Source organism: Lethenteron reissneri, chromosome 64, assembly GCF_015708825.2.
Source record: "Lethenteron reissneri isolate LAM-NWPU_2019-01 chromosome 64, ASM1570882v1, whole genome shotgun sequence".
NCBI lineage: Eukaryota > Metazoa > Chordata > Hyperoartia > Petromyzontiformes > Petromyzontidae > Lethenteron > Lethenteron reissneri.
This window is the reverse complement of record NC_083842.1, coordinates 9,487,166-9,559,254: the sequence shown is the minus strand read 5'-3', so window position 1 is coordinate 9,559,254 and position 72,089 is coordinate 9,487,166. Positions and strand designations below refer to the sequence as shown.

The window sequence follows — 72,089 nt, the reverse complement described above, 5'->3', positions numbered from 1 at the left end:
CGTAGAAGGGAAATAATTAAATATTAATATACAACAATTAAATTCACACGACGTTTCGATTTCAACACAAGCAATCATCATCAGGTGTGAAAACCACAGCAAGAAAATGTTCTTGCTGTGCTTATACTTTACCGAAAGAACCAAGAATATCATTTAACCTGTTAAGAAAAGTAGGCTACAATAGATACCAGTCAATGGTCAAGTATAATAATGGAGTGGAAGCCAAGGAATGGAACGCATCAAAAATAACATCTACCAATGAGCAATGGAATCGGATTGTTTGCAGGTACTCAGCAATCACATCACAGGATCGCGAGATGGCGGCATGGGGAGGCCTTCATCCAGCAGTGGATTGCCCATGGGTAATGACGATGACGACATTACGAAAGTCACGTAGAAAGAGAAATAATACAATTTTGCAATCTTTGGAAGAACGTCATCAACCAGGTAGGGTGCTGACTGTTATGTTAGCCGACTATCTGTGTTGTATCACACTATATTTCTAAGTTTACTAGGTTTTGTTTTCTCTTTCATTTGTACCTGATGATGATTGCTTGTGTTGCAATCGAAACGTCGTATGCTATCATTTTATTTATTATTTAATCTTTCTACGTGACTTTACCCAAAGAACCAAAGAGTAATTCCTGCAGTCACGAAAGCGCCAAATCAAGTTTGATGATGACATTGTAATTGTGTTTGATTCTTTCTTCAATTGTTAAACTATAACCGGACTTGTGTTTACCTGGGCGCTCAGTGAGGTTCCTGTTAAATTCAGAGGTATATCTAGCTCATGTGCTTGGCGTAACTGTTGTAGGAGTATAATACTGGTAGGAACCTCCTGGTCACACCAGCCCACAGGGGATTATTGTGTCCGTCGTGCAGGGAGGGGCTGGGTGAGGAGGGTAGGGTGGGGAGGGGCTGGGTGGGGAGGGTGGGAGGAGTGGGGCTGGTCACCCCGTGGTGCCCTTATAAAACTCAACGTTTAACCTACTCACGCCGGCTTGTGCCCGCCCTTACAGTCGGGCATATTTGCGGAATACACCACGCCGCCATTGACCCTGGCCATTGACCGAGCAACCCAACGTTCCTACCAGCTCCCTCCGCAGAAATGTGTTAGGGAACCATCATTATTAGCCAACGTCAACCAACTGCTGGAAGGCCTCCTGTCGGGAACCCGAGATCCCAGCAAGTGGTATCTCTCAGCTGGAGGCTCAAGCCGTATTGATTGTTGCATCAATAATGAAGATTAAATAAGTAATTATGACACAGTTCATTCTTCAATAATAATTAATAAATACAAGTAAGCACGGTAATTGACACATTTAAATGTCAATAATCGATATATGTCACACGTAAAACGGCCAATATGCAGTTTATCAGCATCATCAAAATGTGCATGTTAGAATTTATTATTTTCAAATTACTCTATGCATATTTCCTTTAGGTGAGTCACAGAAAATCACATGGATGAAAAAGCAGAGGCGTGATTTTCTCTTCCTCGCCAAATCCTTAACTCTAAACAATTACTACAACACAAACTCGTATTTGACTTCACTCAGAACGCCGTCATTTGTGGGGTGAAGCACCCAGTCCCTACCTCAATGCAACTGTTACAGAATTTCGAGTAAAGCCAACAGGTTTATTGATGATCCAGAACTCACCGATTCGCTAACCAGCAATCAGTCACCTCCTCTTCACTCGATCACTACTACCATGGTTACTTTTCCTGTTAACTTGAACTTCCCGCACCTACGTACGGTGCGAAAGAATTTCAACGTACATACATCGAGTCCTCCAACAATATCGAGGACCTGTGGTGCAGTGGTTGATGCTAGAATGTTCATCTTATTTGTAGTGATTATGTACCAGGTGACAACACTTCTTCTGTTTCTTGCCTTGCACTGCCCCACTCTGGAATTATCTCCCAACCCGCCCCCCCCCCCTCTCTTTTCCCAAACTCTTACATTGATAGTGCTGTTTGTTGCTGACCACTTGGCATTGTGACTTCGGACAAAAAAAGTATTAAAAAAACACAAAACAAGACAATTATTGCATCTTAAATTGAATTGTAAGCATACGGATTTGCACTTACAGGGTGCTGAAATGCCTCAGCAATTAAAAGCACCTTAAATCATATCTTATATCAACCATTTCAGTGCCCTCATAGTTTAGCCAAGGGCACCCCCCAGTAGCAGCTGTCCCTGTGTGGCACAAGATGTTAAGTAGCACCGACCTGCAAATTGGGAATTAGCCTGGAAGTAGGGGGGCGATGTTGCCGTGTTTATTTTCCAATTTCGTAAATTGCAAGTAATATTTACAACTATGGCAAATTTCCGGCACATATGGCCTACTCCTTTTGAACGTCACAGGATCTCTTAACATATGCTGTGAAACAGACAGCGCACAGTGTATATGTGATAATTGGTTTTTTACCCTTCTATCTGGCAACAAAACTGACACCTTTTTACAAGGAGTCATGTTTGCATAGACCGCAATACCTGCAGTCATAATACAAACAAAAGAACATAACTCTGATAATATGCACTGTCCTTGAAGTTGATTGGTCCACACCCGAGACAGCTTTCCTTAGAGCCTAGTCTCACATGGGTTGGACCAGATGACGCCAAAAGGCGCACAACTCAAGGACAATGCACCATCAGAGTATGCGAGCTCGTGGCAAGCATCTACACTATGGGAACCTCATTTTCCAGTAAAAATATGATCATTAGTTTTTTACCCTTCTATCTGGCAACAAAACTGACACCTTTTTACAAGGAGTCATGTTTGCATAGACCGCAATACCTGCAGTCATAATACAAACAAAATACATAACTCTGATAATATGCACTGTCCTTGAAGTTGATTGGTCCACACCCGAGACAGCTTTCCTTAGAGCCTAGTCTCACATGGGTTGGACCAGATGACGCCAAAAGGCGCACAACTCAAGGACAATGTACCATCAGAGTATGAGAGCTCTGGGCAAGCATCTACACTATGAGAACCTCATTTGCCAGTAAAACTATGATAATTGTTTTTTTACCCTTCTATCTGGCATTATGACTACATGTATTGCGGTCTATGCAAACATGACTCCTTGTAAAAAGGTGTCAGTTTTGTTGCCAGATAGAAGGGTAAAAAAACAATTATCATATTTTTACTGGCAAATGAGGTTCCCATAGAGTGTATATGTGGTTAATACACCACCAGCATTAACCAGGGTGCCTGCTGGGGTTGTTCATGTTTTTGTCTTTTGTTTGTTGCGGTTGCACCCGATTCAAGAGCCGAATGGCTCACAGGGCTATACCTAATAAATGAACTTTGAACTTTTTTAACCAATGAAAGCAGGGGTCCCCAATGTACGTCGGGGTTAGGGACCAGAAAGTTGCGACCTCGAACGAAATGATGTATATCGTGGACTTTCTCCCTCCCCCCCCCCATAGGAATACATGTTAATGGGGGGGGGGATAGGGACCGTAAGAGCGTAAACATTGACTATGTGATGCAAAGCAGGGCAATTTCTCCCATAAGAAACAAACTTAGGCAAATGTTGTTTCATACCTAGCAACCAAAATACGTACTTGACATGTACAGAATAATCTGTACGATACAACACATAATGTACACATTTGTAGCGAATCATTTTTTTCCATATAGAAAACGTATTTGACATTGTAAAGCAAATATTGAAACAGAAAAGCATTTTGTTGCGTAAAGAAGTATTGTAACACGATTTTACCTTAAGCTATAGTTTTTGTTACCTTGAGTGGATGAGTTGTGTTGGGAGAGGATTAAACACCCATCTACGACCATACCCACATTTTTAAAAATGATTTTCTTAAGTTTTTCTGGAAACGTATCAGCACAGCAGCATCTACGTTGGCACCGGCTGACTCTCCCCATATTCTTTCGTTCTTGAACGATATCGTTCCTAAAATCTGTAAAACCATCCATGGGCGGCCTTGAGTGGTTTCTCTTTCGTTGTCTTTTTCTCTCCCAACTCCTTTCTCAAGTCCTCATACAAGCTCGGGGCCTTCTCCTGAACGAGGGCTAAGCTTATTCTTTGCTTATTTCGGTAAAGTCACGTATAAAGATAAAATAATAAATTCAATTAAATACTAGCATACGACGTTTCGATTGCAACACAAGCAATCATTAATCGAAACGTCGTATGCTAGTATTTAATTTAATTTATTATTTTATCGTAATAAGTGACTTTACCGAAACAACCAAAGAATAATTCCTGCAGTCACGAAAGCTCCAAATTAAGTTTGAGGGCTAAGCTGATCAGGGTATTCTCATACTCTTTGGTTTTTTCGGTAAAGTCACGTAGGTAAAAAATAAAAAATAAATTAAATCACGACGTTTCAGAGGCAACACAAGCTTCTGTCTTCCTTGTGTTGCCTCCGAAACGTCGTGATTTAAATCATTGAATTTTATTTCTTTTCAACCTACGTGACTTTACCGAAAAAACAAAGAGTATGGATTCCTGCAGTCACGAAAACTTCAAATCTAGAATTACTGCGTATTCTCTTTGTGCAGATCCTTGATCCACAAGGCCAGCCAATCGTTTCATTTTTTCCCACGATAGCACTTCTTTGCCGTGTAATTTTAACCTCCGAATATTTTAAAAACATGCCGAGCTTTACTTTCTATTTCATCAGCATTCTTCACTGTCGTACATACACTCGTTGGGAGGAAGATTCGAATGGTGCCCGATATCAATCGCACCGTTCACCATTCCTACGACACTTTATCACTTCCTTTTTAACATCGAGCGTAACACTATTGCGCTTTTTCTTATGATCACAACCTGCACTGTCACTAGCACTACGCGTGCTACTCGTTGTTGAAGGTTCGCGATGATGTTTTGCAATAAAGTCCACGCCAGAGGTCGCAATCGGGTACCCGATACCCATACCCTACCCGATACACGGCCGGGTACGGGTAGCCGGGTATCAGGTATGGGTAGGGTATGGGTACCCGTTTACGACCCTGGTGCGGCCGGGTACGGGTAGGGGTAAGGAATCAAAACCCGTTTGCGACCTCTGGTCCACGCCGATTACAAGGAGCACTCGCTACATTAGTTGGAGAACACGATGGGACTGAGAAAGGTGGCAGCGCACGCGCGAAATACGAGTTGGACAGTGTTTTCGACTCGGGTGAAATGAGTTGGAAAAGCCGTAACACGACTGTGTGCGCGGGGAAATTTTACGTTGGGCTCCTCAAAAAGTCAGCGACGTGAGTGCGACACGAGGTATATCGAGACGACATACCGTGCACCACCTGTACTGCTTTATAATGGTAAAAACACAATATACTGAAGCACTAAATTAAATACTGTAGTAAATTGCAAAATAAAACCATAGCAACACTGCGCCCATTTGTGCAAAACTAGTTTTGTTTGTTTGATTTAACTTTTGATTGAGCTTGGCAATGCATATATATAACAGTTAAACACTAGAACTGAAGAAACCAAGATAAATAACAGGAGAGTGTTTGACATTGGACAGGGGAGGTAAAAAGGAAAGTAAAGGGAAGGAACTGAATATACAAAGAGGGCCACCCCACAAAACTAAAACAGCCCTATAATTTCAAACGCACTCAAGTCACTTCTTGTAACTACAACTGGCCTCGTGAAGAGCCAAACGTGACTGAGGCGTGTGTTCTCATGTGTGGCCCACCTGTGAAGGTATTTGCAGGTCCTATTTGGCCCTTAGTAAGGAACAGCTTCCCCATCCTCGGCAGCTCATCCCAACCAAGTGTCTCGACGCACGCAGATCCCGAAAATCTAAATTCCCTTCCTCCTTTCCCAATGGCGACTCAGTGCTGGCAACTCCCTCCAAATTGTATTCGAAAGATCTATTCAACCCTCGATACGGCAAAGACTCCTCACACCTGCGCTCTCTCTTTAGCAGCTGGAGAATACTAAGTATTTCAAGACACGTGCCGATACCAAAACCCAAACCTCCCTTTGCGGTACCGGCGACTTGACTCCCCGTGAGCTCAGATCACACCAGAGGTCGCAACCGGGTACCCGATACCCGTACCCTATCCGATACCCGGCTACCCGTACCCGGCCGGGTACGGGTAGCCATTTGTGACCCTGGTGCGGCCGGGTACGGGTAGGCCGTGAGTCACTGGTGAGTAACCGTTTGTCACTCATTTCGGGTAGGGTACGGGTAAGGAACGGGTACCCGTACCCGGCCGGGCACGGGTACGGGTACCCATTTGCGACCCTGGTGCGGCCGGGTACGGGTACGGGTAAGGAATCAAAACCCGTTTGCGACCTCTGGGTCACACCTGCCCGCCGTGGTGCATGCGCAGGTGCATTTTCATGTTTCCTACCTGCGAGAACGCGCGGCCGCACACATCGCACGTGTAGGGCTTCTCGCCCGTGTGCGTGCGGCGGTGTGCCTTCATGTTGGAGTAGTGCGCAAAGGCGCGGCCGCACACGTCGCAGCCGTACGGCCGCTCGCCCGTATGCGTACGCTCGTGCAACCGCAGCCCCGAGAAGTGCTTGAAGGCGCGGCCGCACAGCGCACAGCGGTACTGTCGCTCGCCAGTGTGCGTGATCCAGTGCTTCTTGAGGTTGCACAGCTGTGAAAAGGCGCGCCCGCACACCTCGCAGCAGTACGGTCGCTCGCCCGTGTGCGTGCGCATGTGCCGCTTCAGGTCGTCGGTCTTGAAGAAGCGGCTGTCGCAGTGCAGGCACTGGTGTGGACGCGCCTTCTCAGCTGACGCCGGCGCTATTGTCGTGGATTTCTCAGGAGCCTGGGACTGCGACGGACTGTCGCTGGACCCATCACCATCGCGGCCACCACTGCACAAAGCGGGTTGCGAGTTGCTCGTTTCGGCGGTGGCTGTGTTTTTGTCGATGTAATTGTCTTCGTTGTTGAAATTTTCATTGTTGTAAGTGTTGTCGTTGATGTAAGTTTCGTCATTGTTGTAAGCGTCGTTGTTGTAATTATTGTCGTCATCGTTGTTGTAATGGTCGTCTGGAAGGTTAAGGTTTTCTCTGTCGTTGACGCTCAACTCCAGGTCGTCACCGCCGCTTCCTCCTTCTCCTTCCGCATTCTCAGCTGATGATGCAAAGCACAGAAGGGATTTTGACTGTCTTGAAGGGCACGTTTGACATGGCTGATAATTGAGAGAAAGTTTCACAAAGAGATGAGCCTAACGATGACAATGATCCTAGAATCCAATCTCTGGCAGCTGAGTCTGAAATGTGACAGATATTTAAAGTAGGTCTCAGAGAAGATCGTGTGGAGTAGTGAATGGTTAACACACCTGGATTTCCAGCCATAGTTAAAATCAGTGGCAAGTGATATCTGAGTGGTCCTGCCCCCAACCCACCCCCCTTTCACCAACCCCATTGATTAGCGTAGTGCGGGTATGGTTAAATGAACCCCATAACTGACAATCCAGCACATCGACACCTCGACAATTAGATTCACAACCAAATGGCTCTCAGACCACTCAAGCCTGGACTTAAGGGGAGTTATATTATCAATAATAAGTGGAAGTGAAAGCTGTGTGCTTTAACAGGAAATACCATGAGGGAAATATGTTGGCAGAACAATAATAAAACAGCAAATGCAAGTTCAACGGAGGTAAAAATACATTATCGCATGGGGTTCATCACTGTATAGAGTCGAGTTTAACTGCAAGATGTCACATAAAATCCAACAACAATGCATTTAGGTGGAGAAATGGCACAGGGGTAGCATGTTTGCCACTTGTTGTAGAGCTTCAAGGTTAAAATGTGGCAGGCCGCCCTGGTTAATACTGTGAGTGTATTAACCGTAAAATATCAGCCGGATTTTGCAATACTGCAGTGGACGTAAAAATATTTTGTGATGCGATTTAAAAAGAGCAAGTCATCACGTGCGCTGGCGTTATGGTTCAAATGTTTCAAATAAAAAATGCAATACTTGAGAAACACACAGAACTATCACCCCCTATTGCAAAACTACTGCACACGGTCTAATAAAACACAACACCTTCGTGAAAGCCTTGCACGATAAAAATTGCGGTGTTACCAAATTCCATCTCTAAGAATGAAACATATCGGTTTGACTGTCATGACGAACATTACCTTTTGTGGTAAAGTGCTGCCCTCTACCAAGACTAAAGTGCTGTCTCTATTGCGATTGCAGAGGTAGCTTTGTGACAAGAATGCAGCTGCACTTTGGAAGTTGGGATGCCCCTCTAGTGAATAGTTCCTCTTGGTTACTGGTTAGGTTACGGACAGGATTTGCCAAGTTCGCCCCCCATTTCGTCCCGGATAAGAGGAGTTTTACTAAAGTCTAAATCACATTAAGCACTGAGCCTACTGTTCATGCGCTACTTTGTATTTAAAGGTTCTGCCATCAGCATAATTAGAATTTATATGACCTTGATTAATGGAGGTAAACAATCTAAAAAAATACCGTATTTCTGTCCAAAATGTTGTACCTGAACCAAATATAAAAAATACTGGTATCTAGTTTTGTGTGCCGTTCTCTGCTGTTCTGCGAGAGAACCAGAAAGATTCTTCCATCTCATGAGATGACGTCTATAGCACAATCTGGATACAATTGTGGCGAAAAGATAACAATAACAAAACCATCAGCCACACTCACAAGTGAGCTGCTCATCGTCGGGAACGTCCATCATTGTGGTCGTCGTCATCACCACCCCTTTCAGCTGGGCCCCAGAGAAGCCGGGTCTCGCTCCGTGCTGCTCCGACACTTGGGTCACTCCTAGAGGCAGAAACGAATGCGGCCGTGAGCTCAACTGGGAGCGCCGAGAGGTTGAACGCTGAGCCCAGGGGCTCAAGATTATAGTCAGGGTCAAGGTTCCAAAGTGAGTCTCATTGATTGGTGATGGCGAAGGAAATTTGAGGAAGGCGCGAAGACAGAAGAGCGTTGAGGCGCCCTATGTTCGTTTAGGGCGGTAGGGTCGTGTGATGAGTGTTATCTGACCCCGTCCTGGGTGTCGCCTTCACCAACCCGCACGAGCCAGTGTGGTGAAGTATGGACAAATAACCAGCATGGCCGGCACGACATGGGGAGGCCTTCACGCAGTAATCTCCATATATATAAAAGGCAAAGTTGTGAATATGTGTGTCTGTTCAAAATGTTTAGCGTACTTCCTGACATGCAACAAACTGGAAATTTGCCATGTGGGTACTTTCCAGACTGTACACATGCAACAATTTAAAAAATACACTTTAGTTTTTTTTGGGGTGGGAAGCTCAATAATGCATATATTTTTGCACAGCAAGTGAGCTGTGACATCACATCTGTCATGTGACCCGAGCACATGGAAGCGTAACGCATTGTAGTGTAGTGGTTAGCGCGCTGCGCTACGAATCCGGCGACCCGAGTTCGATTCCCGCTCACGGCCACCACCGGTGACGATTATTTTAACCGGTCCTGGGCCCTCCCCTAGGTCGACTCAGCCTCAAACGAGTAACTGGTGTGGTGTGTGAACATCGCCACTGGGGAGACAAAGGCGGCCAGGCGTCGTGAATCCAAGTCCCGGGCGAAGCCGGGTAGTCCAGCTAGTTACTTAATATAATGAGCCAAGAATGTCTGTGTGTCACGCGCGTGACGTCACTCGCCGTCGACCAGCCCCCCTCATTAATAATCATGAACAGGTGGAGTCCTCCACATGGACCCCCCCCCCCCGTCATTAATAATCATGAACGGGTGACGTCACTCCGCATGAAGGTGGAGCGGAAACGAAAATTTGTTTACGCAAATTAGCTTTCATTTTGACCTTTGTTTATGGAAAGTTAAGCTAATAAAGAAATCAACGCAGCAACTAATATAACGAGCCATGAAAGGCTGTGTGTGTGTCCCGCGTGTGACGTCACTCCACGAGCCCCCCCCCCCTCATTAATGATCATGAGCAGGTGACGTCACTCCATATGCCGCACCCCTCCCCAATAACCATGAGGGGTGATGTCACTCCACAAGCCGCACCCCTCCCCAATAACCATGAGGGGTGACGTCACTCCACATGGGACAACCACAATCCTCATTAATAATCATGAGCTGAACAATTTTTATATTTAATATTTCGGATTTACTGCAATATACACTCGTCCTTGGACGGGCAAACAAGCTAAGTGGATTGATAAAGGTCTGTAAATAACTTGTATACATTTACTACTTTTGCAGTGCAGTGCAATATAATATCATGTATTTATGTATTACAGTAAACTGTAGAGTACTATAACAAAGTTAATTTATAAAATGAACACTTACCTTCATCCGAGTTTTTATGTTCAGTTTTGATCTCGTCCCAGGCCTCGACCAGATCCTCTTCAGCCTGACCTGTACAACAAACACGAAGAGATGACAAAAAAAAATAAACCTTATTTACTAGCCCCTTTTGCCCGTGCAATGACGGGTGTATTGCAGTAAATCTGAAACTTGCAAGCGAAAAGCAGATCGCGACGTGATATTCATTGCATTAATGCGTGTGCAATTTCTAAGGGCGTGGTGACACAGACCTTTTTCATTTAAAGGTTATAATCCCTTGTTCATCATGACGTCCTTTTTACTTCGATGTCTCAATAGCGTTACGGAGATCGCGTTATGTGAAGGTTCTGCCTTTGTAGTGAGGGTTGTAAGCTGTATTATGTCAGCCTACTTTATATATGTTTCTGTTGTAAGCAAGTGTCAATGATGAGTGTGGTGATTTTTATAGGAATTAAAACTACATCCGTTGTTTTCCCATATTTGCCTCCTTTTACACCAGTACTACTGTCACCAACACTGCCCTCAAAACCACCATAATCAACAATGCAGCTTATACTACCATACAACCACCACTTACAACATCACTAGAGTACTTACCATCCCCACAATCTTCACCATCCCAACCACCGCTGTCAGAACCATCATCACCATCGCCACCATCACCATCATCATTACCACCACCGCCACCTCCCAACCTCTGAACGGACAGCAGCAGCTCCCGGCTCAAGCCGCTGAACAGAGCGAGCAGCACGTCCACCAGGCCTCCCAACGTCACGTCGCCTGGGGAGGAGGCGGTGGCGTTCCAGGGCGACGTCCCAGCATCGTGGGGCTCGGCGCCCCGCAGGGCCTTCACCACCTGCCGCAGCACGGCGTAGAAGCCGAAGGGCAGGCGGTCGCGCGCCGCGGCCAGCAGCTCGGCACGCACGAGGCCGTCCCCGACGCAGGCGCGCAGGACCCCGTAGTCCCGGATGCCCAGCTCCGAGTCCATGGCCCGGGCCACCTCCTCGTTCACGCCCTGCGCCTCCAGCCACGCCGGGAAGTCCCCACTTGGCTCCGGCGCCGGAGTGGCCACCGCACACGCCATGCTACGATTCAGCTGCAGAGAGATGGTTTACATTATACAACTGAAGTTGGGTATAAGCATGCTATATGTGAGATGCTGTCGCCAAAGTTATTCAGTTATATATAATACAAAGATGAGGTATCAATATGAATGGTAATATTATCCATCTTGGATTGCCGACAATAGCGATAATAACGTCTGTCAATGTACTGCGGAAAATATAAGCAAAACTTAATAGAGAATGCTGCAAATTACCTTTGAGCAAAACATGAATCACGCACAAGTTAACTCAACAATTGGGAGATATCCGTCAGAGCGAAACAATAATAAAACATTGGTGCGTGTAAACAGTACAGCTATTGAACTTGTATCAGTCAAAATAATGAAATCGATGGAATGTTGGAGTGCTTTTATAAGACAGAACTTTATCTTAAAAACGTAAATAAAAATACGTGTTTTAATCAATGAGGATTACCTGCTGTTTGGATCAGAAACGTAAAAAAGAAAATGGACCGAAAATAAAAAGTATGCACTGCAAGGATAGATGCACAAGAACAAAACAAATTCTAAATGATAATTGTTTTATTACCCTTTTATCTAGCAACAAAACTGACACCTTTTTTACAAGGAGTCATGTTTGCATTGACCACAATGCCTGCAGTCGGAATGTAAACAAAAAACATAACTCTGTTAATGTATGCACTGTCCTTGAAGTTGATTGGTCCACACCCGAGACAGCTTTCCTTAGAGCCTAGTCTCACATGGTGTTGGACCAGATGACGCAAAAAGGCGCACAACTCAAGGACAATGAACCATCAGAGTATGAGAGCTCGGGGTAAGCATTTACACGATTGGAACCTCATTTGCCAGTAACAAAATAAAACAAATGTATTCGAGAACACGCAGGTTAAATACATAATTGACACTGTGAAGAAAACCAAATGAGCTTTGGCAGGAAATATCGCTGGAACAGTTGATGGCTGGTGGTCAAGAATAATACCACGGTGGCAGCTAAGGAATGGAATGGGTCTGAAAGAGCGTCCACGAAGGAGACGGGGCCATTAAATGTCGAACTGTTTTCCCACCGTACGTAACCAACCGTGCCAATCGGAGGTGCAGGGGAAGGACAACGAACCACATACACTAAAACGCCGTTCTGAAGAAATGAGTTTTCAATCCGAACTTGAAAGTGCAGGGCTCCAGTGGCTTCCGAATATCGACCGCAAAAGCGCGCCTGAAAGATAATATAATCCATCTATCACGGGCAGGTGATAGATTGATTCGTTCTTACATTAACATGCTAATCTCTCACATTAACATAGCCACTTCCGTGCCCTAGTCGAGGAGGCCGCTCTCCTATCTTACAGTTACATGCTAATTTCTCACATTAACATCACGAGCCCCGCCCACTTATTTATGACCCTTGGGCTACACCCATTTCAAACCTTGTAAAACAGTCTGCCTCAGCAGCAGACCATGCTTTCGCACCTGATGACGGACGCTTGTGTTGCGCCCGAAACGTCGTGATTTATTTTCTACCTACGTGACTTTACCGAAAGAACCAAAGAGAATGAATTCCTGCAGTCACGAAAGCTTCAAACCAAGATTGATAGATTAATCATTACATCTCGATTTAAAGCGTTCGTGACTGCATTGATTCATATTATTGGTTCTTTCGATAAAGTCACGTAGAAGCGAAATAACACAATAATAAAAATAAAACAATAAAATTCTCACGACCTTTCGATTGCAACACAAGCAATCATCATCAGGTGTAAAAACCACAGCAAAAGAAAAAAAATCAAAATTTCTGTATATATATATGCTGGACTTGGTTGCGTCCAAATGTGGCCACATCACCTCCAGGCGCGGCACAGAATCGGTGGGAATTTGAATCGAATCGAATTTGTGTTGTGCAGGCATCATCAACACGCTTGCATTTCACAATAGCCGAGACCCGATCTCGTAAGCTAAGCAGTATTGAAGCCTGGCTAGTGTTTGGAAGGGCAACCACAGCACACACTATAAAACGATGAAACAATGTTTTTTTTTTTACATTTGACCAGATAGGGCCCACTCAGCAATACACTTCGTTCTTGGCCAACAAATGATAGCTCAATGAAGCGGCTCATCATGCGGACATTTATAAATAATTATAGCAGCCAAACACTCTAAAACGTACGTTGATTCTTGAGTGTGGAGGGAATACACCGGTGCTTATAGACCGCTGCAGAGAGACACATCTGGCAACAGAAAACACCGCACTGGACTTTTACACATTCCCCCGCCTTAGCCAACACGCACTGGACCAACGTGGTGAAGTATGGTCGAACAACCCCTTTCCCCCCATCCCTTCCACACGATGTGGGTATGGGACCGCCCCGAAGAACCCCCATCATCCAGCAGTGGAGTGAGACGGGGCCCATCGATCTACGGGTTCTCTACCCCCTGAAGCGCCTTGCAACAGCGAATTGTTTATTGACAGCGGCGCCTTGGCTCCGCGTCTACCACTCACGTCGCTAGGCCCTGGGCAGCAGTGGCAGCAGTAGCAGCAGCAGTAGCACCAGCAGGAGGAGGTGGTTGTGGAGTTGTTTGCGAGACGCGAGACGTTTCTTCGTTTCAACCTCCGGATTTCCCCTCTCGCGGACTCCCTCGGAGTGACGAAGGCCCTGGACTGTGGATGAGGGCGGCGCGGGGCCCCGGACCGTGGATGAGGACGGCGCGGGCCCCGGACCGTGGATGAGGAGCGCGGGGCCCCGGACCGTGGATGAGGACGGCGCGGGGTCCCGAACCGTGGATGAGGAGCGCGGGGCCCCGGACCGTGGATGAGGGCGGCGCGGGGCCCCGGACTGTGGATGAGGGCGGCGCGGGGCCCCGGACCGTGGATGAGGGCGGCGCGGGGCCCCGGACCGTGGATGAGGGCGGCGCGGGGCCCCGGACTGTGGATGAGGGCGGCGCGGGGTCCCGAACCGTGGATGAGGGCGGCGCGGGGCCCCGGACCGTGGATGAGGAGCGCGGGGCCCCGGACCGTGGATGAGGGCGGCGCGGGGCCCCGGACCGTGGATGAGGGCGGCGCGGGGCCCCGGACTGTGGATGAGGAGGCGCGGCGCCCCGGACCGTGAATTGCAAAGGGATCCCAAGTGGAACAAGGGGACTCCGCATTTATGAAAAAAACAGCAACCATTGTAATACTCTTAGGGTTTTTCGGTAAAGTCACGTAGGTAAAAAAGGGTTTTTTTCGGTAAAATCACGTAGGTAAAAAATAATAAATGAAAATAACTCAAAATAATAATCAATGAAAATAACTAAATAATAAAATAAAATAATAATAAATGAAATAGCTCAAAATAATAAATGAAAATAACTCAAAATAATAATCAATGAAAATAACTAAATAATAATAAAATAAAATAATAATAAATGAAATAGCTCAAAATAATAAATGAAAATAACTCAATTATTATTTTTTTCCTACGTGACTTTACCGAAAAAAGAGTATGAATCCTTGCAGTCACGAAAGCTTCAAATCTAGAACCATTGTAATCTTAGTAAACACGTAACGCTAATGAATATAACAAAAAAATATTCTCTGTAATCTGGCTTTTCTGTAGCTATCTGCTCTTATCTCGCTAAATCGCTATTTGTTATCTCCGCGTGAATGTTGAACTTCTTTCGTGCCGTACGTAGCCAACCGGTGGTGCAATACCTGCGTCCCTCGTGTACGCCCCCTCATTCCCCCTCCATAGAGGGTTCAAGGGGACCCCACAAACATGACAAACTTCAGACGCTGTCTTTCCGACAGCCCTGTTCTTCACCTGAGGCCGGCTGCTTGCGTTGTGGCCGAAACGTCGTGAGAATTGTATTTGATTATGTTTTATTTTTGTTATTTTATTATTTCCCTTCTACGTGACTTTACCGAAAGAACCAAGAAGATAAACTCAAGGGGGTTTGCCTGAAATCTTAGCTCAAATGTTGGGAAACACATAACGCGAATTAAGATTTAAAAAAATAAATATAATTATTCTCTATCTATATTTCCTCTCGCTATCTGCTCTTAGCTCGCTAAATCGCTGTTATTTATTTATAGGCGTAACCCCCCACAGCGCGAATTCGCAGTTAGGCAATTCATCTTTGAGGGACATAGTAAGATTGAACATTTCAAAATGAAGAATGTGAAATGGTTGAATTGAAACATAAAAAATATCTATTTATTTGACAGGTTAAGATGCCAATCTGATGGCGTCACCGCGTGATGGCAGCTCCCAGTGTCACGGGGCTGGGCGTTGTCATCTCAAGTAATCTTCGCAAGTGCAGTGGGTAATCTTTATTTATCTGAGACATTAAACTCATTTGTGTAATTTAAATCACGTTATTAAGTGTTACATTTACACACATTTTGTAAATCCAGAGAGAAAAGAATTGAATTAAATGGCTCGTGCACGGTACTTTATGGGAAGGGTGGGGGGGTTGCGGTGTTAATAACAATTTATAACAAAAAAAATTGTTATTTTCTAATTGCTTATGCCTCAAAAGTACAAAAAATGGCTGTTATTCCCCACAAACTTAGCTTTTGTTACCAGGATACATAAGCAAAGTTAATAATCCACTCCATTAATAACACTGTATAACAAATTTATTATGTTTTGTTCCTGGGTAATAAGTGTTATTTCCTAATTGCTTATCCCTCAAAAGTACAGAAAATGGCTATTATTCTCCACAATCTTAGCTTTTGTGGCCAGGACTTTTTTTTATGTTAACGAAAGACACAAATGCACATTCGCCGTGAAGATAGCGACCTCCGGTGGCCGCTGTGTGTAGTAAGTTCGCACGGAGACCTCTGCTCAACTTAACAAGTCGGTGAACAGCCATCAACAACAATCACGCGACGTTGTTTGTATAGAGCCACAGGCTGCAGTGTGGAGTTGTCGTGAGGACTCCGACGGTGTGGAGGATGACCACCACAGAGACCCTTTGCCTTGTTCTCCCAATTACGTCCATTCACACTCTTTGGAGATGAGGATGCTCAGATGGAGCCTCGGACTCACTCGATGGAATCGTGTCATGAACGAAGACGTTCGGAAGCGACTTGGTGTGGCCCCCATTGCGGACAAGATGCTTGAGGCAAGGCTTCGGTGGTACGGCCATGTGATGCGAAGTGAAGAGTCATCAGTGGCCAAGACTGCCATGCGTATTGAGCCAGAGGGCCGCCGTCCACGCGGACGTCCGAAGAAGCGATGGATGGATCGAATAAAGGAAGACATGAAGACGGTCAACGCATCCCCCGAAGATGCCCTGGACCGAGCCAAATGGAGAAGACAATGCCGAAAAGCGGACCCTGCGCCACAGCGGGAACAACGCTAGGAAGATTTATACTCTTTGGTTCTTTCGGTAAAGTCACGTAGGTGTAAAATAAATTAAATCACGACGTTTCGGGCGCAACACAAGCGTCCGTCATCAGGTGGGACAACCACAGCAAGAAACAATTGCTGATGATAAACCCTCGCATGCGTGGGTTCTCTCCGGGTCTCCAGTTTCCTCCCATATGTAAACCCACACATTAATTGGCCAATAACACCTTAATATAGAGGGCCTCAGAACTGAGTCGTGCTGTGCGTGTGAGCGAGTACTGTGCGCATTACAAGGTGAACATTTTATGTGTTACGTAGGCTTTCACGATCAATGTTGTGATTTATTATTCAACACTTTAATGTTATATCGTCTAGGTATATGCGAAGTTTCAGCTTTACCCTTCACCAACTGACAGACCCAATCTAATCAAATTGTCACATGGACAAAAATGCTAACTTATTTGGTTTTTCAGCAAACCGGAATGTTGAAAAGCGCTTATATATTTTTTTGTTATATATATACAATTCGCTAGAGAAGACTTTTAGCAATGTATGCAAATCTCAGCTTTTGTGTTGAGCTTCTGTTGTTAACATTAGCTCAGCTCTCATGTAATACATGTACATAGCCAAAGTACTGTCAACAACATAAATATTAAATTTCAATTTAAAGCTTTCGTGACTGCAGGGATTCATCTTCTTGGTTCTTTCTCACCTGAGGACGGTTGCTTGCGTTGTGGCCGAAACGTCGTGAGAATTATTTTATTATGTTTATTTTTATTATTTTATTACTTCCCTTCTACGTGACTTTACCGAAAGAACCAAGAAGATGAACATAAATATTATGTATAAGAAAATACAAAACGTTTGTATCGGAAAAGATAAGGATTCTGTTTTTAATGAGTTATGTTTTGTATAAGTTGCATATTTCATTAAAATGTAACTCTTCAATTAACCGAACTTACAATTAACCTCTAACATTGGTCGCCAAATATAAGTTGACCCATCACGTGAAAGCGAAATTTCTATCATTGACCCTACTGCTCTTTTTAGCATGGAAATGCTTTGATTCTTGAGTTGCATTGCCGTGGGAAAGCATAAGCACAGCTCGTAATGAAGAAAAAGCAGACAAGGCATAACAATGGCACGTGTGTCTGTCTCTTCCAGGTTGGATACCACTCTCTGTCATTCTCGTGATCTTCCCAGCAAGGAAAATCACGAGAATGACGAGAATGATGAGAAGGAGAATAAGTCATCATTTCAAGGATGAGGTCAATGAGGGGACATGTGCAGGGATTTGCCCGTGTGCAGCAACACTTCCGGGCAGTTTTCCACTTCATCATGGTCCTTATACATCGCACATCAACCCATAGGAAGTGCATGACAGATTCGTCACAGCTGTTGGTTGTGAGCAGAAATCGAACTTGGGTCACAGGGTTCAAATCGCAAGGACGATAACTGTCGCACTAATGGTTCCCAGGGCTGATGAGGCACACACCCTCCCATGCCTTGGGAACCCGGTCCCTTGATAAACTATGCTGTGCCTGTGTTTTTTTCCCCAGAAAAGGTGACACCCCCGGGGATGCTGGCAACGAGAGGACGAATGCGGAGATCGGACCCAAGACCCCAGGATATGCCATTCCACACGGCACACACCACTTGCACAAACACCACCTGCACACACATACTTGCAATTGGGTCAAATGGCACTCACAAACCGAACCTCTCCACCTGAGTTTTCATCCCGGCAACCTATCGAGTGACCTGGCCACGGGTTTCCCATGTGAGAGAGAATTGGTAAAGTTTGGTGTGAAATAGAGGCCCCCGGACCCTGTGATAAACAAGGGTGAGTTTGACGCGAGACCACCTCCAGGAGAATCCGGGTCATTTTCTAAGGAAAATTTTTAATTCTGTCTGGTCGACTGTATGTGATGGTGCACCCAGAGACACGGATATGCAAGGGCAGTAGGTGGAAAGGGCAGGGAGTTCTGGAATACGACATTTTTTGCCTACGTGACTTTACCGAAAAAACTAAGAGTATGAATCGTTGCAGTCACGACAGCTTCAAATCTAGAATTACGACAATACTGTTTTCCTGAAACGATAAGATAGTGCGAGTCGAAGAGTGGCTCGTGTGGCCTTGGTGCATCATCAATGCATCGCGTGTGTAAAATTATGCATGATAATGACAATAAAAGCCGTTAAAAGTATACCTGAGTGTGGAATTTTATTTTGTGCGCATGTTGAGTTGCGTGGGGATTATAGGCTAATGTGGGCATAAGCACGGCATGAGGCCAGCACTGCCATTGGGAAAACTCGTCAATCTTGGTCCCACCGATCTTCATCATGGATCGCATGGTAAGCGGAGGTAGAGGAGGTGGGGAGCAAGGGTGTGTGGCCTTAGAGCAAGTGGTGTGGTGGACCGTAACGTGTGAAAGCTCCTTTCCAGTTCGCCTTTCACGCAGCTAATACATTCCAAATCTGCACATGCGATGATTTCATCACTCCATCTTCTCGGTGAACACACTCTCAGTCACATTCCATTCAGTAGATGACACTCATTTGCGTTGCTTCAAATGTTTGACCAGATTTGTATTGCCTGATATACACATACAAGTGTCCGTCCTGAGAGGTTGATATCATCAGCAGCAACCATGACGACACAATTCTATGGCGGAGCAAAGAAGCATATTATATTTTTTGCGACATAGAATTGTTTTTTACGTGGTTGTTTAGTAACTGCAGCTACATACTATTAACATTCCTTCCCTTTGTTAATGCTACCCCCATCCCCTCCCTTTGATGCTGGTAATCCTGCATAATGCACGGGCATAATATGACTTTGAAACCCCCCGCCCACCTCCTACGCATTTCCCATAAATATGCTAAATTCCTCTTGATATGCAAATTCTTTTGTCAAGGCGCTCTTCTTCCCCCCCTCCAACCCAGCTTAAATATACGCTCCAAGCTTGGTGGTGTTTCATTCTTCACCTGAGGACGGCTGCTTGCGTTGTGGCCGAAACGTCGTGAGAATTATTTTATTATGTTTTATTTTTATTATTTTATTACTTCCCTTCTACGTGACTTTACCGAAAGAACCAAGAAGACAGAGACATATAGACAGACATATAAGCAGACAGATATCACAGAGATACATAGAGAGAGACACATGCATAGGCACACAGAGAAACCACGCCTCTGTGTCGAGGCCTTAAATAGAGAGAGGGGGGCGGGGGCGGAGAGAGAGGGAGGGGTTAGAGAAATTAGCATGTCAATGAGTGGCACGGTGAGTGGAAAGGTGCAAAAGCTTGAAAAAATTAGAAGACAGGGAGAGAGACACACTGAATTAAATAACCTAGCAAAATTTCGAAATGTAATGTAATGCAACACAGAGAGTCATTATACGTGACTTTACCAAAAAAACCAAAGAGTAATTCCTGCAGTCACGAAAGCTCCAAATTAACTTTGTGAAGGTCTTGGCCACACGCGTCGCAGCTGTCCCCGGTGTGCATCTGCTGGTGGTAGCTTGAGGCTGACACTCTACGAGGAGCACTGCTACGGTAGGGTCCCGATGCTCTTTGCCTTCAAGCACCCACACTGACTAGCTTCGTGATGTACGGACAAAATACCCCCACAACTCTGCACGTGCGTAGCGAGCCCACTCATCCGGCAGTGCAATATCAATACAATGGCAGTGGAATAGCGATACATGCACGTTTCAGTTTTCAGTTTCATTTATTAGGATTTACCCTGTGAGCCATTCGGCTCTTGATTTGGGTGCAACCGCAACAAACAATAAAATTACAAGATACACCTAAATTCATTGTACACAAATCTAAACATCACGTACATAAACAATAAAATCCTACAGAAAAAGCAACACCCATCCATGCTGCGTACAAAAAGTGCAAAAAAAGTTCAGTTGGCAGTACTGGAGAGGGTGGAGAGGACAGGGCTGGTGCCTTGCTCCTGCCCGTTTCCCTTCGGTACCCACACGACACTCGCTGCTTTACCGAATGGCCTCTCCTGACTTGTGGCTTGCTTCCCCGACCAAAAGTGTTCGACACCGTGAGGAAAAAAATGGCGGAGGACACCTCCACTGTCATCTTCCACGTACTAAATAAAGCACCGTTCACGACACTTCGAGATCTTAAAAATAGTGAAACGAGTGTGAGCTGCCCATTGCAATTACGGTTGGCTCCGCCCGTCTGGCTCACTGCTGTTGGTGCTGCCAGGGGGAGATTTGCTACGGCTGAACGATTTGAGGGAAATATCGAATTGCGATTTTTCTGACAGATATTGCGTTTTGATTTGCGATTAAAATGTTCTAAGTCAAGCTTCAGTTCAACATTCACTGTGTAATAGATTTAAAACATGTGATGGAGCATTACCACATGATACCATCAAAATATGAACTGCTCGATATATTCTAATGCAAGGATGATAACTTAAAATATATGAATTTTTTCCAACATGTATGTATAAAACATTTTTATTGAAATAGAACAATCAAACATAAAACAATTGTTAAGTAAAATAAAGTTATAATAATATAAATAACAAGAAATAGGACTTTTCAAATCGCAAAAAATCGCAGCCTTTGCGATTTGCTAATCGCATTGTTTAAATTGCGATTTCGATTTGAAATCGATTCATCGTTTAGCCCGAGATTTTTCTACAGCAACTCTGTGCCAGGCCCCCGCCACCCCTAAGGGGCCGTCCATAAATGACGTCACGCGATTTTGGACGATTTTTGACCCCCCCCCCTTCGTCACACGGCGTCACAAAAAGATAGACCCCCCGTCAAATATGACGTCACAAAGCTCTGCCCCCCCCCCCCCCAAAAACATGCTTCAAATCGCTTTAAACTATTGTCATTGTAGTGCGTATTTAATGTGGCGCTGCACTCTGATGTTGCAGGAGAAAACATGTATTAAAAGTATATTTAATTAAGTAGAACGTGTTGTCTATATTTATTTAAAGTTGCGCATTTTGATGTGACGTCACATTTCTCAACCCCCCCCCCCCCCTCGTCATTTATAGATGGCCCTTAAGCCCGTTTTAATGTTCTCCCAGATCTACTGCCTCTGGCGTAAAAAAAAACCTGGCCCGTCATCAACAGTGTCAGAGAGCTCCCTCCCCCTACCAACACACACACATCAAATGTACTGCATTTAAGTTGACCACACCTGTGTATACGGTTACATTGTACCCGTGACACCAAGGACACAGTGGTCTTGTGCAGGCCACCAGGGCTGTATGTATGTTGAGTTGATCGTCGATTATTTTGATCTGGCGTGCGACTATCCGGCTTCCAACCGGAAAACGCGTTCTGAAGGCTGTAACCATGTGCGTGATAACAACAAAAAAGTAGCTAAATATTATGTAGAGTACATTATACACTACGTAGAACTTAAACAATGAAAATGCTGCATTATGTGCATCACCCCTTGCAGAGTCTTCGAGATTGGAGTGGTAAGTACGGTCCAGTAAGTACAGTAACATTTAAAGTAGGATGCTTATTTTGTCTATTTGTATGTCAATGCAAATTTAATATAGTCAACATATGTAAAAAATTTATACATAACACCTAAACACAAGTCATACAAGAATGTGCAAATATAAGCTATTTTAAATAATGATTAGTGTTTTTTTAATGATTATTTTAAATAATGATTAGTTTAAATAACATGAATCGCTATTTTAAATTAATGATTATCCGACGTTTGTTAAAATCCGGCACACACTCCCCACCGCAGCTGCCGGATAATCGTTTAAGCTGAACTTCTTTCACACCATACACCGCCAACCGTGCTAATCATATGTGCGGGGTAAGGACAACAAACTAACACGAAAAGCAGTAGTTTTAAAGAAATACGTTTAAGGACTGTACTATGCTGATGACCCCTGGTGGGGCTTAAATGTATTGCATACATTTTTCATCGCTGCACAGAGCACCGCTCACCTCAACGGTCGCTCACTCAACACAGTGACTCCTGGGCTATACAGGATGACAAACTTTCACGTTCATTAACTGTTGGTCGATGTCCTTTCATTAAACAGGATATAGCTCAGTGAGATGAATGCCCTAATTAAGTAAAATACCACAAAATATTACCGAGAGTCCAATCATCACATCTCTAATCAACAATGGACTACTATGTCTACTCAGATAATCCATAATCTCATCTATAGTGTGTACAGGGTGGTCACAAAGTCATTTTGCATGATGGTGCTACGGCAATTCGAGAATATTTGAATCAAGATTTCAGTGGACGATCAATTGAGAGAGGATCTGTTATGATGTGGCCCACCTCGAATTATCAAGGAGAATATCTCACAATTAAGATTGACGACTCCTGAGGAACTCAAAACAGATGTGCAGAAGTGCTTTTAGAGTGGGCAGTCATCCACTTGGAAGAACATGTCAAGGATAACTTGGGCACGAATCCAACTGTGTGCTGAGAATGGAGGGCAAAAGGACTTTGTGACAACCCTGTATGTAGTCGATGATTGAAAACCCTTTCCTTAAATAGGGGTTGGTCATGTTGCTTGTGCCCTTTCAACTGTTCATTATTCTGTTACACTAAAATAATTCATAGAGGTGCGATAGGAGGTTTAATGTGTCTCTGATCATTATTAAAGGTAGTTTGTCTCTCAATTGCAATATTTGAATGATAGATACATCACTGCATGAATGAGGTGTTTTACTTCTGCGGCAACGGTTATAGAAATGGGCCTCTGCTAATCTTGTTGGGCTGTGCATTCGGCCTTCTTGTGCTGTGCCTTGATTGACTCACCATTGGAAGGTCGCGAGTTAAAATGGCAGTCACGGATAAAATAAACCCATCATCCTTTTACAAGTTGAGAAAGTTATCACCACTTTGTGGAAACATAACAGCGATCATCCAATTTAAGACTGGGCCCCGTCATGGGAATATGGAATTGCCGTAACCGCCAAAAATATCAGCGCCTCCCCAAACTCATTTGAGTAAGGAGATGCTTTTACCTCGGCATGAGCGCAGCGAATGGACAGGTGGGCAGTGTGTACACCTGCACGTGTGTTTGTATTTTCACATACTGCACCGGTTTATAAAAAAAAAAGCTAAGCATATTTGAACCTGGATAGTGTATTGTGTGGGCGATTTTTGTGGAGAGAGGGCGACTGCGAAGCTATGCTATGTGGTGGTCAGCAGTGGGCAGTGTAACAAAAACCATTGCATGTGATTGTGGTATGGTCATGTTTGGTTTAGTGGTTGTGGTGGTGGTGTGTTTGTGCATGACAGAGGGTGCATGAGTGTTTGTGGCAGAGAGAGCGGTGTAGGCCGTGGTGCTGGTGGTACAGGCTGTGTGTCTGCGTGTAGTGTACAGCGATAGTGTAGCGGTTAGCGTGCTGCGATACAAGCCCGGTGCACTGAGTTCGATTCCCGCTCACAGCCAACACCAGGGACGATTATTTGAACCGGTCCTGGGCCTCCACTAGGTTGACTCAGCCTCCAATGAGTACTTGGTGCTGTGTATAAAAATCGCCACTAGGGCGATGAAGGCGGCTGAGCATGGTGCTGGCCACCCACCCCTTGTGCGCGATCGAGATGAACTACACAACGTCTTTACACAACCAATTTAAGCTGGCAAGCCATTCCCCCACATATGTTTTAGCATAGGTTGTCGTTGGCCAAACTGCACTGTAATGCAATTACAACAACAACCCTGGAGCTGCATTGAAATTCAACTGCGTTTAGCTGTGAAACTCAATTTAAAATAAACTAATAAATATGAACGATGTATAATTCCGTACACCTGGGAGATGGAGCCATGACATCTTCTCGCATGCGGGTGCTAGATGGATTGTTGCATCGCTGGACCGTGAGCTACGACGACCATTTGGGGAGACCTCCATCCAACAGCGATGGATAAGTTCATGGCTGATGACAACCGTTTTAGCCAAACACCACTCCTTCTCCTCCACCGCCCCTAGGTGTTTTACTATTGTCACAGAGTTGAGGGGAGATCACTCGGTAGGAACTCTCAGTGCGAGTTGTGTTTCTTTGGGCTCAGCATGAGTTATAAAAGCATGGTCACCGGGGATGCCACCGTAGTGTGATTGTGAGCACACTGGACGGTTACGTCTCCAGGTGTGACAGATAAACTAATAGGATGCTTTTGTTTTCATCTCCGTGCATCTGTCCACACAGCAGTTTTAATGGGTACATCACAGTCGAGTGCGGTGGGGTAACGTGTCGGAACTCCCACAATTTTCAAAACGTCTGGACAGCGTGCAAGAGTAGACCGAATACTCTCGAAAGGGGCTCTCTAAAGCTCCCAGCAATGGCATGGGCAAGTAATTGCAGGACTGCTCCTTTACATTTTACAGCCACTGTAAAATGCTCGAGCCAGCAATCCCGATGTCCTGTGTTCCAGCCATGGGGCCGGTTGTCTGGCTTTAAGGGGAAACTGCCATTGTGAAGGCGTTAATACAGCACATCTGATGTTCTGTGACTCGGTCAGAATGTATTTGCTCAACCACTGTACTGTAGGACAAATCATTTAATAATAATATCAACAATTTATCTCCTTGACGCTTTCCTCACACTACTTGACTTTAAAATTCTACTCCCATCATTTCTGTTCCCAAGTTCTTATAACCTCGCTCATTTCAAGAACCATATTAACTCTCGTCTGTTACACCTTGGCTGGCCGCTTGGAATATTGGACCTGTGATTATAAACCCTGATTTTAAAATAAGTTGATATAGATACAAAGGCTCTGTTAGGAGGTACAAAAGTTATGCGAACATGAGATGAAGGGGAAGCTCGCCAACTACTTTCCCACTGCCAGCGGAGAGCCCCTCCAGAGGCTATATTGGCCTACTCTTCCACAGTGGCAAGATGTCCCACACATTAGCTCCCCCCCCCCACGCGATCTTCTGATCAACTCTTGTGGATCAATTTATACTTCTGGGAGACAGAGGAGGGGATGTTAAAAAAAACTTCCTCGTTGTTTCCACTGCACAGCTGGGGGTTGAAACCGGTGAGCCCTGTACTGCAAGTCACATGCTAAACAATACACAGCGGCAGAATGCACGTTTGCCAGAACTTACAGGGTTGTTCCACTTTGGCGCTTGTTTGACCCGAATCTCTCTTCACATGGTGAGATTATATCTCAATGGAAGACTCGCATGCATACGTGCAAAAACACTTTTGTCAATCCACTGCAGGATGAGGGTGTCAAACAGAGGGAGCCTAGTGGTTCAGAAATCAAAGTATTGAGCCGGAATCGCCACATTCCTGCGTATGGGTTCAGCCGCCTATGAGTAAATCAGCTGATGGTGTCAGCTGGGTCACCGAAAACAACACAAAATAAAAAAAAAGTTCGTTTTGCATGTAGTTTGGCTAAACTTCTGCTCTATAAATAAATATACAGGATATATCAGTTTGACTGCCATGCGATGAACAATCGCATAGCAGATTGTGTAAGAATGTGTCGGTCCTGCTGTTTCAAAGACAAACATGCCACTTGAAAATGGATTCTTGATCCTCTAACATGATGCCAATATAGCACAATTACAGTCAAATAGGGAAAAGACGCATTTTTATATATAAAAAGAGGTAATATAACAATGAGCATCTTCTTGGTTCTTTCGGTAAAGTCACATAGAAGGGAAATAATAAAAGAATAACAAAATTAACATAATTACATAATTCACACGACGTTTCGGCTACAACGCAAGCAGCCGTCCTTCACCTGAGGACGGTTGCTTGCGTTGTAGCCGAAACGTCGTGAGAATTCTTGAATTATGTTTTATTTTTATTATTTTATTATTTCCCTTCTACGTGACTTTACCGAAAGAACCAAGAAGATGAATCCCTGCAGTCACGAAAGCTTTAAATCGAAATTTAACAATGAGCAATCAAAATTCCTCGTGAATGAACAGGGCACTCCTGACGCTCTCAAAACACGACCGGTTTTGATTTGCTGTGCCGAACGACTAAACATTTTTTTGCAATTAATAATAATAATAACAACGATGTAAATTCCATGATGGATGCAATGTTTTTAATGAGATTCTAAAATAATCCACCCACTAAAACTTTGTGATAAGCACAGGAAAGCGCATTGCCAAGTCATGGAGTGTAATTAAGAATCGTGAGTGAAGTCAAGTGAGAGATGCGCGTGATGGCTATTTTACATTGCGTTAAGAACATTTCAACCCAAGTTCGAATGACGACCACAGATGAAAAGTGGTGAGCAATACCGGAACCGGTCCTTGGTGCATCGCTCCCTTTACGAACTCGCGATGTACAGTAAAAAAATCCCATTAGCGATACGGCATGTATTGTGCTCATGAGAATATTTAATAATTGATTAATCATTATGTGCCTAATCATAACACTTTTTTGTTTGTTTTTGTCATAAGGGGCCGTCCATAAATGACGTCACGCGATTTTTGAAAATTTTTGACCCCCCCTCCCTCGTCACACGGCGTCACAAAAAGTCAGACCCCCCCCTCAAATATGACGTCACAAAGCTCTGCCCCCCCCCCCCCCACAAAAAATATAAAACATGCTTCAAATCGCTTTAAACTATTGTCATTGTAGTGCGTATTTAATGTGGCGCTGCACTCTGATGTTGTAGGAGAAAACATTTCTTAAAAAGTCTATTTAATTAAGTATAACGTGTTGTCTATATTTATTTAAAGTTGCGCATTTTGATGTGACGTCACATTTTTCAAACCCCCCCCCCCCTCGTCACACATCGTCACAAATGTCTGATTCCCCCCCCCCCCCCCCCCCCAAGAAGACCGACGCAGCACACCAGAGGGGGTGGGTGGCCAGCACCATGTCCGGCCGCCTTTATCTCCCTTGTGCCGATTTGTACACACCGCACCAGGTACTGATTGGAGGCTGAGCTGACCTAGGGGAAGGCTCAATGACCGTTTCAGATAATTTTCACTGGTGTTGGCCGTAAGCGAGAATCGAAGTCAGGTCATTGGGTTCATAATGCAGCGCGATAACCGCCATACTATCACTCCCCACATTAATATTTACACGCGCATGAACGCACATACACGCTCACATACCTACGTAAGTATGATCTGTGTTTTGATTTAGTGTGCTGATCTTAAAGGTGCATGGAACATTTTTTTATACTCCTTCTGATGCTCCTGCTGTTGTGGAGTGACTCATGCAGCCAGCTATGGCTGCAGGGTTTGGTGGTACATGTTGTTTATGTCGTTTATTGTGAAAATTCGGTCACAGTTCCTATGATCACTGTTACATTGCTTTTATGGCTTTATTTTGGTTATTTCGGAAAGTTTTTTGGTTTGGCCATGTTTGTTTCGTGTAGTACGGAGTTAGACTGATGGCCTTAATCTAAGTTGCCTTGTGGTTGTTGTTGTTTGACTTGCATCCCACTGGGATTTTCGCACACAGCGTTGGTGTACGGTGCCTTTTCTGAGATATTTTTTGCTGTTTTTTCCTAGATTTTCTGTTTGCACTCAGTCACATGGTCACTTTAAGATATTTTCTTGTTCATGTTTTTGTCTTTTGTTTGTTGCGGTTGCACCCGATTCAAGAGCCGAATGGCTCACAGGGCTATACCAAATAAATGAAACTAAATGAAACTAAACACTCACATATACGCTCACGTGCCTACACATCTTGGCGAGATACACATTAACATGCACACCTCAATCCCTTCTGTCGCTACACGAGCACAAAAAAGTGACGGAAGTGACTGGGCGTGCTATCAACATAGTTGTGTCGAGTTGAAAAACACATTCCTGCGGAGGGAGCTGGTAGGAACGTTGGGTTGCTCGGTCAATGGCCAGGGTCAACGGCGGCGTGGTGTATTCCGCAAATATGCCCGACTGTGAGGGTGGGCATAAGCTGGCGTGAGTAGGTTAAACGTTGAGTTTTATAAGGGCACCACGGGGTGACCAGCCCCTCCCCACCAAGCCCCACCCCTCCCACCCCCCACCCTGCCCCACCTTCCCCACCCAGCCCCTCTCCTCCCCACCATTATAATCCTGTAACCAGGAGGTTCCTACCATTATAATTCCTTCTAATACCAAATAAGTGAAGCTGAGATACTGAGTGACAAATATTGTTATTGGGTCATTTCAAAGTGGTAAACCTCATGTGGCCTTAGGCCATGTGATATTAAGTTGTGGGCTGGATCGTAGGTTCCTCATCCGTCACCCAAATAAAGACTTAAGATGATGAACACTGAAACTCTGACTGCACACACACACACACACTTGTTAACGTACACCTTTACCAACTGTACCTTCAAACGTTTCAAGTTTAATGTTGTGAGCCACTACACATTGGGGCTTCTCCCTCCGCTGTGGTTGGGGTCTGCCGAGGTTCCTCTGCCAATATCATGACAATGAAAATAAACCATGGCCCATGGGGAATCCAGGCTCTAGTACAAAATGAAAAGTGGATTTCCTATATTCTGAAGTGTGAGTTGGTGGCCTCGGTATTTTGTGGCTACACAAAATACCATCGCGTAACATTGCTTTGAGAGGTGGCTGGGCGGCACTGCTGAGTTTCTTGGGTTAAAATCCAGGTCTCAGACAGCTGTGATTCAACGGGGTTCTTGTGTGTAGCGAGTTGGCACATTTGGCCCATTCCATATTTTTTTATGCGTTGCCTGTATTCGATTATTCGTGGCGGAAGAAAGCAAAAGTCACACCCCTACGGCCAGGACACACCTCAAACGTTGCTTCGAGGCCGTCCATAAATGACGTTTTTTGACCTCCCCCCCTCAACTATGACGTCACAAAGATCTGCCCCCCCCCAAATAAAACATGCTTCAAATCGCTTTCAACTATTATCATTTTAGTGCGTATTTAATGTGGCGTGGCACTCTAATGTTGTAGGAGAAAAAATTAAAAAGTCTATTTAATTAAGTAGAACGTGTTGTCTATATTTATTTAAAGTTGCGCATTTTGATGTGACGTCACATTTCTCCCCCCCCCGTCACACATCGTCACAAATGTCTGACCCCCCCCCAGGTGTGTGATGTCATTTATAGACGGCCCCTTATATGGAAATGTAATCGGTACGAACACGTACATGCACAGCCCTTTTTGCCAATCCACTGCCAGGTGAACGGCTACGCAGGTCGTGCAGATGATTTGACCTTACTTCACCACCCTGGTTATTGTGGGTTGCTGAAGAATGGGAGCATAGCGCAGTGCAATTGATCCTTATGGGTAACAAATATTACAAAATAGCCGAGGCAATTAAATATGTTATTTCTGGGACACTATTTTTTCCAGGGGTGTTACTTCACTCCGCGACTGGGGTACCAATCAATCCGATATCGGTGGTGCTACTCCGCTACGCCGAAACGCAGCGAGGACGATTGCGCTGAATCCCTGAACGCTCGCGGTACGCACCGTGGTGGTGCATCGTGTACAGCTCGTCGAGATGAGTCGATTGTCGCATCGCCGACCATCAACAGACTAAAAATGACTGCATCACGGACATTACCCCGGGGTAACCGCCATAAGGTTCAATTATTGCACTTTGTATTGCTGCACTGCCCTCTGCAGTGTTATTTATATCACACTTGTAGTCTAAAGCGTAATATATAGCACAGTGCAGTCTAGTGTAATCTGTCGCACAGCATAGTCTACAGTGTAATACATAAGTGTCGTACATTTAAATCGACATCTAGCACGGTGTTATCTACACTGTCAATCAAAAGCACAGTGTAATTTACAGTGTAAGCAGTCAACAACAAAAACAAATGTAGGTGTGGTGACAAAGTGCACGGAATGCAGCTCGCATCCTCAACGAGACGGGTCCTATTTGCATGCAGGTAGAACGCATTTCCAGGTGAGCCACTGCTCTGGCATCATACCGGATCGCGCATCAGTGGAAGCAAGCCGCGAAGGACACCGCGGCGTTGCCGAGTTTCTAGCTCACTGGATGATCCTTAGTTGATAATTGTAATGATATTTTGAACTTATTTCATACCGCGCATCGCCGACCGTGCCATTCGGAGGGAGGACAACAAACTACGCCGAGAAAAAAGTGTTGTAAACAAACGCGTTTTCAATCTAGATTTAAACCTGCGGAGTAAATCTATCTGTGTACTTGTACTTTTGATAGCAACAACGTTTTAAAAGCCATTGGTAGTCCAGCTGGGGGGTTTTCTGTACGAATGTTTAAGGGTCACGAGGGGTATGTGCTGTATTTTACAGTGACGTTCTCTAAAGCAAAAGCAGCACAACAGCGATATTCATCGTTAGGTTCGTGCTCCCGTCACCTCATTTTGATACAGAGCTTGTAACGATGCAGACAAAACAAGGGATAGCAATGGGCTTGATCTCTGGCATCATCTTTTTAACGTTCATCGCAATGGTAAGTGTGCATTTTCATGTATATTTACAATAGCACTTTGTACACACATGGGGAGGTCGCGTTCTACTTCTCCGCTGCTCCTAATGTCTTCCTTGATCGAATATTGCCTCTCACATCCCATATTCCCATATTCTTTCCCCTATGCTGCTCGCATAGTGTCCACAGCATTGCCTCCTCTCTCTGAACTGCCCATGTGTTTTTTCTCAGTTGCTCTTCAGTAACACTCAATTGGGAGGTTGCTACGTATATTGTGTTGTTCTAAATGTCTACATAAAAAAATACTGCCTTCTTTCTCAAGCCTGCTGTGAACGTTTCCCACACGATGGGAGAAGGGTCTTTCATTCTCTTTGGCTGCTCCTTCAGCCTTGACTGGTTTTTTTCTTGCTATTCATGTTTCAGATGGCTTATAAACTAAATAGATCTCTCCCCACTTCGGTGCGTGCGTTTATTACACCTCCATTTTTCACCGTACTTGTAAAATGATATGAATGTTTCTTTTCGCCATCCTTCGAGGCTTCACAATCGTCTCCAGGTCAACACCCTTTTGACCTATAATGTTGTTTGGACTGAGAGGTTCTCTAACTACAAGGCCTCAGAAACTCTTAGAAAATCTCCATAACTGTTCCTGGGGTCATATTTGATTGCCTTTTTTCTCTTAAAGGATGGTAATAGGAGTTTTGTTGCAAGTTACAGTGTCCATTTTTTATGGATTTCCAGTAAAATTACAAAAACCAGCAATAGAGGTGATAAAGCACGGAGCAAAATAATGCACCCACCATATTCAAAACACGAGTACACGATACTACTGACGCATTTAGCATACACAAATAAGTATTATTGGATTAGCAAAAATATTAGTTTTGGGCAAGAAGCAGCATCGAAGGCACGAGGTATATTCATCGCAATCTAACATCTATAAATTAAAATTTACATTTATTTGTAAGGTGCCTTCCACTAATGTCTGAAGGCACCTTACACAATATTTCTATGAAAAAATATAAGGAGAAAACCCCGAGACATCAACAAAGAACATAATCTTCAGTTAACTAATGTACCTGCAAGGCAGGTAACAAGATATATAGTTAAATCTTATGATTATTAGCTGTAGGTATAAAAAAACTACGTAAAAAATAAAACTAACTTTTCAAAGCCAGGAAATCACAATCATTAGGATATCACATTGTTTCCGTATGTAGTTGTTGCATGACAGGCAGAAGCAGTAGTAGCAGCAAAGGAGTGTGTTTATTCGTGGCAAGAAGGAAATATGTCAAGCACAACCCCCAATCACTATCAATTACTTTAGTTTGGGCACATATTGTGGCATAGTACAAAATTAAGATGAAAAAATAGACGTTTCCCTTTCTGGCAAGAATATAGGTGTTAAGAAGATGTTCAAACACCAAATAAACACCTATTACAAGGCATCGAGTCTGCATTAACCACACATACTTGTGGTAAAACATACAAATATGTTTTGATAAAAAATCAGCCAAACATAACATTAAAATAAAAAACATGCTTTAACATTTAAACAATTCACACAATGCGTCGTGGTAATACTCGACTGTATTTGTGCCAAAGAAAATATCCCCCACATAGCCTTTAGCAAGCTGTTGGGGAAGCACTGTTAGCAAGCACTTAGGCCAGCACAGGATTTGAGGAGTAGTACTCATATCAAAACTGAGTCTACCTTGGAGAGTCCCAGGGCCGGTTCAGATGTTTGCGACTTGTGGAGCCAGATTCGTAGCTCAGTGCGGTAATCACTGCTTTTTTTAACCGATACCAATTGCACATAACGCGATGGGATTTTAATAACGTTATTGACACCGGGCACAGACGCGTTATTGCTACCATACCATTACGGGCCATGTGTGCTTACAAATAGATTTTTTATTATAGTAATTAATGAGTAATCTACAGATGTTTAAAAGTCTTAAGAAATGTAAACTTGGTGCCTCTCCTCCACTCTAAACTCTATTATTGTAGCAAGTGTGGTGAATAATTTGGACGATAGGCTGGTTAAATAACCCATAAAGTTAACCTTATGGGAACAGGAACTAATGCAATGATGTGACTTTTGATAATGAAATATTTTGCACGATAGACATTAACACAACACAAATGTGTTTACATTTTGGTGGTTTACATTTTCCGGGGGGGGGGGGAAGGTTAATTTGTATTTAGATTTACACCTTTGGTTACCCAAACTATAGAACCATTTATATATTCTTAGGTTTTTTCGGTAAAGTCACGTAGACTTTACCGAAAAAACCTAAGAATATGAATCCTTGCAGTCACGAAAGCTTCAAATCTAGAATTATAGAACCATGATTTTAGCTCTATAATGCATCGAATCATGGTGCAGGAAACATTAAAAAAATTATATAAATAAAATTCTCCCTTCCCTCTGTGTGATGAACCCATCAATTCACTCACTGATACATTTGACCAATACGGGGTTGCAGTGCCCTTTGCGTTGACTTTGTCCGTTGCAGCCATCCAAGTCAGTTCAGTCTCGACCTGCCTCAGCCAGTTGTATCTTGGCCGACGGAGCCGTTTCCAGACCCTGCCAGGTCTTGTATAGCGATGCTGAGAGCGCCGGTGTGTCGACAGGAATCCGTCTGATGTATTTTTTTAAAACGAGCCAGGCACCTCAGCTATCAGGCTACACTTTTCTCGTGAAGACACGACCAAGTAGCACAGGAGGATGTATGTTGAACTTCTTTCGCACAGTACGTGCTATTCGGAGGTGCAACCAAGTACAAACAAAACACAGTGCAAATGCTCAAAACAACATAGAGTGCAATGGAGACGGTATACGTGTAACATAGCTAACCAGGCTTTACAAGCATTAAAAACTAATTCGCTGAAAAGTTTTATTCTTTTACCATGAATCATCACAAGACATGGAATCGCAGGGGTATTTGATCCCCTGCTGATTTCGTACGTTTGCCCACTGACAAAGAAATGATCAGTCTATAATTTTAATGGTAGGTTTATTTGAACAGTGAGAGACAGAATAACATAAAAAAAATCCAGAAAAACGCATGTCAAAAATTTTATAAATTGATTTGCATTTTAATGAGGGAAATAAGTATTTGACCCCTCTGCAAAACATGACTTAGTACTTGGTGGCAAAACCCTTGTTGGCAATCACAGAGGTCAGACGTTTCTTGTAGTTGGCCACCTGGTTTGCACACACCTCAGGAGGGATTTTGTCCCACTCCTCTTTGCAGATCTTCTCCAAGTCATTAAGGTTTAGAGGCTGACGTTTGGCAACTCGAACCTTCAGCTCCCTCCACAGATGTTCTATGGGATTAAGGTCTGGAGACTGGCTAGGCCACTCCAGGACCTTAATGTGCTTATTCTTGAGCCACTCCTTTGTTGCCTTGGCCGTGTGTTTTGGGTCATTGTCATGCTGGAATACCCATCCACGACCCATTTTCAATGCCCTGGCTGAGGGAAGGAGGTTCTCACCAAAGATTTGACGGTACATGGCCCCGTCCATCGTCCCTTTGATGCGGTGAAGTTGTCCTGTCCCCTGAGCAGAAAAACACCCCCAAAGCATAATGTTTCCACCTCCATGTTTGACGGTGGGGATGGTGTTCTTGGGGTCATAGGCAGCATTCCTCCTCCTCCAAACACGGCGAGTTGAGTTGATGCCAAAGAGCTCCATTTGGTCTCATCTGACCAAAACACTTTCACCCAGTTGTCCTCTGAATCATTCAGATGTTCATTGGCAAACTTCAGACGGGCATGTATATGTGCTTTCTTGAGCAGGGGGACCTTGCGGGCGCTGCAGGATTTCAGTCCTTCACAGCGTAGTGTGTTACCAACTGTTTTCTTGGTGAATATTGTCCCAGCTGCCTTGAGGTCATTGACAAGATCCTCCCGTGTAGTTCTGGGCTGATTCCTCACCGTTCTCATGATCATTGCAACTCCACGAGGTGAGATATTGCATGGAGCCCCAGGCCGAGGGAGATTGACAGTTCTTTTGTGTTTCTTCCATTTGCGAATAATCGCACCAACTGTTGTCACCTTCTCACCAAGCTGCTTGGCGATGGACTTGTAGCCCATTCCAGCCTTGTGTAGGTCTACAATCTTGTCCCTGACATCCTTGGAGAGCTCTTTGGTCTTGACCATGGTGGAGAGTTTGGAATCTGATTGATTGATTGCTTCTGTGTACAGGTGTCATTTATACAGGTGTAATGTGAGCGTAAATGGGGTTGTTGCTGGGCTCTGGTCCAATCACACGGCCCGGGGTATTGGGGGGCGGAGCCTGGTCTGCGGGGCGTGTGGGAGGGGCCACCATTCACCTCGGCTCCAATGGGAGGCGAGGTGAATGGGGGCGGAGCCAGCGGGGTAGTATGGGAAGGCCGGATCTGACGATCCGGAAGGGGAGGAGTCAGGGTCACGTGGGGGGAATGGATATAAGTGGGAGCCCGGAAGAGATCGGGGCAGTCGGGGGAAGTTAAGAGTCTGAGCCACGTGAGTGGTGAGAGAGATCCGCGCCATCGGCCACGTGGCCGAAGGACCTCAACACGCCGTCGGCCAGCGGTGTGCGGAGTGCGGGAGTAGAGGAGCTAACGGAGGAGCATGCGTGGCACGCGAGAGGGAGCGTGGGCGGGGCGCGCGCGAGAGACGACGCTGGTCCAAGGAGGAGACCAGCGGGGTGCAGAGAAGAACCTGAATAAAAGACAAGCGGAGACCAGAAGTGTCTTTTATTACACAGGTAACAAGCTGAGATTAGGAGCACTCCCTTTAAGAGTGTGCTCCTAATCTCAGCTCGTTACCTGTATTAAAGACATCTGGGAGCCAGAAATCTCTCTGATTGAGAGGGGGTCAAATACTTATTTTCCTCATTAAAATGCAAATAAATTTATAACATTTTTGACATGCGTTTTTCTGGATTTTTTGTTGTTATTCTGTCTCTCACTGTTCAAATAAACCTACCATTAAAATTATAGACTGATCATTTTTTCGTCAGTGGGCAAACGTACAAAATCAGCAGGGGATCAAATACTTTTTTCCCTCACTGTATTGTTAAATCGTGCACGTGTGTATTTATGCGTTCACTGTTCTACTTCAATTTCACATGCAGGTTGAAAATAATGCATGTGAAGAGAAAGGACAATACAATGCCGCGAAAGGGTTTTGCTGTCAACTTTGTCCTGCAGGTAATCAAGCAAAACAGTCACACGTTGTGACTAACAGTGTTGCATGTGACCAACCTTCAGTTTGTAGAAGTATGGTTTTTTTTGGTATGTATCTGCACCTTAGGGGCCATCCATAAATGACGTCACGCACCTGGGGGGGGGGGGGGGGGTCAGACATCTGTGACGATGTGTGATGGGGGGGGGGTGTTGAGAAATGTGACGTCACATCAAAATGCGCAACTTAAAATATAGACAACACGTTCTACTTAATTAAATAGACTTTTTAATAAATGTTTTCTCTTACAACATCAGCGTGCAGCGCCACATTAAATACGTACTACAATGACAATAGTTGAAAGCGATTTGAAGCATGTTTCATTCTTTTGGGGGGGGGGCAGAGCTTTGTGACGTCATATTTGAGGGGGGGGGTCTGACTTTTTGTGACGCCATGTGACGAGGGGGGGGGGATCAAAAATCGTCCAAAATCGCGTGACGTCATTTATGTACGGCCCCTTAGATAGACAACAGAAGCAAGTGATGGTCGTGTCTGCAAGGAACATGACATATACAATCATGGCAATGCTTGTGTAATAAAGGTCGTGGAAGCGACTTCTGGAATCAGGGTCTTTATTTGTCTTTAGTTCACAACTTTCCTCATATAAATTCCACTCCTGTCTTACTCCTTCACGCTGTTAACAGACAGCGTGAGAGAGACACGCGCGGCCATGTGGCAGCCTGGACCCTGCTCCAGCGTGGCCTCACCCTTCGTTCGTTCCAGATCTGAACACGTGTTGCCCGTCTCCACCCCTTTTAATACCCGGGTCACGTGGTACCTTTCCACCAGTCCTGGTTAACCTCCATGGAATCTTCCAGATTCCATCCTGCGATCCCAGGACCACGCCCCTGACTCGTCGCCCCATTGGCTGTGGCTAAAGCCAGCAGATCCAATCATCTCCTCCCAGATGTCACCTTCCCATTATGTCAGGGCCACGCCCCTAGACCTCTCCCCATTGGCTATGGGCCAGGACCGGTAGAGCCAATCATCGTAACGAGGTGTGATCAATCAACCACCCGGATATACCCTCACATTACACTTGCAACAGAGCATTTATATTAAGGAGCTGGGCAGCCTAAAGTATATTACAAGCACCACTGGGCTCCGTTAGATTTTGTCAGCTGTGCAGTTCTCAGCTGTGCAGGAATGCCCATATTTACTGACACGCTCCTTTTTCCGATAAAGGAAACATTTAAGAGCCTGGGATAATTCATGACAACAGGCCATGGTGTCAATTTAAAATGCAATGAATAACAATTTTCTTGAAGTAATATTCCTTGCAGAAAAAAAACCTGTCATCAATTAGAAATGTATCCACATTGAACAACTTATCGGAGATGAAATAAAATTAGACGAACGTTTTACGACCACCTTGTTTCTTGAACTTTCCCATTTCACAGGAAGTAGGTTGCTTTATGACTGCGATTCCGATGGCGATCATTCTCTCTGCACAACTTGTGTGCAAGGGAAGGACTACATGGACGTCGAAAACCGCGATCCTGCATGCAAAAAGTGCAGCACCTGCAATATACTCTGTAAGAGCTCCACATCAGTCGGTTCCATGTGTATAAGTGTCAAAGAATAGAGATAACGATATATAGGCAGTGAGGAATGGAGTGGGAAATTCATGGTGAAATTAGTCAGTTGGGCTCATTAGGTAGAAAGAATTATGTTGTCAGATCTGTTCTACACATTAACTGATCTTTTTAGTCCCCATGTAGACAAAGGATCGGTTGATTTGGTTTATGTCATATCAGAGAAAACCAAATGCTCAGAATAAAATGTTTAGTAAATGAGAGGGTTTAAACTGGTCTAAACAAATTTGTTTTACACGTTTATGTAGTAGTAGGAGCATTATTTTTAACGAGATTAAACATTTGTGAATTTTATACGTAGGCTTCACGATCAATAAGATTCATAATTAGTTTATTTTGGATTAGGATAAGCATAAGGGGGGTATGTCCAATTTGTTTTACTACAACCTGCAACCTCCCAAAAGAGCCAATCAAATGAGGTTGTCACATGGACAAATATGCCAATACATTTGTTTTTTTTTTCAGAAAACTACAATGTTCAAAAGCAAGGTCTAATGTGTCCAGCAATCGCCTTCCATTATTTTCAAATCCCAAGATTTTATTCAAACATAACACACACTCGACTTGAGCAGCACAATCAGGAACCCAGCCTCCCCCAGCCAGCGCTCCCGATTAATTTCTCATGCTCCACACTTATACAGTAAACCCTCTATCGGCGAGGGTTACGTTCTTGAAAACGCACGCGAATGGAGAAGCCTTGTTCCAATGAGAACAAAAATGGGGTTATGTTCCTGGTACGAATGAACATCGGTAGTGAAATGCTAAATCTTTGATATTAATTACTACAATACATATATAATGAATGATATAGAACAACGTGTCCTAATAACCTTTGATGATGATTTGATGACAGTGGTGGTGGTGATGGTGAGGAATTTAGGAGGATGACTCTTCAGGAGATGCAGGTGTTTGAGAACAACGCACAGTTATAATTCCAGTACTCTGGGGAGCGCTAGCCGCAGCACTTTCCCTGATTACATTTCGCGTTATTTTTAATGGACCTCACAGTCGACTCGTTTATACCAAAATGTATAGGAGGGAATTCCTCACGAGTTAGCGAAACTCGCTAATCCAGCACTCGCGAAGATCGCCACACGTGCACCTAAACCACTCCGGAGACATCCCCCCCCCCCCCATCACGTGCACAATCCACACACGTGAGAACAATCCAAACCTCTACAACCCGATCATTGCACAAGCAAAATGTTGACAATGCAATGGCGTTTCACTGGAGATTCCATCCAGCATCATTAGCAGTGCCGGATTATCGTAGTAACAATTGCTACAGACCCCGAACATTTAAGGGCCCGCGCTAAACGCTTTCAAGCTATCAATTCCGGTTCAGTGATTCTGCACTTGCTCTATTACTATAGTACTATACCGCCTTCAACTTTTCCAAACGACTGGATGTTTAAGATTAGCGGTTTGTCGTATTATCTGGCTGTATAGCAAATGAAAAAATACAATTGCTTTCCTATGCAATTAAAATAAAAATGTGTTTTAATATTTACGTGTTTTTTTTATTTAGGGCCCCTTTATAACATATGCTACAGGCCCCGCACAAGTTTAATCCGGCACTGATCATTAGGTGTCAAAGGCTCAGCTCCCCTCTAAGCAGTGCCCACTACGCCTCACTCTTCTTGGCCGTGATCTTCAGCGCCCATGGGGGTGGCTATTTCATTCAATGTCTTTTTGGTAGTAGTCCCGCGTTTTATTGCGCCCCTATGTTTCTTGCCACCTCTGCAGCACACGCACTCATTCTCTTGGGGCCACACTAAAAAAAAAACGTTTATGTCACCAGGTCAGACCCATCTGAGCTACATAGCTATTTTTCGGAAGTGACCTGGCCATAAATGATGGCTCAACGAAGTGGCTTATCACGTGGACATTTATAGCAACCAAATACTCTAAAACACACACACCGGGAACTTCCAACAGCTGGTGTAGAACTGTAACCTTGATTTGCACACCAGACGGGCGCCAACAGCATCGACAACTGTTGTCAAAGCCTTCAGCATGATGCTTCTCAGTCACGCAATTCGGTCGTGAACAACTCTCCCATCTCCCATTGGCTGCCTCCGCCGTTCATGTTCTATGACTGCCTGGTTCTCAACAGCAAGCCATGTGCATCTTAGGGAATGGAAGATACCCCAGAGAGCTGTCAAGGCCGATCGCGTACCGAGTCAACCACGCAGCCATTACGTGATCGCTCTTCCTTAGCTGCGATTCTCTTAAGCCTCGTCGGTAAGGGGGCACGATTATATGCGCCGTTTAATCATTAACATAATCGACCAGGTTACACTCAAATAGCTTCTAGCTTCGGGGCCTGACATCGTCAGAAGAGCCATGCATCATTAGAATTGATTGTTGGTTCATTGGTTTGCTATTGGCGGGTTAGATTAATTTAGTGGTTGGTGAAAATAGGCCTTCCTTAATTATATTCAGATGTATTGTGTTAGTTAAAGCTGGGGTTTTGATGACATTATTATGAGCGTAAAGTCGTAATTGATTAATAGGGCTAATGATTGAGAAAGTAGTGACACACGTTGCTTGAAGAGATTGTTGACGTTACAGTGTTCTAATACATGTTGAATTTAAATGGCTATTGTTTAATGTCATGAATTTTGTTGTATTATTTATTAAGATTAATTAAAGTAGCTGGAAGCATATTATATTTTTTGCGACATAGAATTGTAATGTATTACTTTCTGTTAGTAGCTCAGCTTATTGGAGAGTATATTTAGTATACTGATAATACTATGTAGTTTATACTTTAGTTTTTTACGTGGTGGTTTAGTAACTGCAGCTACATACTATTAACATTCCTTCCCTTTGTTAATGCTACCCCCTATCCCCTCCCTTTGATGCTGCTAATCCTGCATAATGCACGGGCATAATATGACTTTGAAACCCCCCACCCACCTCCTACGCATTTATCATAAATATGCTAAATTCCTCTTGATATGCAAGGCGCTCTTCTTCCCCCTCCAACCCAGCTTAAATATACGCTCCAAGCTTGGTGGTGTTTCATTCTTCACCTGAGGATGGCTGCTTGCGTTGTAGCCGAAACGTCGTGAGAATTATTTTATTGTTTTATTTGTATTATTTTATTATTTCCCTTCTATGTGACTTTACCGAAAGAACCAAGAAGATAGCTGATAGTATGTTACTCGATTTTCACTTGTCTATCAATTTTGACAGAGCCCCGTGAAATATATTGCAAGACAAATATATTTGTAGGTTAAACACACGACTGAAAAATACATATTTTTGTTCACTGCTGCGTAGATGAAGATGTTCAACAGGACTGCACTCCCACTAGTGACACCGTGTGTCGGTGCAAGGATGGATACAATCGGGTTCGTCCTTCGCAGCATTGTGCAGTCAAACTAAACACAGGTGAGATTTTTTGTATCCCTCTCTATAGCCATTGTTACCAACATCTCCAATGAAATGTGGTGGCGCATGCCTATAATCCTGCACTGGAGGTGAGGGTTGGTGGATTTTAAAAATACTGAAACTCTCTTCTCGAGGGCATCAAGGTGCCATACCCTGGTTTACCTGCAGAAAGCAGTACACACTCATCTATAGAGAACACAGAGCTTTTTTACAGGTAGGAACAATGTTCCACACTGCCCACCAGGGATTTTTTGTCTGTCTGTCTGACTGTCTGTCGTGCATAAATAAATATATAACTTTAACAGCTCTTTGATTGGTGGAGACCTACTGCCGGGTACGGAGAGGGGAGGTGCCTAAGGGAGGAGGGTCAGGGGAGGGGCCTAAGGAAGGGGGGAGTCAGGAGAGGGGCCTGAGGGGGGGGGGGGTCAGCGGAGGGGCCTGAGGGAGGGGGGGTCAGGGGAGGGGCCTAAGGGGGGGGTCAGGGGAGGGGCCTAAGGATATGGGGGGGTGTATTCAGGGGAGGGGCCTAAGGGAAGGGGGGTCAGGGGAGGGGCCTAAGGGAGAAAGGAGGCGATAGTTAAGGGGGCTGTCTGTCTGGCTACCTTAAGTCAAGTTATCTTTTATACATACAGGTAGGAACAACAGGTTCCACACTTGCCCTCCAGGGATTATTTGTCTGTCTGTCGTGCACGAATGCGCTGTCCAACCATGTTCCTACCTGACCACTCCAAAGGAACGTGTTCTATAGAGAACACAGAGCTTGTTTTATTAATGCCGGCTGGCTTCCCATTTTGTGGTTCCTCGCACCTCTGAGTCGTTCTCTCTCTTCGAGAGTGAATACTGTGCATGTTACAAGTATAAATGTACAATATATTAATAGCATAACATACATTTGATTTAAGGATATTGCATGAACTTGTAATTTTAAGTAATATACGCATATTGGATGTGATAAAAGTCTCGTCAGTAGGGCTGTTCTGAGTATTTTCTCAGAGACCAGATAGAGCTCTGTGCTTGCGCCATCATTTTTCAGTTCTTATGTGACATGCCACACATTAAATACACGTGTATGCACAGATCCATTGCTACAAAAGCGTCAAGCCTTTTTGAAGCTTGGTGTTGCACAATCAGCAAAAAAGGAGGAATATATTTGGTCATCGGCAACTACCCCATCAAATATACCATGGCTGCGACATTCCACTTTCAGCAGGAAGAAATTAGGAAAAATAAATTGGAGTTAGCGTGGATTGAAGCCAAGAGATAATTGGGGCATATTAAGTACAGAACCACAATGGATTGTGCTGCACTGTCCCCTGCTGTCCACTAGGAGCATGCACACATTAAAATATTTCTAAATACAGGTAGTCCCCGAGTTACGACGGTCCGACTTAAGATATTTCGATCTTACGATGGCGATATCGATATGACAAAATTGTAAGCTATTTTACATTTCGCGCGGCAGGCAAACGCAGCAGCGTACGAGGTACGATACTGCACTTTATCATCGCCATCCTCCTCTTCCGACAACTAAGTTAATGTCGCCATCAACAACCTAACATCGTTCAAGTGTGCAGACGACGGACAGAATCTTGGTTGATACAGTACAATATGATACGTTACGATACGTTCAATGCCTGTATGATACGTAGCTTTAGCGATTTAATGTTAAGGTTACCACGATACGATACGTGCAATGCATGTTAAAAGTTTTTTTTATAGCAGACAGGATTGTTTCCTGCAGTTCATATAGGTAGGCTAAGAATGTACCTTGGTTTTTTTACTTTACATTTTACTGTGCAATACTGTATTGTAATTAATACATACAATATATAGTTTATAAAGTACGCTACTGTAAATTGCTCTGTTTTGCTAAATTATCATCATTCTTTAAGACTCCCGGGTAGGCGAGGCCATCTTCGACTTACGATATTTTCGACTTACGTTGGGGTCGTCGTAACGCATCTCCATCGTAAGTAGAAGACTACCTGTATACGGTATTGGTTCAGAAGACTTTTGTTTGTGTAGTTGATTTATATTTACTTTATTACCTATAAATCACCACAACAAGGCTAATATAGTGCGGTATTGAACGGTTGCCACGATGTTCATTGAGAGCTCTTGTCAATTACATCTGGAAATCCAGGAGCATAATGGGCCACACTCTGCTGTTGAAACTTTTAGAAAGTAGAATTCATTTAATATTTTGCTGCTGAAACACATGCTCCTGAAAAAGAAAAGGCAAAGGTGTCAACGTAAGATACATTCAGGTGGTGATGTACAAATGGCTTCAAATGTTAGTGAAAATGTCAATGTATATGCTACTGAATGTTTGTGTCCTCTATAATTTGTCACCTGCAGAACAAACCATTTTAATTCCTGCTGGGATTGTGACCTTCGTTGTCCTGATGGCGGTGGTGTTGGGCATAGTGATGTATCGGAAGAAGACACACCGATACCCCTTTAGTAAGTAACATCATAAACTTTTATCTAATCTGTGTAATTGTTTAGTAATGGGACAATGCTTCCGATGAATCCATGAGTGGCCCAATCGTAACTCATTAGATAACAAATCAGGGCTGTAGATTAATTGGAATACTTGCAAGTGTATGTCATGAAAACCTGAAAGAATTTGGGCAATGTCTAAAATCAAACTATGCAGAAATGTAGTTAGAAAACACATTTTTGGAGATGATTTCGCTCATGCAAGGTCAACATACTGACATACATGATACACACATTATGACCAACCCAAACCAACCAATTCACAATTTACCCCGCAAAGAGATGGCCTCAATTGAACTGCATCAGGACATGAAAAGGCCGACGTGGCCACCTTTTATACCGATAAAAAAGATATATATTCCAAAATGCGAATGTGGTCACCAAAACTTCAATCTCTTAGTGTGGCACTGCCAGCTTTGAACATTCACTGGCAGAATTTTTTAAATTGATCAAGTTACTGGAGTTGTCCACTAGCTCATCTGCATGATAACCACACCATCACTTTGCATGAAATATTGTTCTCCAGCACATTATGCCCTCGCAATTCAGGAATATTTGATTCCCAAATTCAGTGGACAATGGATTAGGAGAGGATCTGATATGATGTCGCTGATCCGAAGCCCAGACCTGACAACTTGTGATAATAATTATCTTTGGGGAATTATCAACGAGAATTGAATACCTCATACTATGGCTTGACAAATATTGAGGAGTTTTAAACAGCTGTGCATAATTTATTTTACAGTATGCAGTCATCCACTTGGAAAAATCTGTAAAGGAGAACTTGGGCATAATCCAGTTGTGTGCTGTGAATGGAGGGCAACACATGCAAAGGAATTGATGGCCACCGTGTACAACATAATGCTATGATCCAAACATCTGCTACACATTTAGGGACAACATTTCCTCTTTATGAAGCAACTGAAACGCCTCACCTTGGCGATTTTCCACATTGCTAATAATAGAGATATTGGTGCATTTTCCAAAATAAATCTGAAACGCAGGAAAACCTTGACGAATGTGTTTTTTTCGACCACTATACATGGTGTTTCGGATATACATGGGTTACTGAATCAGCTCTATTTTTCAGAACACAGAGGCGATGTTTCAGCTATATGAAACTGTATTGTAGATGCTGCGTATGAATATCTCATCGCCATCTTGCCTGCTAAACACTCTCATGCGTTCTCACTTTTTAATCATGGTCACTAAGCATACGTTGAGTGGTGGTGAGAATAAGCAAAGAAGTGAGAATAAGCAAAGAAAATTGATGACTTTAGTGCAAAAAGTGTAGTTGTTAGGCTTTCTTAGGAAGGCATTCTAATGTGAATGAATCACATGTGAGAACGATTTATTTACCATGCATGTTTTCGCCATTGTTTTATTGTTGTGATAATGTACGACTCAACACGCTCACGCACAACGCAAATGTTGACACATTGCACACGCATCTAAATGTCCATTCATTGAGGTCTTCAGTCATACGGACGCCTAGATTACGGATCATTAACGTTAAAGTGGCAGTGTTATGGGCAAGCATCAGGCTGGCAATTCAACATCAGGGGAGAGCATTGATTGTGAGTGCCGCTGTGTGGGGAAGAGTAATGGAGACGGAGGTTTTGTGTTGAGGTGAAACTCAAAGAGTGTACACACAAGAAATGGAGAGCGACTCAGCATTCTTTATTACAATAACAAGGGTGGATGTAATGTAGAATTAGTTATTTTCAATAAGGTCTATTCATCGAACATGGTTTTGTCCAACACGGCACTTTCCAGGAATGTAACTGCCACGTTCGGCGAGGTTTTCCTATAAATGAATATTTGTCAAGATGTTAGTCATATTCTTTATTGACAAGCATTTGCATCATGCACAACAGATTTTCGTGGCCCTGCGTGAAGCATTTATGAAAAGTAATTGCTGCACAATTGTAAATTTCAGTGGACAGTAAACATCACGTATAATCTTCCACCTATACTACCACTATGATCATGTGCCTTCCAATCATTTTCTACAACAGTAGTTTATTGTAGTTTACTGACAAACTGAGATTCACTTTCGCCTTTACCCCGATTGTCGCATAGCCATTACAGCACAAAGCAGGAATTGCACTCTCAGCAGCATCATGAGCAAGGATTTCAGTAGATGCGACTTAGTGGTCTTGTGTTACGTTGCCTTCTTGTACACGAACAGATGTTACTCGAAAGGGGACCGAGACTTGTCCTCTTCTACATATGGCGACTCCCAACGATGAACTTGAGGTAAGTCAAGCAGCATGTTCCGTGGCCTAGCTCTCATAACACCAAAGTGTGGGAATTTTTCCCGGGGCCTGACTGACATGGCATTGCGGCGCAGGAACACTTGTGCTCTTGTTGGAGCTACTACTGTTTAATTGTGGTGTGTAGAGTCTCCTAGAACTATCGTACAGCTAATTTTGATGTGGTGGTGTGGTGTTGTGAGTTTGTTTACTGTCTTAATCTTCATTTGAACTTTCGTGACTGCAGGGATCCATACTCTTTGGTTCTTTCGGTAAAGTCACGTAGGTAGAAAAATAAAATAAAAATAATATATCACGACGTGTCGATCGCAACACAGGCGATCGTCTTGTTTACCAGACTTCCCTGGGTGTCTGCTGGTGCTGGGACTCTCGGTTGTCTGTTGCCTTACTGTGCTTTCATAGGTCAATGTTTTGTTCCCGTCTTCGTCATGTCCCTCTGCCATGGATCTTTTGAATATGTAGGACTCATACTGACGCGACAGCTTCCTTATCTTTCTCGGTTCTTTATTAACGCGTATAGTTCACATCTCCTCCGTCGGCATCACTCAATGTCCCTCCATTCTCTTCAACGCACAACTCCCCATCCACACCACTCAATGTCTCTCCATTCGCTCGCTCCGCTGGCTTCGCTCGCTCTACCTCTCTCTCCAGCTCGGTCGCTCTTTGTTCTCCCTGCCGTCTCACTCCGTCGTAGCTTCTCCACCAAGGTCCGTTACTCCGCTGCTATCCTATACTGTGTTCTCTTTATCCGTTGCTACCATACTCTGTCTTCTCTTTGTCCACTGCTACCGTCTACTAGCTCTCTCTGCCCACTGCTACCTTATACTAGACTCTTGTCTACTGCTACCGTATACCATACTCTCTTGTCTGCTGCTCCCGTATACCATACTCTCTTGTCTGCTGCTCCGTCTTTTCCTCTATCCGTCTCTTGTCCCAGGCACCAACCAACTCAACTCCCGGTTGTTATTGTAGACATCGGGGGCGCCAATTCCCGACACCAATCCCTCTCGTCCAATCACCGGCCTGCGTCCTCGATTACCCCCAACACCTGCAGACCTCCCTTAATTACCTTTCCACCTTAATTGGCACAATAACAACAGTGTGGCGCCCCACTCCCTGTGTCCCCGTTTGCCCTTACTGTCTGCCGCGTGTCCGTATCACAACCCGACGCGTGTTTTCTCAAGTCCTACAAATATCTCATTGTTTTACGTTTCTTTCTCTCTCTTGCTCTATTTTTTCTCTGATGTGTTTTGCATGTTATTGTATTTATATGTCACTTTGAGATGCTGTTGCATTTAAGCTACATATATATAAATGCAATTATAATCCTTGAAAACCTTATCCAACACCATAAGAATTAATTGTAAATATCATTATATTTCCCAAAATATGTTATAGTTAACATTTTGTAATACAGTCCAAGCAAGTAATCCGCAAAATAAATGTGCAATAGATGGTCTCCAAGCGCCAATGTCACACATTCAATCACAGGAATGATAAGTAAGTTAAATGAATCTATAACTAATCGACTACTTTTTATGGTTGTTCATTACATTGGTCCTTTAAAAATGGTGGCCATCCCACATCCTTCCTCCGAAAGATGAGAACCCAGTAATAGTACAATGTTGGACCAACGTTGGCCCAACATTGGTACAACATTCCATGTTAAATGTGAGACCCCTACAAGTCACACCTAGTGTGACACGGCTGTTGCAAATTATGACACCAAGCTACACATCACCTCTCATCCAGCAGCACACATGGGACCAGAAATGAGATGGTTTTTTTCCCGACACTTATTTGTGCTGTCTGATTCATTACATTACCAATCTAATGAACGATAGCGTTTTCTATGACAAAACAAATCTACTGTATGACAAAATATAATCAGATAATCCAGCCCTAATCACAACATGGCATCATGCTGGGGATACATGTGTTCATACAATTAATATTTGCAAGGGGAACTAAAGGTCTTATCACATTAAGATTAATAGTCAGTGAAGTAAGAGTACAATAAGGCCTTTGAGAAGTCAGTTATCACCTTAATAACAATTGTGGGATCCTGCACAAATAATGTTTAATGCCTTGGGTGGTCCTAAACCATTTGTGGGAAATGCCATTTTACTATGGCAAGGCCATTTATCCCTGAGCAGAACAACTATAAATGTTTCATAAAGTAGTGCTCTATTTTAACAACTCTGGAGGAATTATAATGCAAAAAATGGTTTAATCTACAACGAACCAAAAAGCACATTAAAACAAATTACCATTGTGACCTCTTTCTGCGTGGACAGGAACTACGCATGCTCATCCAGAAGAAAATGAAGTCCAGTGATGCTGAAGTTTGGCGGCAGTTGCACACGTTGCTGCCAGAAGTGTATAAATCAATCTCTGAAAACACCTTCTTTGTCTTGTATGAGATGTATATAAAATACAACATTGGGTTGTCAGTTTACTGGAAGGCTTACGAAACTACTGACAACTTAGCACGTGCAATCTTTATACTTAAATATTCTATTCGTGAGGGTGAGGAGATGTGCAATGGGCTGCTGGAGATGATCCGTGCCGGACAGGACAAGCGAACGCAGCTAAAGACCCTGCTTGACACTGCCGGTATGTGGGCTCTGATGGGTAACTGGGCCTCTTTCACTGTGTAGTGGTGTTAACTACTCGCTGTTCGCAAACTGAGAGCGGATCGTAAACAAGATTCTCCCGCTAAATCAGACGGTCAGGGTCAAATGGGATGAGGTAGGATCCAAATGCCAGATTGGGAAGGACCAATCGGAGGGTTCCACAAGGTGGCCGGGGATTGGACAACCCGGCCACGAACAAGTATAAAAGCCAGAGCGCTGAGAGCTCTTGAGGAGTTCTGCTACACGAAGACCCAAGTCGGCCGAAGACGTCTAGGACCCTGGACCAAGCCCTCCAGCCCTTGTCAGGGCTAGGGCTCAGAGTAACCAGTGGTCGGGGAGAGATCCCCTAGGTCCAGCCAGAGGACGCTGGGAGAGCAGGGAGATTAGATAGCCTGCAAGGTCCGGAGGCTGTACCTCCTCAGGGTAACGGGTGAAGGGACCATATACCCCTTTGTGTGATAGGGACTGTGTATTAAGATAATAAAGAGTGTGTGCCATAAAGAAGTTTACAAGTCCGTCCTTACAACATTACAACTGTGGTATCAGCCCCTCATACAAAGACCTGATCTGAAATGGGTTTTTTTCTCTGTGATTAGTCGAAAAAATATAGTTAATTACGTAAATATATGGTTAATAACATTTCGTATTTTTGCTCATGTATTCTTTTATTCTAGATATGGTTTTGTTGATGCAATACAGATAAAATAAGTCTGAATACCGAACGATAGGTTTCTTTATTAATCTCCAAACTGAGACAATATTTTTCAACGTATTATTAATGTATGAAAACGTTGGATATTAATTTGATATGCAATCCAATATGAAAAATAATTGTGGTTATTTTATTTCTAACTACGTGACTTTACCGAAAGAACCAAAGAGTAATTGTGGTTATGTCTGTCTACGTGTGTCACTGGTCTCATTGCAGTGAAATGCTCGCCAACTCTTCATCCAGACACGGCACATAAACAACTTCTGATCTCTGCTGATCACAAGACAGCATCATGGATTGACAACCCCTTGGATAAAAACGATCACCCAGATCGGTTTGATCACTGGACGTACGTGTTGTCCTTTGAGAGCTTCTCTGCAGGGTGCCACTGCTGGGTGGTAAATGTGGGAGATGTGGATCAAATTTGTGTTGGCGTCGCTTATGAGAGGATTCCACGGAAGGGAGGAGACAGTGCATGCCTGATGGGATTAAACAGCATGTCCTGGTGTTTACGGAAATATGATAACAATTACAGGGCCTGGCATGACAAACAATACACTGAGCTGCAAGTGGGTCAACATCTTCGTAGAATTGGTGTTGGCCTGGACTATGATGCAGGGGTTCTGATATTTTACAACGCTGACAACAATCAGCATCTACACACATTTTATGCTCGATTCTCTCAACCCTTACATGTTAATCTCTCAGTGTGGAATCATTACCTTACCATTGAACCTGTTAACAACGATTAAAGGTATATTACTTTGAGTAACATATTCATGAAAAACAAATTAGCTCAAATTTCTAGATAAATTCTCGTTGGAGATGGCAGCAAGGACACCAAAGAAGGTCAAGCCAGACCTGTGAGCAGCATTCTGTATTGATGTCTGGAATATGCTAACCACGAACGGGACTGGATACTTCCGGAGTCCATCGTACACTAACTGGCCAAATATAATTTCATATCAGCTGATATCATTGAGAACAGACTCGCAGGAAGTGATCAAGCCACCATTGACGGCGCAACCATCCTGCATTTTGGAGGTCAACATCGCGTTTTTGGGGTCGCACTCATTAGGCTCCCTTTCAACAAATCGCTCGTAACATGGACACCCATCTCACCACAAACCTTGCTGGCCAGAATACTGCATCGACAAGGATATTTGTTGGTTGTTGTTGTATATACACCAACTGAACAGTCAAGCCCTTATGAAAAATACCACTTCAATGATCAATTAAATGGCTCGCTGCTTTATATATCAAGGCATGACATGTCACTTCCCTCGGAGATTAAATGTCGTTACAGGCACCAACCACAGCGACTTAGAATCTGTCATAGGGCTTTTTGGCTCCAGGAGTCCCAAAGACAAGACGACCAGACTTCTGTCCTGCTCATCTGAGGGCCTCACTGTTGTCCGCTCATCGTATCGTAAACTGAACATCCACAGACAAACTTGGATCTCAAATTATGGTCACACTACTAAAGATATATATCATATCCTGACCAAGGTCAGAACCATATTTAAATCATACCGGGTTTTCCATGGAGCGGAGGCACCTTCTAACACAGACCACCACCTGGTTGTCACACGAGTTGCCCTCTACTTCTCAATACCCAGGAAATCTTCAGCCCATTAAGCAGTATGATGTCCAGAGACTCGGGAACAGCCATGACACTGATGATAAATTCCCCAGGGCAGCTAAGTCTTACTTGGCAGCCTCCACTCTGAGACGATTTTGATGTCGAACGTTCCTGAAAATCAAGAATAAACAACTCCTCTGCCACAGTATCAGATGATGTGCACCCGGATTGGACTCCCGTCAGCCATCTCCAGACTCACCGCAACTATCCCCTAACCCTGGTCTGATGTCAAGTTTGCCAATCTGAGGCACGATTCCATGTAGTGGTGGCAAAAGGGATTCCAGTATACTGCTTGACCTGATGCAGCCAAGTGCTATGTGAGCGACCACGTGGTCGCCTCCATCCTGATGATTATAACGGCCAAGGCTGATGTTGCAACATAGCTTCAGCAGTGTGTGTACCAAGGTAGCAGGATCCATATGCACAATATATGTATATATTTGTTGAACTTATTTTGCACCATACATAGCCAACCATACTAATTGGAGGTGCAGTTATCAAAAAATTAGTTTTAAATTATATTTAAAAGTGCATAGCTCCAGTGGCTTCCTAATATTACATGGCCAAAAGCCTCTGCGAAGATGACCGGAGTTTGTGTGATGGTTTATGATCCTTGACGAGATCAGCAAGGTATTATTGTTAATTTGTAGCAAAAACTTTGTAATGAGCACAACCATATCATATATTCGTTCCGCAACCGGAAGCCAATGCAGCTTGGGGAGCAATGGACGGAGAGGGTCGGATCTTGCAGTACCCGTCACGACATGTGCCAAAGAATGTTGTAAACACTGCAGCTTCCTAATGTTTTTGCCTGACGTCCCGTAGTGTGTTGAAATAATGGAGCCTTGTCGATACCAAGTCCTGGAGTTTGTGAACGCCACACCTGATCTTCCGACATGTTTTTTCCTGAGCCCAAATGCCAACCAGCAGAACCTATTTTCCTGGATTAAACAGCATCTCGTTCAGTGCAAACCACACGATCAATGAGGCTAAATATAGCACTTTTTTTCTTCCAAATCATCATTTTATTGTATGTTTATACATCGCCTTTGATCAATAATTGGTACTGCATATTCTCAGATTAGCACGAACCATTGTAATTTATTGTGACTACATTAACCCCAATTCGCACCTGATAATCTGACAGTGATGACATCACCTTTACTCTACTTAAGACCAAAACAGGAAGACTTCTTCGCAATTCTGACAAATCGCCTGAAGAGGCTGGTTGAAATTACCAGCAAAACGTCGTACTCGAATTCTAATGCAGTGGGTTTACTCTCTAACATATCGGTGTGCTGAAGTAATTAAATGTCACCCTTGTTTACGTGACAACCCTTACTTATTGGCTGAGTCGGGTGGTGGCGGGTTTAACGACACATTTATATTTACGCGGTCTAACCCAAAATAACCTTTATTACGCATTTAAATGCACATACGATCCCTGTTATGAAAGCATTGTTAAATTTACAACGAATGTTATACATTTTCATGTAATATTGTAATAAATACTGTATAGTAAAACATAACATAAAGTAACCTACATTTTTATTACCTCCAGTACTTGTCGGAAGGGGTGTAATGAGTCCCCAAAATTGCACACACACAGAGGCACATGCGCGCATCCACCCACACAACAACGACAACGATCCCCCATATAGCCTAAACAGATTGTTGGGGTAAGTGCTGTTCGCATGCAGCGCCTATGAAGGCTGGCCCGGCACACGAGGGGGTGGGTGACCAGCACCACGCCCGGCCGCAGTGGCGATGTTTACACACTGCACCAGGTACTCATTTCAGGCTGGGTTGATCTAGCTGAGACCCAAGACCCATTCAGATTATCGTCACTGGTATTTGTCGTGAGTGGGAATAGAGCTCAGGTCACCGGGTTAGTAGCACAGCGTGCTACCCAATGCACTAACACACCCCACACACGGGGGGGGGGGGGGGGGGTCACGTGCACATGCACACGTACACACACACTCGCTTTTACACACATTCACTTTCACACACTCCCAGCGGGATGCTGTGACTCATTACATCTCGCGGAGGATCGCTCTGCTAAACAAAATAGTTCACAAGTGTGAGTTCGCACTTTAGAATTTTAAAAAAATCGCATGTTAGCTGGTTCGGACGTGCGGTTCGTAAGTCGAGGACTGTATGTATATCGAGTCTGCGACCACCCCCCTTCTTCCAGCTAGTCAGCCACAATATGTTTCAATGTACTGTAATACAGTATGGTAAGTCCTTGCTTATCGTGTGTTCATTCAACGCGTTTTGCTATAGCGCAGTTTTTCCATGAGAAAACGCTTTTCGCACAAAGCGTTGACAAACGCTCGTTATAACGCGGCATGCGTCCGTTATAGCGCGGTTTCTGAGCAGTCGACGACGAACTACTTTCTTGAGCTGCGTGGCTGAGCTATTTGATACAGTACGTGGATTAAAGCAGTAATGCGGGAGTGTACCCTCACTTATTTGTTCATATTACTGTGTGTGCGTAGTACATCCTATCTTACCAAACTTTCTCATATTTATGGGGAATTTTTTTCACTTAACGCGTTTTTCGCTTAATGTGCCACTTTTTACGAACGCATCTACTGCGTTAAACAAAGACTTACTGTATAGTGAAAGTATCCGTCGTTGAACGACGGTCCTCCCACACCCTTGAGTATGCCCCTCTCGTGCTTGCCCCAACACCTGCATATCCCCCCAATAACCACCTAACCCGCACCCCTCTCCTCGTGCACCCGTTCCTGCCCGTGCACCCACAATGCCCCCCACCCCCAGGCTTCCCCTCCTCTCTGCGCAAGGGGTGGCACATGGGCTTCCACCCAGTCAGAATGCATGCTGGGCGACATATATGGCCGGCCAGCCAGCCAGTAAAACGTTCTAATATAATATGAAACAACTTTTTACACTGTTATATAACAGCCACTGTGTAGTATATACTATTTTCAGAGTCATGAATGTGCATCATATTGATTTAAAGGGAGTCAGTGCTTTAACGTTGCTAATATCACACAGCATCCAAACAAATAGGGATATTGAAAAAATATGTGGGTCCAGGTCGGGCTGTGGATCTTAATGCATGTGCGTCAGGTCGCATTGGGTTGTGGGTAAAATGGCAGTGCTGAAGTGGGTTGCAGGGTTAGACGGGCTCAGGTGGTCACAGCTCACATCAAGTGTCAAAATTAGACCCACTCCATGTAATCAGAAGTGATTAAACGCGTCAAAATATTTCTGAATTTGGTCAATATGTAATGGGCTTATGTGACGCAGGAGAAGTTGATGGAGGCAACACGTATTTATTACAAATTAATACATTAACAACAGGGTAACGACCCTAACACTCGAAGAGGTAATGGCCTCTTCACCCAGTCTTTATCAGGAGAAGTGCTCCCCAGTTAATGCCCACATTAACTGCCCACTTCCTGGCTATTCCAGACCTTCCTCCTAGGAGGCTAACTAACCTGGCCCAGCTTCGGCGCAGGTTCCGACCCTCAGCCACACGAGTCCGGCCCTTACAAGGACATCGGACCTCGCTGCTCTGAGGTCGCACCACTGGCTTGTCCTGCTCGGCCCTCACAAGGACAGCGAGTCAGGGGAGTTCCAGGTCTGGCTAGCTGACCTTCAGTCTTCACTGGTTCTTCATCTTGACCTGTACCCAACGACTGCCTCGAGCTCCCTGGCTCTCCGCCTTATATACCAACTTCCCACCGAGGGGCGGGGCTGTGTGGGATCACAGCATCCCCCCCACACAGCCCTCCAGGGTGGTAACTGTTTGCGGACGTGGATGTAGACACCCCAATGTAACTGCCCGTTTTCCCACCACGTAACACCCCTACAAATATAATAATCTACAATGTTGTGTAATTTCTATCAAACTTGTATAGAGAAAACACATTCCTGCGGAGGGAGCTGGTAGGAACGTTGGGTTGTTCGGTCAATGGCCAGGGTCAACGGCGGCGTGGTGTATTCCGCAAATATGGCCGACTGTGAGGGCGGGCACAAGCCGGCGTGAGTAGGTTAAACGTTGAGTTTTTAAGGGCACCACGGGGTGACCAGCCCCTCCCCACCCAGCCACATCCCTCCCACCCCCCACCCAGCCCCACCCTCCACACCCACCCCTTCCCCACCCTCCCCTCCCACCCAGCCCCTCCCCACCCTCCCCCCAGCCCCTCCCCACCCTCCCCTCTCTACCCAGCCCCACCCCTCCCATTTTTGGATGCACGACGGACGGACGGATACAATAATCCCCTGTGGGCTGGTGGAACCAGGTGGTTCCTACCAGTAAAAACATTTATTTTGGGGTACTCCTCGTGCATCTGAAATGTGACTGGAATGTGGTGACATTCTGATAAGATAATTGATTCCAAGAGAATGGTTCCATCGAGTTCAAATGTTTGAGTACATTCATCGATGAAAGGGAACATATATAAAAGGTGACGTTTTTGGCAATTGCACTTCATAGTAGAGAGATCTCTGAATATGTTATGGACAGATGTGTTGAGTTTTAGTTGTGGATAATTTAAAACAAATTAATTGTCTTTAGAGAACCTGCTAATTGTCATCAGCAGGTTCTAAGGTGAGAGAGCCATTCCACATGTGCAAGACTGCATGGAGAGGTTCGGTGAATCGAGCATAATATGTGTGCAAAAGCATCTTGTTGTCAGCATTGTAAAATGACAGGATCCCCGCATCATAGTTAAGGCAAATGCCAATTCTGCAAGGGTGTTTATTCACGTCCAACTCTGTTTTTTGCTTGTCGTGCCAGACAGCTAAATTATTATTCAATTTCCGTATGCACCAGGACAAGCTGTTGAATCCCACCAAACACGCATTGGCTCTCCCCCTTCGTTGCATTGATCCATACACGACACCAACTCGATGGCTCTCCACCTCCGCCACATTCACCACCCAGCAGTGGCATCCAGAAGAAAAGTTCTCACGAGACATTACTTGTATCCAGTAATCAAATCGGTCTGGATGGTCGCAATAAGGTTGTGGGTTTCTGGTCCATGTCGCTGTCTTGAGATCGCCTGAAACAATAATATCTGGATGTGCTGAGTCAGGATTCAGCGTCGGAGAGCACTTGTCTGCAAAGAAGCCATGAAATTACTTGTGGACATATTACAGATAACAAATATGAACATTTTACTGCAATACACTTGAAAACTGCTGGAGAGTACTGTTTCAAAAGTGCTAAAATTTGGGATAAAACTAAACGAAAATTAAAAAGGTTGACAAAAATCAGGATAATATATGTAGAAGATGAGATGATTATCGAGGCATCATTTGTTGAAAGCCAGTTTTCGAAGCACGTTAAATTATAATAAATCATACAGACCGTCGAAATCGGCATTCTAATGCTATGTTTATGTTATCTTTAAGCTGTAAGGATGCCTTACAGTGATGGCAGTGATCAAACCTGCCACTTGGCGCAATGACATCAACCGTGCATGGAATTTGGTTATATGTTAGGAACACATCTAAAGTACTGGGCTGATCTGAGAGTATCGTATGCAAGTAACAAAGTTAACTTATATATGAGGGTTGCTGTCATTCGCTGACTCTTAGAATGCAATTTCAAAATGCTCATGTATTCCAGAAAAATGCTATACCGAAGAATGTCTATTAGCTACCTTTTTGGCCTACTGTGGCATTTATGAGTGGCTCAGGACTCCAACAGGGGTGTTAGCATTGCCCCAATATTGATTTGAGGCATTTGAGCAGTGAGATGTGTTGTTGTTTGTAATCAGTAATCACGTAATGTTTCGATGGAACATTAAGAATAGGCCAGAGTACAACTGAGGTCACCAATCTCAAACTATGCACCACATTGTTCACCACTGTATCGCTTAGATCATTATCCGTATGTATGTTGAACTTATTTCGCACAGTATGTAGCCAACCGTGCTGTATAGCAGCATTTCAGATATTCGCCAGGCTACTCCTAAAGCTGCTCATTCAGCAACCTCAACATAGACAAAATAAATGTTGGTGATCACAACACCCCCGCCATGTGGAAAAAGACTGAGTACTTAGAACAGTTATTTTGAACAGATAAGGAATACCTTTGGTGATATTGTGCGTTACATCTGGTCACCCATTGCAGGTTACGTACCGGCATAGTTGAGCGTGTTCAGCAGCTGTGTTTGCATGTCCTGCCCAGCGTGGATCATGTTCAGGAGCCCCTGACACTTCTCTTCGCCATCATTAATGAAGTGGGCGATGATGAAGACAGAGCACGATGGGTTGTCGATCTTCTCATAGGCCTCCCAAAACACTGGCAGCGAAATCATCTGGATTCGTAACAGCTCATGCAATACGAAAAAGGTGTTTGCGCAGATTAAGTTGTACACTTCCGGCAACATCGTATCCATCTGAGGCCATACTTCTGCCTCACTGGAGCACATCCTGTGCTTGATGAGCTGGCGTGGACCCTGTTTAAATGATAGAGAAGCTAATGTTATTCAATTCACATTATGATTGACCCTGATGTTATGCAACGTAGAGAAACTTTGCCTTATACATTGTATGGAAATATTCCCACCTTTTCTGTACAGTGTCTTGAGGTATGGTTGCATTTATATGCTCTTTAAACACAAATTGTATTGTGTATTCGTGGATAGATATGCGGACTTGGAGAAGAGCCTCATAGTTGCACATGGAGATAGAGGCATTTGGAGACAGATACAGAAAGAGGGAAACCCACAAAAAAGTGCGATGTGTTTTAGTTGAGTGTGCAGGTGAGTAAAGTGAGAAGAGAGGGGATAGGTAATCAGGGGCAAGTCCGTGGGAGGGTCTTAAATATGATCCACTGGTGGCTTCTGAATACGAATCGGCATCTCCCATGGCCCCTGGCTGTGTGACTCAATACACACCACTGAAAGCATTTTTGGAGACTTTAAAGTAAATGCGTATTTGTACCGTTGAGGGCATCACATCAAATGCGGACCCACTTTCATCATTCAAAAACGTGTTTTATTTACCTCAAGAACATTTGTGAGATGTATATCTTCTGTTTGCTGGACCGTACTGTATTTTCTTTCTGCGAAAAAAATAGACGTCCACTCAGTACCGTCAACTGAGAGTGATGCTCTGTGATGCTGATGAAAGTGGAATGCGTGCTATATATATTTTGACTTCTCGGGAAAGTGGCGCAAGGATGGTTGAAATGTAACCACCAGCGCTCAAGAAGCAGTACGTTATCATGTATATTACTGATTCATTAAAATGCTTATGATTATAGAACCAACATTAGTACTTTGGGCATTGATTCACCAAAATTCAGCGAAAAATGCCTACTTTCCAAAATGTGATTGCTCGATTGGATGGCTGAATTGCAATTTATTTCAAATGATTAACCAATGCTTCTCAAACTTTTCAACTTTACGGCACACTTTCGAGCTTGCTTTAATCTTCACGGCACACAAAACCAAAAATGTGACTGTGGACCGGAGTGGGTGGGTGGAAATGCATTTTAGCTGACAGATAATTCACAATCCCTTGCATATTCTGATCTTATCGAGAATAAGATAATCAAGTGGCGCTCAAAATCCGTGACAAGAATTTGCTCAACTGGGTGAGCGTATTCGTGTATGTGTCTGTGTCTCCATGTGCGTCTCTGTATGTCTCCGTATGTCTCCGTGTCTCCGTGTGTCTCTCTGCATGTCTCCATGTCTATACGTATGTGTGTGTGCGTCTATGTATGTCTCCACGTCTCTAAATGTCTGCGTGTCATTGTGTGTGTCACCATGTATCTGTGTGTCTCCGTGTTCACATGCCTCTGCGTGTGTCACAGTGCGTGTGTGTTTTCCCAACTGCACGCACGCGAACGAGGGATTCGAGAGGGCCGGGGGCTGACGGTTCACTGCCACATTCAGCCGCGACCAATGGAGAGGGGAAGGCGGGGGATGGGGGGCTTATTGTGGTTCTTACCCCTAAAAATTCCGAAAATACTGAGGCACGCCAGTTGTGAAGCCCTGCATCATACCACTAATAAAACACCACATTTGGTGACGCTGCTGCATTGATGCACAAGCACAATTAACAAACAAAAAAACTCAATAATACTTCCTTAAAAAACACTTTCAATAAGTTACAGTTTGTGATATAGCCCTTATTTGATGTGCTGTGAAGAAGGGTCATTGTCCGAAACGTCGCTGATTTATATACTTCTTTTTAAGGCAGTGTTATTGAAGAATGCGTTGAATACTTTTGTTAATTATACTACAATTTATTTATTCGAAGATGTTTTGCATCATTATATAATTAAAGTAGGATCAGCTCGTACCATATACACAGTCGCCTTCCTGTGTGCATAGCTGCAGCGGAGAGACAGTGTCTGAAGGCGCCACTGAACCTAGTTGAGTTCGATAAGCAGGAAGTTAAGTTAACTAAAAAACATAAATAATGGTTCCTTAAAGCGTTCTTATCTTTACGAGGATTAGAACTAAAATCTATGCATTTCGTTAACGAGAACTGATATGAGAGCACTATGATTTTGTCAGAACTAAAATGGAAATGTAACTGAAAGTCAAATCTTATGTAAAAAACAAGAGAAGAATCAGAACGGAATCATAATGTTATCGAGTGGTTTTATAAACAATACAGAGTAGAGTTTGCACTATGTCATAGACTATGTCCAATTACTATGCATATGCGAAATTTACATATTATACTTACACATATAAAACATGGGAATTTAATTCACTGGTTAAATATATTTGTAAATGTATATATTTTTTGTGTTTTTATGTTTTTGTTCTTCCCCCCGCACCTCCGATTAGCACGGTTGGCTATGTACGGTGCGAAAGAAGTTCAATATGCATACATGATATATATAAATATTGCGAATAATTTGAATTGTTTACAGCCTGCTCATCCGTTCATTCTGAAAGAGTCTTTGACCCTCTAAATTAAGATCTTATTGTCCGCTCCATTTGTGCTTTGAAAATGATATAACAGCTCATTAAGAACTAATTGCTTAGATAATATCACTTGATATGCCCCAGATCTCAGAAGCCCAGCTGCTTTCAGCCTGGATAGTGCTTACATGGGCGACCACCATGCATGCCAGATTAGGCATACGATTCTAGATTTGAAGCTTTCGTGACTGCAAGGATTCATACTCTTAGGTTTTTTCGGTAAAGTCACGTAGGTAAAAAATAATAAAATTAAAATTAATAAAAGTAATAATAGAAATAAAATAATAAATTACGACCTTTCGGAGGCAACACAAGTCTCTGTCATCAGGTGGGACCGTCACAGCTCGATTTACTGTATCAAGTGAATCTAGCTGTGACGGTCCCACCTGATGACGGAGACTTGTGTTGCCTCCGAAACGTCGTGATTTATTATTTTATTTATATTATTACTTTCATTAATTTTAATTTTATTACTTTTTACCTACGTGACTTTACCGAAAAAACCTAAGAGTATTAGTCATACGAGTGTACATTTTGTGGAGAAGATAGCAGTGCAGCAACATTTCACCAATGTGCCCACGTCTATGCTCCCTGCCGTCAGCCAAATTTCAGCAGCGTGGCAAAGTATGGTCATTAAACCAGCACGGCCCTCATGCTGTGTGGTGGCCGTCCTGGTCCCAAAGTGCCTTGAAATAGGAGTGTACATAAAGTGAACAGTCACACGAGGAAAGTTGGAAGGTTACTTACTCTTATTTTTCTTTATGGTAAAAATCGCAAGACCTGCCATGGCAATAACAGCAATGGTAGCGCCGACGCCAATAAGAATAATTGCCATCGTTTCTTTGGGTGAGAAATAAAATAGGCACACAGCAACAGCATAATCAACACATAACATGCAAAGTTGAGTCATTTGTTATGACTATTATTAGTAGGGAGCGGGGGGAGGGTGTAGTAGTACAGTGGGTACGTTTTTTTGAATAAATTAAATCACGACGTTTCGGAGGCAACACAAGCTTCCGTCTCCAGGTGGAACCGTCACAGCAAAATTACTGTATCAAGTGAAGAGAGCTCTAAGAGACACGAGAATATATATATTTTAACTGTGTTCATGTCTGTATTTTTTTCAACCACGGCAAACTTCTCTCCGCCCATCCGCTCATCCGTCCTCCTAATCCCCTGCAGCAAAACACAAGGAGGCTTAACTTAGCCCCCCCCCCACGGCCCATCTTGGCTCCTCCCCCCCCCCCCCTTTAACCTGTATATATTCTCGTATCTCTTGGAGCTCTCTTCACTTGGTACAGTGATTTTGCTGTGACGGTTCCACCTGAAGACGGAAGCTTGTGTTGCCTCCGAAACGTCGTGATTTAATTTATTTAATTTTTTTACCTACGTGACTTTACCGAAAAAACCAAAGAGTATGAATCCTTGTAGTTATGAAAACTTCAAATCTAGAATTAGTACAGTGGGATCCGTATTCTACATATTATTAGCCGTTTCAGAAATTAAGATGCATCCAAAACGTTTGGGTAATTTTTGGAGCAAATACGACATCTAGGCAAGGCGTGAAACAGAGGTATAGAATGTAAACACCTTACAAATATAGTGGACGCTGGGAAAAAAATAAAAATTGGCATCTTATAATCCGGAGAATATTGTAACGGAGGAAAAGGGGGTGTAATGCATATATATTATATATTTTATATTTTACGTGCAGAGACAGATATATGAAGGAGACATTGCTTATCTATTTTGTGATTTATATGGTCCATCAACAACGCAAGTGATTATTGAGAGATATGTATTATATAAGTTTGCGCCAAACTAGATGCATATCTTTAAGAGGTTTTTTCCTATAACATCTGGTAGTTCAACATTTTTTTAAATGAGATACTGAATACTATACAATGTACATTTACTTAGCGTTTACATGCAAGCACATGATATCAAATGAGTCTGAGGTAATTGGCTTGAACAAGGGCACAGTCTCAACTGCACATAGTCAACGCAGAAGATAATTCCAGGCGCAGAGGCAGAAACCAAAAAGAAGTGACCTCTCATGGAACAAAGGTTGACAGTGGGTGGATTTGTAAGAATGAGGCCTCTATTGCTGAAGTGTAGAAAGCGTGCGGGAAAGTAGCGTGAGATGAGAGAGGAGTGATAGAGGCAGGGGTAAGACAATGTCGAAACCGGTCCAGAAATCGCTCTTGCTGCATCTTTAGCTGCTGAAATTATGCCTGCCCCAAAGTCTGCGTAGCCGGTGGATCGTGTAAGAAATACTTTTTTTAAGCAAAGAGACAGATATATGACGGAGACATTGTCTGCTTATCTGTTTTGTTAATTACATACATGCTAGTGCTGGCCAATATAAGTGACGATATGGCGCGGGCACCAATGTCTTTCATTGGTAATTCTATACAGGACTGTATTTAATACCTGGACACTAGTATTGACATCGTATGGTCGCTTATGTTGTCCAGCACTAGTGGCTGTTAGTAAAGGTTAAGGTAAAATCATACATTTAGAATACAATTCTGACCTTGACTCAGCTTTATCCAACAGCGCTGTGCAGGATCAGATCGGCTGTTGTCACTTTTACACCGGCACACAGTGTCATGAGTGGAACTGCAAAACTCTTCAACATCTTTATCTGAATGACAGACAAAACTGTTACTCCCATTTTACACTTTCTTTTAAATCTGTTGTGTGGCTTGTTCGGACAAATGTCTTGTCTTACAAATATAAAAAAAAACTGTCCACCAGTACATCTACAATTACACTGGTCAACAAAAAAAAACATTTTTTTTCTGGCCTGGACTTTTGCAGCTGTTTTAAACTAATTTCAGGGTGCTGATTCCAAATCTGATCTCAGATTTGCTCTATCACATCTCATCGTTATGCTATCGGCATACCCCATTTTCATTGATTTTACCCGAAATTAGCTCTGTCACTTATGATTGCAAGTTGTTGTGAGTCAGTGACTGCTTTAGTGTTAAAATATGGTGCTGTATTTTTAGGATAGTGTGTTTATAATATAATTTTATGTAGATATCCACATTTATGAAATATTTTTCTTCTGCAGTTTTTATTGAAGATGCAATATTTGATATCTCAAAAACCTGATGTGATAGACAAAAACTGATGCCAGATTTGGAATCAGCACCCCAAAATTACCTTACAACCGTTGGAATACCTTATGCCAGAAAAAGTGTGTTGACCAGTGTTATCCTTAGCATCGTTTTAATCAAGACCAGGCCTTAGTCTTAAGATTGCCTCACAGAAAAATGTAATTCATGTCTTTAACCCTGACATATCACCAACGATTATAATGCGAAATTCACGATGCTTTAATGTTTATTACACATATAATACTGAAATGCTGAGATGCTCTACCCTCTTCTTGGTTCTTTCGGTAAAGTCACGTAGAAGGGAAGTAATAAAATAATAAAAATAAAACATAATAAAACAATTCTCACGACGTTTCGGCCACAACGCAAGCAGCCGTCCTCAGGTGAAAACCAGGTCCGTCGAGGCGACAGAGTCTGAATGAAACAGCACACGAGCTTGGAGCATATATATAAGCTGGGCGCATTGACAAAGGAATTTGCATGTCAATGCGCCCAGCTTATATATATGCTCCAAGCTCGTGTGCTGTTTCATTCAGACTCTGTCGCCTCGACGGACCTGGTTTTCACCTGAGGACGGCTGCTTGCGTTGTGGCCGAAACGTCGTGAGAATTGTTTTATTATGTTTTATTTTTATTATTTTATTACTTCCCTTCTACGTGACTTTACCGAAAGAACCAAGAAGATGAATCCCTGCAGTCACGAAAGCTTTAAATCGAAATTTATGCTCTACCCTATTTATTACCCGTTTTGAACGTGGTGTGTAGATGACCGGGTGCAGATGATCTAAAGTATGTGTGGGCTGCTAGTTTTTATTTTATATAAAAAAAAATGTGTTAAACGAAAAAAACAACTCTATCGGCTATGGATTCATTGTGAGACCAACATTTTATCACTAAAACACACTGATGTGAGATTAGTTACAGATTGTGTTGCAGACGCCGCATTCTTTGCACCGAGATGCATTGTTCGCGATGTCCATGTAGTCCACCCTTGCTGTGCAAATAGTGCAGAATGAATAACCACTGGGGGATTCGCAGTCGTCAAGCTTTCTACTGCCTGTAAAAAAACAGATACAAGGCAAAAAGTAACAGAGTATAAAAAAAAAACTTTTATGGGAGTTTCACGTTGTGATTGCATAAACAATTTGGAAGATTATGTTGGAACATGGCCTCTGTGACCAGATCACTCGCATTGCGTCCCGATCCCGTCACAACTCAGCAGCTATGGGGCAGGCGTTGAACCTGGATTGTGCCTGTGGATAAGGTAAAGCACTATGCGGCAACTCATACGGTTTACCCGTGTTCTTGTAGAGGGAAATTTCGTTTTCAGGTCCATACGGCGTATAGCCATTTCAAAACAGGAAACAACAAACATTATTTGTTCGTGTTTCTCCCTTGTGATTGGACATTGTAGGATGAACGTTGAGACTGTTAAGGGCACGGGGTGAGCAATAAGGTCTGAATTGGTTTGGGGCCGTCCATAAATGACGTCACGCACCTATGGGAGGAGGGGGGGGTCAGACATTTGTGACGATGCAGGGGTTTGAGAAATGTGATGTCACATCAAAATGCGCAACTTTTGTAATGCTGAACTATACCAGGACAACTTCTTCCTTTTCTGTCATCACTCTATTTTGTCCAACACAGCACATTTCTCCACCATCCTTTAGCGCGTTCTCCACTCGCTCGACGCGCTCCGCCGGCCTCACTCGCTCCGTTCCTCCCTCTCTCTCTCCGTCTCTACTTCCCCGTCCCACTCCAGCCGTCACTCTGTCTCGGCTTCTCCGTCTCACTCCAACTGTCTGTCTCGTTCAGCTGCTCTGTCTCACTCTGACTATCTCTCTCGTTCAGCTTCTCCGTCTCTACTGCTACCCTATACTTCTTCTTCCACTCCACCGCTACTCTATACTTCTTCTACTCCACTGCTACCCTACACTTCTTCTTCTCCACTGCTACTCTACACTTCTTCTTCTTCTGCTCTGACCGACTCCGTCCAGCTCCCAGCACAACTCCTCGTCTTGCTCTGATGCTCCCCTATTTATCCCCCTCCTCATTAATTCCCAATTACAGTGAGGGAAAAACGTATTTGATCCCCTGCTGATTTTTGTACGTTTGCCCACTGACAAAGAAATGATCAGTCTATAATTTTAATGGTAGGTTTACTTGAACAGTGAGAGACAGAATAACAACAACAAACTCCAGAAAAACGTATGTTAAAAATGTTATAAATTGATTTGCATTTTAATGAGGGAAATAAGTATTTGACCCCCTCTCAATCAGAAAGATTTCTGGCTCCCAGGTGTCTTTTATACAGGTAACGAGCTGAGATTAGGAGCACACTCTTAAAGGGAGTGCTCCTAATCTCAGCTTGTTACCTGTATATAAGACACCTGTTCACAGAAGCAATCAATCAATCTGATTCCAAACTCTCCACCATGGCCAAGACCAAAGAGCTCTCCAAGGATGTCAGGGAAAATATTGTAGACCTACACAAGGCTGGAATGGGCTACAAGACCATCGCCAAGCAGCTTGGTGAAAAGGTGACAATAGTTGGTGCGATTATTTGCAAATGGAAGAAACACAAAAGAACTGTCAATCTCCCTCGGCCTGGGGCTCCATGCAAGATCTCACCTCGTGGAGTTGCAATGATCATGAGAACGGTGAGGAATCAGCCCAGAACTACACGGGAGGATATTGTCAATTATCTCAAGGCAGCTGGGACCATAGTCACCAAGAAAACAGTTGGTAACACCCTACGCCGTGAAGGACTGAAATCCTGCAGCGCCCGCAAGGTCCCCCTGCTCAAGAAAGCACATATACATGCCCGTCTGAAGTTTGCTAATGAACATCTGAATGATTCAGACGACAATTGGGTGAAAGTGTTGTGGTCAGATGAGACCAAAATGGAGCTCTTTGGCATCAACTCAACTCGCCGTGTTTAGAGGAGGAGGAATGCTGCCTATGACCCCAAGAACACCATCCCCACCGTCAAACATAGAGGTGGAAACATTGTGCTTTGGGGGTGTTTTACTGCTAAGGGGACAGGACAACTTCACCGCATCAAAGGGACGATGGACGGGGCTATGTACCGTCAAATCTTGGGTGAGAACCTCCTTCCCTCAGCCAGGGCATTGGAAATGGGTCGTGGATGGGTATTCCAGTATGACAATGACCCAAAACACACGGCCAAGGCAACAAAGGAGTGGCTCAAGAAGAAGCACATTAAGGTCCTGGAGTGGCCAAGCCAGTCTCCAGACCTTAATCCCATAGAAAATCTGTGGAGGGAGCTGAAGGTTCGAGTTTCCAAACGTCAGCCTCGAAACCTTAATGACCTGGAGAAGATCTGCAAAGAGGAGTGGGACAAAAACCCTCCTGAGATGTGTGCAAACCTGGTGGCCAACTACAAGAAACGTCTGACCTCTGTGATTGCCAACAAGGGTTTTGCCACCAAGTACTAAGTCATGTTTTGCAGAGGGGTCAAATACTTATTTCCCTCATTAAAATGCAAATCAATTTATAAAAATTTTGACATGCGTTGTTCTGGATTTTGTTGTTGTTATTCTGTCTCTCACTGTTCAAATAAACCTACCATTAAAATTATAGACTGATAATTTATTTGTCAGTGTGCAAACGTACAAAATCAGCAGGGGATCAAATACTTTTTTCCCTCACTGTAATTAGTTGGCATCCCCCCTAACGCCCCGCGCCTCCAGCCCCCGGCGCCACCTGTCCCCATTCCCAACACCAACCGACGTGGTGGTGGGGAGGTCTTCTTTCAAAATTGATTTGACAAAGGTGCTTTTAAAAGTGTAATTTAAATGACAATTTTAAGAGATAAAAAATAAGAAAAATGTTCGACGAAAAAGTTGCAATATGGGCCGGGGAATGTTTATATTCTTAGGTTTTTTCTGTAAAGTCACGTAGGTAAAAAATTAAAGTTAATAAAAGTAAAATAAAAATAAAAATCACGACGTTTCGGAGGCAACACAAGCTTCCATCTTCAAGTGGAACCGTCACAGCCCGACAGCTGTATCAAGTAAACACTTTTTTATTAATATGGTAAGGTGAGGCTTAAGACTAAGAATAGACTGCATAACAAATGACTGAGCCTTTGTTATGGAGAGGTGCGGTTTGTGACTAACGCCTAGCCTACATAACAAATGCTGCAAATGAGACCGAGCCTCTGCCATGTAGATGGTAATAGGCTACATAACAAAAGACTGAGCCTTTATTATGGAGAGGTTCGGTTTGTGACTAAGCCTGGCCTACATAACAAAAGTGTGAAAAAAGAAAGCTAAACCTGGTAAAACAGAACTGGCTGTCTATCAGTAACCTGTAATAGTTGTCTGTCAAATAAGATGGTCCAAATAAGTTTAGTTAAATCTTTTTTGCATGGTTAATCACGTCTTTTCAATGATTACTCAGTTTGTAACCATCATCACGGTTGAAATTATGTCTGTGTTTGTATATTTGTATGGCTTCGTGTACAGACCTTTGATGGTAGCCAGGAGGTTTGCAGAGCACCTTGGTCTCGGAAAAGACAATTTCATGAGAGCCCACAGAGTTGTAGCAATTGTCTTTTCCGAGACCAAGGTGCTCTGCAAACTTCCTGGCTACCATCAAAGGGTTGTACACGAAGCCATACAAATATACAAACACAGACATAATTTCAACCGTGATGATGGTTACAAACTGAGTAATCATTGGAAAGATGTGATTAACCATGCAAAAAAGATTTAACTACACTTATTTGGACCATCTTATTTGACAGACAACTATTACAGGTTACTGATAGACAGCCAGTTCTGTTATACCAGGTTTAGCTTTCTTTTTCACACTTTTGTTATGTAGGCCAGGCTTAGTCACAAACCGAACCTCTCCATAATAAAGGCTCAGTCTTTCCTTACCATATTAATAAAAAGTGTGCTGTACTTGGCCCTTCCCCTCTTCAACCATTATATATACGGAGTGGTAGCTCTTGTAATCTCTCATTTACTTGATACAGCTGTCGTGGCTGTGACGGTTCCACCTGAAGACGGAAGCTTGTGTTGCCTCCGAAACGTCGTGATTTTTATTTTGTTTTTTATTTTATTTTACTTTTTTACCTATGTGACTTTACCGAAAAAACCTAAGAATATGAATCCTTGCAGTCACGAAAGCTTCAAATCTAGAATGCTCAGTCTTTTGTTATGTAGCCTATTACCATCTACATGGCAGAGACTCAGTCTCATTTGCAGCATTTGTTATGTAGGCTAGGTGTTAGTCACAAACCGCACCTCTCCATAACAAAGGCTCAGTCATTTGTTATGCAATCTATTCTTAGTCTTAAGCCTCACCTTACCATATTAATAAAAAAGTGTGCCGTTCCTGGCCCTGCCCCCCTCAACCATCATATATACGGAGTGGTATCTCTTGTAATCCCTCATTTACTTGATACAGCTGTCGGGCTGTGACGGTGCCACCTGAAGACGGAAGCTTGTGTTGCCTCCGAAACGTCGTGATTTTTATTTTTATTTTACTTTTATTAATTAAATTTTTTTACCTACGTGACTTTACCGAAAAAAACCTAAGAATATGAATCCTTGCAGTCACGAAAGCTTCAAATCGGGGAATGTTTAGTTTCACTAAAGAGAACTTGCAGAGTGATGAGGTACAACATAACATCCCTGTGGTTGGTCGACGTGTAACAAATAACCAAGCAGAGTCGGTAAGTAGAACCATCGTACATCAATGACCACCAAACACGATTGCCTATATAGCTATTAGTCAGTAAAGTAATAGAGTGTTAATAGACAACGCTAAAATTGATGTGTGTGGTATAACGCAATTTGTCAGTTAAGCCACCAATAAGCTCAACTTCGAAACGTAACCGGCTTCCGCTGAATTTTATATTTCTTCCGCTAAATTCTCTTTTTTTAACCCCCTAAATTTCCCATCCTATTCTTAAATTTCTCACTCTCGCTGTGCCGTTAGCACCCGCGTCACCCCGAGCTGTGTGGGCAACACGTGGAGTATCCCTTCCTATTCAGGAAGACCAGCCTGCATCCTTGCGATGTTACCCTCGAGATTCGGTAGGGAATGGAAACAAAACAAAATGAGCAGCCAGTGGATGTGTTTACGTGTATGTAGAAGTTATTCCGCGTCGTACGTAGCCAACCGTGCTAATTGGAGGTACGGGATATGCGAGAGGATCCATCCTATACGTAAACAAGCACGACTCCAAATGCTCATATCAGTCGGATTGATGCTCTTTGACGACGTGGCATAGTATAGTCGTGAGCGTCCTGTTAAATATTTTAACCATGTACGTCTCCGGATGATTTGGGGACGTAGATTACTTTTTCGTGCCAATGGCTCTCCGGAGGAAAACTTGCTCAACACGTACCCATTCACGAATGCGCACCTGATGCAGTCTGATAACATCAGTACCTGAGAGACGAATGGTTGTCCAACACCAACATGGTTCTGACCACCACACCACCTTTCATGTCCCATGCAGACCATGATAGATGGAGAGAGTATTGGACACTTGACCCAATAGTTTGAACTGTTATACTGGTAGGAACCCACTGCTTCCACCAGCCCAGCAGGGGATTATTGTGTCCGTCCGTCGTGCAGGGAGGGGCTGGGTGGGGAGGGAGGGGCTGGGTGGGGAGGGTGGGGAGGGGCTGGGTGGGGAGGGTGGGGCTGGGTGGGGAGGGTGGGGAGGGGCTGGGTGGGGAGGGTGGGGCTGGGTAGGGGGTGGGAGGGGTGGGGCTGGGTGGGGAGGGGCTGGTCACCCCGTGGTGCCCTTATAAAACTCAAGGTTTAACCTACTCACACCGGCTTGTGCCCGCCCTCACAGTCGGGCATATTTGCGGAATACACCACGCCGCCGTTGACCCTGGCCATTTACCGAGCAACCCAACGTTACTACCAGCTCCCTCCGCAGGAATGTGTTATGACCCAATAGTCTCAATGGCTATACTGGGGAACTTTGTGTTTGTAAATTGTATGAGGATATTCGTATGTATTTGTGTGCTTATGTATGTTAGTACATGTTTGCCTGTATACTGTATGAGTGTGGGAAGCTGTAGTGGAACAGTTAGCGCACTGCACTACGAATCTGGCCACATGGGTTCCATTCCCGCTCACGGCCAACACCAGCGAGGATTATGTGAACTTGCACTGGGCCTCCCCTAGGTAGCCTCAAATGAGTACCTGGTGCGGTGTTTTAACATCGCCACCCGGGAGACAAATGCGGTCGGGCGTGGTATTGGCCACCCACCCCTTCGTGTGCCGTTCCGGCCTTCACAGGTGCTCGATCACAGCACTTGTCCCAACAGTCTGTTCAGGCTATTCGGGGAATTTTTACCTTTGTATGTACAGTATACAAGTATGTGTGCACTCTATGCGTATGTCGGTCCAAGGTTGTTGTGGGTTGCCCTCCCCATAAACAGAAGGTGAGGGAATGCGACAATGACCTGTTTGCCCCCACTGAAGATGGACATCTGTAAATGGATGCAGTCGAGGCTGATAGACCTTCTGATACATTTTCTCCCAGGTGTTGGCTAAAACGGTGCCTCGGGATCGAGTATTCTCATCGGATTATTTTATTGTACAAGTTTGTTCGTGGGTGTGTTTTATTGTGTTACCTGCAGGACAAAGTTGACAGCAAAATCCTGCCGCCGCCTTGTATTGTCCTTTATCCTGACATTCATCACACTCAACCTAAATTTCAAACATTGACAGACAGCGGTAATTTTCACCAGGTTTAGTCAAGGTCAGTAAGCTCCCAGCAAACCACGATACACCGGGTCATGACCTCAATCCACCTGTTGTGATTTCATACTTGCAATCACATCTACGGTTTGTTGCATGTTTTAATTACGCTTCGTGTACATTACATTATTTTCTCATGAGTACCGATCTGAACTACAGGAAATGTCAGAATAGGTTCGTAAAGACGGCTGCAAAAGTATGGCTCAAGATAACAATGAGTAACATTGAAAGTCATGCAAACTACTGGAAATATCTGTCAGAGGGACAGAATTGGAAACACGTTTGGCGGTTTGACGATGATATTCGGAGGCGGGGAGAGCAGGTTGGAGTTCTCTTGGAAATCTGAAGTTAATAATCAAGAACAATATATCAATGGGTATCAAGGGTAACCTTTATATTAGGTGCATATTACTTGCTAAGACACATGATTCACACATATGTAAAAAAAAAATATTGAAGAAAAAACTGAAACACGTGCGAAGATGCATTGAGAGATGCATTCTTGGAAATAAATTGACACACAGAGGAGCAGATAGATAACAGAACACTGGTAAGTTAGAGACATCGCAGCATATTGACCGTGAAGAAAAGTGGGCCTGGGCAGGACACGTCGCTAGAAAGATTTATGACCGGCGATCGAGTCTAACAACTTGAGTGACAGCCAAAGGGGAGAATACGGCTTTCATTGCATTGCCCCTCCAACACGGAGACATGAAATCAGATCGCGTGCACTTTACTGTAGGTTCTAGGGGGACTGGCTACATCGCAGGAGCGTGACCAATGATGATGGCTTGGGAAGGCCTTCATCAAAAAGTTAATTGACATACGTTTTATTTTTCACATTGATCGCAAGATGTACTCACCAGTATAAGCAGTGTCGTTAAAAAACAGCCGATGTGGATGATCTTCATATTCTTCGTGCTTTTTGAAAACACACGCCTTGGCATAAAATATTCTGGCTCATCACTCAGTGATGATGCAGGACACAACTCTTAAGTCACCGTGAAACTATAAAAAAATGTTATAACATGGCTTGGATAATCGTTGAGTTGCCAAAACTGCTTGCGACCACCGCACACCCGGTTAACATTATCTGGGTAATCCTTTACAATGTCCAAAGGAGTTCATGGTTTTTACATGACACTGCATACTCAAATGTAATATTTACGCATACATGTTTTGGAGGATGAGGAGATAAAAACTCTGTAGCCGCGAAGCAACTTTTTTTTTGTCATTCCGAAACCAGTTTTTAACAAAAACAAAAT

General features: G+C 43.8%; 3 protein-coding genes across 3 annotated transcripts; 1 reads left to right on the top strand and 2 right to left on the bottom strand.

The window, feature by feature from the left end:
* Positions 1 to 4,407: 4,407 nt before the first annotated feature.
* Positions 4,408 to 13,888, bottom strand: LOC133359183 (zinc finger protein 37-like). The gene is made up of 5 exons (XM_061577602.1): positions 13,829 to 13,888; positions 10,848 to 11,346; positions 10,254 to 10,322; positions 8,622 to 8,741; positions 4,408 to 7,079 (listed from the first exon to the last, which is right to left on the bottom strand). Exons 2-5 carry the CDS (start codon positions 11,332 to 11,334, stop codon positions 6,295 to 6,297), a joined length of 1,461 nt encoding a protein of 486 aa, XP_061433586.1. The 5' UTR covers positions 11,335 to 11,346; positions 13,829 to 13,888; the 3' UTR covers positions 4,408 to 6,294.
* Positions 13,889 to 30,544: 16,656 nt separating this feature from the next.
* On the top strand, positions 30,545 to 53,146 carry LOC133359189 (E3 ubiquitin-protein ligase TRIM35-like). The gene is made up of 8 exons (XM_061577613.1): positions 30,545 to 31,036; positions 36,138 to 36,213; positions 37,648 to 37,782; positions 41,131 to 41,241; positions 43,600 to 43,704; positions 45,935 to 46,002; positions 48,317 to 48,635; positions 49,584 to 53,146. The coding sequence occupies exons 1-8, from the start codon at positions 30,968 to 30,970 to the stop codon at positions 50,117 to 50,119; spliced, it is 1,419 nt and encodes a 472-aa protein (XP_061433597.1). The 5' UTR covers positions 30,545 to 30,967; the 3' UTR covers positions 50,120 to 53,146.
* Positions 53,147 to 55,227: 2,081 nt separating this feature from the next.
* On the bottom strand, positions 55,228 to 62,995 carry LOC133359190 (butyrophilin subfamily 2 member A2-like). Its single transcript, XM_061577614.1, has 5 exons — positions 62,476 to 62,995; positions 60,687 to 60,779; positions 58,002 to 58,060; positions 57,134 to 57,452; positions 55,228 to 56,105 (listed from the first exon to the last, which is right to left on the bottom strand). The coding sequence occupies exons 2-5, from the start codon at positions 60,772 to 60,774 to the stop codon at positions 55,570 to 55,572; spliced, it is 1,002 nt and encodes a 333-aa protein (XP_061433598.1). The 5' UTR covers positions 60,775 to 60,779; positions 62,476 to 62,995; the 3' UTR covers positions 55,228 to 55,569.
* Between the last annotated feature and the right edge of the window lie 9,094 nt (positions 62,996 to 72,089).

Bases quoted from the DNA above. Each gene is read 5' to 3' on its own strand.
- LOC133359183 (XM_061577602.1), bottom strand. From the start codon at position 11,334: ATGGCGTGTGCGGTGGCCACTCCGGCGCCGGAGCCAAGTGGGGACTTC. The intron at 10,323-10,847 runs GTAAGTACTCTA...TTTGTTGTACAG, and splicing joins TGGTGAAGATTGTGGGGATG to GTCAGGCTGAAGAGGATCTG. The intron at 7,080-8,621 runs GTGAGTGTGGCT...TTGCATCATCAG, and splicing joins CGACGATGAGCAGCTCACTT to CTGAGAATGCGGAAGGAGAA.
- LOC133359189 (XM_061577613.1), top strand. From the start codon at position 30,968: ATGCAGACAAAACAAGGGATAGCAATGGGCTTGATCTCTGGCATCATC. The intron at 41,242-43,599 runs GTGAGATTTTTT...TGTCACCTGCAG, and splicing joins TGCAGTCAAACTAAACACAG to AACAAACCATTTTAATTCCT. The intron at 48,636-49,583 runs GTATGTGGGCTC...GTCTCATTGCAG, and splicing joins GACCCTGCTTGACACTGCCG to TGAAATGCTCGCCAACTCTT.
- LOC133359190 (XM_061577614.1), bottom strand. From the start codon at position 60,774: ATGGCAATTATTCTTATTGGCGTCGGCGCTACCATTGCTGTTATTGCC. The intron at 58,061-60,686 runs GTAAGTAACCTT...TTTTTTTCGCAG, and splicing joins TACCATAAAGAAAAATAAGA to AAAGAAAATACAGTACGGTC. The intron at 56,106-57,133 runs GTACGTAACCTG...GCTTCTTTGCAG, and splicing joins GAACACGCTCAACTATGCCG to ACAAGTGCTCTCCGACGCTG.